Raw genomic sequence first — 72,089 nt, forward strand, 5'->3', positions numbered from 1 at the left:
TGCCAGCACTGTGATAAGTTCACAACTTCACCTCAGAGGCTAAAATGAAGTCTAGACTGATGTTTAGCTTTGTCCCAATCAATGTCTAGACACCTGTCTGGTAATTGCTACAATTGCTTCAAATGTTAACCCTAAAATTTGGAAAACGCACACGGACAGCACACGGACGGCACACGGACGTCATCCGTGTGCGGTACGTGTTTACACGCACCCATTGACTTTAATGGGTCCGTGTGAGGTCCGTGTGATCCGTGCGCTCCCACGAACACTGACATGTCTCCGTGTTTGGCACACGGACACACGGTCCGCAAAAAATCAATGACATCTGAACAGATGCATTGATTTTTATGGGTCTACGTGTGTCAGTGTCTCCGGTACGGGAGGAAACTGTCACCTCACGTACCGGAGCCACTGACGTGTGAAACCGGCCTAAGATGGTGGGGACCAGGACCTATGTCATCACGCTGCCCACACTCTGCGTTCACCTTCATTGGCTGAGAAATGGCGCTTTTCGCGTCATTGAAACGCGACTTTGGCGCGAAAGTCGCGTACCGCATGGCCGACAAGCACAGGGGTCGGATCGGGTTTCATGAGACGCCAACTTAGCCAAAAGTCGGCGACTTTTGAAAATGAACGACCCGTTTCGCTCAACCCTACTTTTGGGTTTTCATTAGCTGTAAGTCATAATCATCAACAGTAATGGAAATAAACACTTAAAATAGATCACTCTGTTTGTAATGACTCTATATAATATATGAGTTTCACTTTTTGAATTGAAGAACTGAAATAATTAACTTTTTGATGATATTCTAATTTTGTGAGATGCACCTGTATATATACAGTACAGACCAAAAGTTTGGACACACCTTCTCATTTAAAGATTTGTCTGTATTTTCATGACTATGGAAATTGTACATTCACACTGAAGGCATCAAAACTATGAATTAACACATGTGGAATTATATACTTAACAAAAAAGTGTGAAACAACTGAAATTATGTCTTATATTCTTATATTCTAGGTTCTTCAAAGTAGCCACCTTTTGCTTTGATAACTGCTTTGGAGGAGTCAGGATAAACTGTAACGAGCCAGGTAGGAGAGTTAGGGTACCGTCACACCGTGCAATTACGATCGCTACGACGGCACGATCCGTGACGTCGCAGCGTCGTATGACTATCGCTCCAGCGTCGTAGACTGCGGTCACACTTTGCAATCACGGCGCTGGAGCGATGCCGAGGTTTGCTGGTAACCAGGGTAAACATCGGGTTACTAAGCGCAGGGCCGCGCTTAGTAACCCGATGTTTACCGTGGTTACCAGCGTAAAAGTAAAAAAAAACAAACCGTACATACTCACCATCTGATGTCTGTCAGGTCCCTTGCCGTCCGCTTCCCGCTCTGACTGAGTGCAGCCGTACAGTGAGAGCAGAGCGCAGCGGTGACGTCAGCGCTGTGATCTGCTCTCACTTTCCGGCCGGCGCTCACAGTCAGAGAGGGAAGCAGACTGCAAGGGACCTGACAGACATCAGATGGTGAGTATGTACGGTTTGTTTTTTTTTACTTTTACGCTGGTAACCACGGTAAACATCGGGTTACTAAGCGCGGCCCTGCGCTTAGTTACCCGATGTTTACCCTGGTTACCAGCGAACTCATCGCTGGATCGCTGTCACACACAACGATCCAGCGATGACAGCGGGAGATCCAGCGACGAAAGAAAGTTCCATACGATCTGCTACGACGTACGATTCTCAGCAGGGTCCCTGATCGCTGCTGCGTGTCAGACACTGCGATATCGTAACGATATCGCTAGAACGTCACGAATCGTACCGTCGTAGCGTTCAAAATTGCACTGTGTGACGGTACCCTTAGAACAAACATGCACTCACAGGATCCAAGACAATCAAGTGGTATCCAATGATCGAGCAAGGAGTGGTGGGAGGAGCTGCCTACATTTCTGTAGGATCTGTCTGCGCCTTCCTATAGCCAGGTGGAGATTCTCTGGGAACAGAGCTGGCAGTGAGCACCAGACGGCTCAGGGAAATGATCTGATGCTGGGGAAGCAGAGGGGTGAATGCACTGAGTAGGACAGCGTAGGGAAAGTGTGCAAGACACCAGAGTTACTAATAGAAGAAATGGTCATTTTGTGTAAATCTGGTGGAAATAGAGTTGTGCAAGAATTCTGAGGTATAATGAATGATAAGAGAGCAACAGATGATGGTGGGGCGGAATCTGATCGGGTTTCCCGGATAGGGTTTGTAATATTACATGCTGCACTATACTCATGGGCAGAGCCATAAGTCGTATAAAGTTTGCAGTTACACCCATGCTTTGTTGTAGCAGCTGCACCACCAAATAAAAGGATATATGAAATAAAAATCACATGTAGATTTTTCTCCAAGTCAGTAAAGAAATACAAGGAAGGTTCAAGGAAGCACAGGAATGTCAGCAAGGGTAACTTTTCATGCTCTAGTGTCAATACTTTCAGGCTATATATTCAACTTATCCTAGTAACTTTGCATCCCATCCCAGGAAATGTTCAGCCCTCTTGTGATGAGTCTATTTCTCGTACCCGTCCCACCTTGACTTTCTACTTTTATTAATAAATTTAATCAAGGAAAGTTTAGAAAAAAGGACAAAAGGGATCAAAAGTTTGATCTACAACCAAATTGGACAAAATAAAAAGTAATCTGTTAATTGAAACATAAAGAAAAAAATCACAAACAAATTATAAATTATGCTTTCATAGTACAAAGCGGTAAAGCTTCTAAAAGATACCTATTTGGTATCACTGTAATTGTACTGGTCCTACACCCCCCCCCCCCCCCAAAAAAAAGTGATGTTACTCTTGCTGCTTTGCAAACTGTGCGAAATAAAACAATAAAATGGTGCAATTGCTGTATTTAGTAAGTTACACTGAAAAATGTAAGTCATCCTTTATAAAACAATCCATCATACAACCGACAGTGATGGAATTATTAAAAATTGCTACACTCCTTGAAATGCGACAATGAAAAAAATATTTGATTGTTTAGGCTCAAATCTGGTAGTTAAAGGATTAAAGACAAAAAGTAATGGACCGGTGAGGAAAGATATCCTTGAAGTATAAGAAATACACTATTTGTCATCTTTATTCTTCAGCATGACACACCTCAGAGACTTTTTCTGATGTTTGCAGAAAAAAGAACTTCTACTTCCAGGAGAGAGGACGAACTTCTAGAGTTTTTGAGATGTTAACCCCAGGAGATTAATTAAAACTGCGCAGAACATTGGGAATCATCGATCAGCTCTGTGGTGGTGTATAACCTTTACCTGTTGTCTCAGAACACAAGACCACACAAGGTTTTGTAGGTTTTTTGCTCTGTACTTCTAGATGTTCTCGTGTGTATATAGTAGAGGGGGGTAGATGAGACCTTGTAGCCCTGTCTACGACATAGATCTCCGCCGATTAATCTGAACTGTACGTTGTATACAGTGGTCATTTCTGTACCTACAAAAAACAGCTGGTTGTTCTAATTTCAAATGTCAATATCAATTATTCTAATACTAAAAACCTTCCTCGATGATTTAAAGTAGGTTAATGTTAGGTATGTATGGATCATTGCTAGAGATGAGCGAATATACTGTATTCGCAGGACACTGGTCCAGTGGCCACATCAGTACTCCATGGCCTCTGAGCCCAGTGAACCTGTTACTATCTGCCGGCATCCCCAACTCCTCGTTTGATCAGTAGGCGTGGCATGACGTCTTGTACGCACAATGATGTTGTTGCCCCAGGTCGGCTAGTCATAACTAAAACCGGGAATGTCGGCAGATGGGAAGCAGCGTGTTAAATCTATCCTTTACAAACCTATGGTCCCACATGGGATCTCTGTGTTTCTTGTGCTTTATATAGAAGCACATGGAATTCTGCAGTTATATGGGTTATACGGGTTCTGCAGGAGTTGGGTCTGAACTTCTGGATCAGGGCTCCCAACATGCAAACAACGCTGATGAAAAAAAAAAGAAACCTGGTGGCAAACCGTGTGAGGTGTGTACCTAAATTATAGGTATACACTTATACAGGCACCGATAACTGCTGTAGGAACATTTTATAAAGTGTCCTTTAAAGGGTGTCTGTTTCCCCAAGAACACAAATTAAAATAAGCACACGGTGATGTAGAAGACTTAAAGTTCCACAGATATTGCAAGATGATTGTGAACTATCGACTCCTTAGAAGGTTCTTTTCACGGAAATCCTGCACTCTAAACAGGATATCCTGTAAAGATAGTCAAACACCTTGGAAAGTTATCTGCCGAAACCTATTCTTCAAACGCAGCCCCTCCATATAAATGCATGTTTGTGCATGTGTTATCAATGGGGAAAGCAAAACTAGGCTGCTGTCCGAGATTTCTGGCGGATGCTTATCACCTGTGAGAATTAAAGATTAGGCATGTTGAAATCCTACATGCCTGTTCCTTCTTTCACCTGACATCTTCTATTGGCAGAAACACAGGACACATAAATGTGTATGCAAATTGCCTCTTCAGAGAAAAAGAGGACTTGAACTCTATAGCGCCACCTGTTGGAAGTAGCGATCCTACAAGTCACAATCAACCCTTTAACGAGTCGTGCAATATGACTTAGGATAAAAGCCAAATCAGTATCTCAATTCGCAGACACGGTGTTTCGGGCTGTTGGCCCTCGTCAGTGCGAAGCATGAGAACTGATTTGGCTAGATGAGAGGCTCTGGACTGGGGTCTAAGGGGTAACGTTTCTCCTTATGGAGAGTGACATACCAGCTCTGGCTTGTCAAGATAACGGTTTGCCATTTTTGCTGAAATTTTAGGATTTAGCCACCATTCATCTATTCTGTATGGGCACTTTTAGTCAAGGGATTACAATTTATTACTTTTGGTTGCTATGCTAATTGCATAGTATGGCCGCTCTCATAGGCATAAATGAGTGGCTGCCATATAGCGTAGATGTGCCACCATATCAGCGTAGTGCATCTTGCTCTTTCCCCTTAGGATTACTGCATCTGTAGCTTTCCTGGTTTTGTTGCAATGCATTGGCCAGAAAACTTTCGACTGCAGCAAGCAGCCTCCCTGGCAGCAGTCTATTGAAGGGGACTTTCCAAAATCACAATGCGGTCTTATAATAATGTACACATGTATTTATTCATTTGTGCCATTGTAAGTCAGGTTGATTTTTTTTCCCTGTTTTAGGTCTATCACCCACTCTTGGGATGTCTCTCCAGGCTCTCTTTATTCTCCAGATGCTATTAGAACTGCCGAGCTGTAGTTCCATTGCTTCTGGTTGACCATGCGCAGTACAGCCGCTGTCACCTGGCTTCCTGCATGCACAGCTTTGCTCTTGGTCGAGAATAGAACAAAGTTGCTCCTGCGAGGAATAATGTCATAGGAAGGGGCCTCCCTCAACACAGTGCAGAATTCATACCAGAAAGCAAGTGTGCCTGTGTGCTGGTGACTAATATGAGCCATGTTCTATAGGGAAGGGTTGTATGTAGAGGGACTGAAAAGAGTGATATTCTGCAGGATGGGGTTGTATATAAAGGGGCTAATAGAATTGATATACATCAGGATGCAGATTTGTATAAAGGGGCTAAGAGGATTGATATACCGCAGGATGGGGCAGTGTATAGATGGTGCTGAAAGAAGAGATATACTGCAGAATAAATCTTTCTATAGAGGGGTTTGGTGTAATAATATACTGCAGGATGGGGTTGTACATAGAAGGACTGAGAGGAGTCATAATACAGGATGGGGCCATATAAGGGCTGTGAGGAGTGCTATACTGCAGGATGGGGCTGTGTATAGAGGGGCTGAGAGGAGTGATGTACTGCAGGATGGGGCCATGTATAGGGACTGAGAGGAGTGCTATACTGCAGGATGGGGCTGTGTGTAGAGGGGCTGAGAGGAGTGATATACTACAGGATGGGGCCACGTATAGGGGCTGAGAGGAGTGCTATACTGCAGGATGGGGCAGAGTATAGAGGGGCTGAGAGGAGTGAAAAAATACAGGATGGGGCCACGTATAGGGGCTGAGCGGAGTGCTATACTGCAGGATGGGGCTGTGTATAGAGGGGCTGAGAGGAGGGATATACTACAGAATGGGGCCATATATAGGGGCTGAGAGGAGTGCTATACTGCAGGATGTGACTGTATATAGAGTCGCTACCCTTATAAATTGTGTATTACATGCAAACGGAGTCTTCTTCTTAGTTTTGTATTCCAAGAAGTAGAGATGCAGTTTTGGTATAACTCATGTATTTTGTTTATTTACAATTGATATCTCTCTCTAAGGAATAATTAATTTAACTTAATTGGTTCATCATCTTTTAAGCACAAATATAGCACAATAAATATAATAAATCTGACCTGGTAATATATTTACATTATGTGGCAAATCATTTACCTTTGCAATGTACTGTTCCCTGAGAGCTGCATGAGCCGATAATAAAAGCACTCCATAGCAATTAAATCGGAAATTTCGTGCAATGTGGGTAATAGCAGTCTGCTGAAAAGAAGCTAAAAAGCCATTTTCATAATGCTCACACTGCTTTTTCTTTCGGAATGTGTCATTTTCCATGTTTTTTTTACCTTCTGAAAATGACGGGGAGTTAAATATCAAAAATTACTTGCACATTTTATTTTTCTGAACTAAGTGCGGCTCTGAGAAAACTACTGGATGTGATCAATAGGTTACTAATGCATTTTACTACAGCTTATTTGTCCTTGCTATAATATGGCATGAAACAATATGAATATGTAAAATTATTTTATAGTTTTTGTTGAAATTTTTCATCAAAATAAATTTTTTTTTAATTTTTGTTAATTCTCTCCTGTGAATTATTTAATAATTCTACTTCTTTTCTTGTTTCTGACCTTTGACCACCTCCCTATTTACTCAGGAAAGCGTTCTTAGTATATGAAAGAAAGGGGACAACTAGGGTTGCATTTAGTACCACCCAGTACTTGGGTAACGGCTACATATCAGATAATTATTTCTATTCTATCTTTAATTGAAGTGGGTTATCTGATGGAGAGCAGACACAAAGTCTATACCAAAGGCTGGGGGGAGATACTTTAAGCTCCTGTGGAGATAATGCTTCCTATGTTCAAAAAAACTGCAAACAGACTTTTTATAGCCGGGCCGGATTCCAATTCTTAATTTTTTTTTCTGACAAGTATAGGTCCTTTAGGTATGGGAGACATATTTTCGGCGTTGTGATGAAGTGACGAACGTTTATTCACATCCCTTTGCAGCCTCCCGATCAGCCCAGAATTAATATCGGTCAGATGGACATCGTTGGATATGCCGTGTTCCTATCTTTTGAAAGCTAAAGTAATAATAGGAAATATGGCATTAATATCGCCCGCCTGGAACCTCCAGGTGGGCAGGTATTCTGGAGATCGGGGATCCCATAATTTTTGGGGACCTAGCCGTATTCTATTTACCAGCCCCATCTTGGTGAAGATATGTCGGTGTGACTTTTATCTAACAAAAGCAGAATCAGAAACATAATCATTGTTCAGTACTGGGAGATACAGTAAATCTTGCTAATTGGACTGCTTCCCTCCATAAAAGATTTGCTTCATTTCTGCAACCACAGGTTTAGAACTTCTTTTTTGTTATCCCTTTTTATTTTATATAATTGTATATACTGCATTGCTTTGTCCCCTTTTTTAATATATTTTGTATATTTTTATAAACACTGCCTACTTTTCAAATTAAATATATATAATTTAATAGCTTCTTTCTTCTTGCTCTATGAACCACATCTCTGAAGCCTTGTGAGGCCCTATGTTACCAAATTGACCTGTATAAATGATTGGTGGTTTCAGCTAGAGATGATCGAATATGTTCGAAAAACGATCGCCAAACATAAATTCAGCACGAATATGGCACATTTGGATTCGTGATCGGAAACATGAGAATTTTTCTTAAAATCGGAAAAAGGTCTGTAAAATTTGGTGAAAGTGTGGGAAAATAATTGCATTGCCACTAAAGTATTTTAAAGTAGAGGATAGATAGATAGATAGATAGATAGATAGATAGATAGATAGATAGGTAGATGCAGAGATAATAGATAGATAGATAAATAGATAGATAGATAGATAGATAGACAGATAGATAGGTAGATGCAGAGATAATAGATAGATAGATAGATAGATAGTACAGTATATACGCATAGAATAGATCGTTATAAAGATGTCAGTGACATATACAATTATTACAGTGTATGCAGCTTACTGTACATGTATTTAAATATTAACCCCTTCCCGACCCATGACGCCACGTAGGCGTCATGAAAACCCGTGCCAATCCGACCCATGACGCCTATGTGGCTTCATGGAATGATCGCGTCCCTGCAGATCGAGTGAAGGGGTTAACTCCGATTTCACCCGATCTGCAGAGACAGGGGGAGTGATGCTTCAGCCCAGGGGGGGTGGCTTCACCCCCCCGTGGCTACGATCGCTCTGATTGGCTGTTGAAAGTGAAACTGCCAATCAGAGCGATTTGTAATATTTCACCTGAAAAACTGGTGAAATATTACAATCCAGCCATGGCCGATGCTGCAATATCATCGGCCATGGCTGGAAACACTAATGTGACCCCCCCCCCACCCCACCGATCGCCCCCCCAAGTGACCGATCTGTGCTCCGCTCCCCTCGGTCCTGTGCTCCGCTGCCCCGTGCTCCTGCCCGCTCCCCCCGTGCTGCTATGCCACCCCCCTGTGCTCCGACGCCCCCCCGTGCCCCGATCTCCCCCCCCTTATACTCACCGAGGCTCCCGGTGTCCGTCCGCCTCCTCGCTGGGCGCCGCCATCTTCCAAAATGGCGGGCGCATGCTCAGTGCGCCCGCCGAATCTGCCAGTCGGCAGATTCGTTAAAAGTACATTTTGATCGCTGTGATAGGTTCTATCACAGCGATCAAAATAAAAAAATAATAAATTAACCCCCCCCTTTATCACCCCCATAGGTAGGGACAATAATAAAATAAAGAAAATATTTTTTTTTTCTTTTTCCACTAGGGTTAGGGTTAGAACTAGGGTTAGGGTTAGAACTAGGGTTAGGGTTAGGGGTAGGGTTAGGGTTACGGGTAGGGTTAGCGGTAGGGTTAGGGTTATGGCATGTGCACACAGTGCGGATTTGGCTGCGGATCCACAGCGGATTTGCAGCGGATTGGCCGCGGATCTGCAGCGGATTGGCCGCGGATCCGCAGCGGATTGGCCGCGGATCCGCAGCGGATTGGCCGCTGCGAATTCGTAGCAGTTTTCCATCAGGTTTACAGTACCATGTACACCTATGGAAAACCAAATCCGCTGTGCCCATGGTGCGGAAAATTCCGTGCAGAAACGTTGCGTTGTATTTTCCGCAGCATGTCAATTCTTTGTGCGGATTCCGCAGCGTTTTACACCTGTTCCTCAATAGGAATCCGCAGGTGAAATCCGCACAAAAAAACACTGGAAATCCGCTGTAAATCCGCAGGTAAAACGCAGTGCCTTTTACCTGCAGATTTTTCAAAAATCGTGCGGAAAAATCTCACACGAATCCGCAACGTGGGCACATAGCCTTAGGGTTAGGGTTGGAATAAGAGTTAGGGTTGGAATTAGGGCTAGGGTTGGAAATAGGGTTAAGATTAGGCTTGTGGTTAGGGTTACGGATAGGGTTAGGGGTGTGTTGGCGTTACAGTTGTGGTTAGGGTTGGGATTAGGGTTAGGGTTGGGATTAGGGTTAGGATTAGGGTTAGGGTTGGAATTAGGGTTACGGGTGTGTTGGGGTTAGGGTTGTGGTTAGGGGTGTGTTGGGGTTAGGGTTGTGATTAGGGTTATGGCTACAGTTGGGAATAGGATAAGGGGTGTGTTGGGGTTAGTGTTGAAGTTAGAATTGAGGGGTTTCCACTGTTTAGGCACATCAGGGGTCTCCAAACGCAACATGGCGCCACCATTGATTCCAGCCAATCTTGCGTTCAAAAAGTCAAATGGTGCTCCCTCCCTTCCAAGCCCCGACGTGCGCCCAAACAGTGGTTTACCCCCACATATGGGGTACCAGCGTACTCAGGACAAACTGGGCAACAACTGTTGGGGTCCAATTTCTCCTGTTACCCTTGCAAAAATAAAAAATTACTTGCTAAAACATAATTTTTGAGGAAAGAACAATTATTTTTTATTTTCACGGCTCTGCGTTATAAACTTCTGTGAAGCACTTGGGGGTTGAAAGTGCTCACCACACATCTAGATAAGTTCCTTGGGGGGTCTAGTTTCCAAAATGGGGTCACTTGTGGGGTGTTTCTACTGTTTAGGACCATCAGGGGCTCTGCAAATGCAATGTGACGCCCGCAGACCATTCCATCAAAGTCTGCATTTCAAATGTCACTACTTCCCTTCCGAGCCCTGACGTGTGCCCAAACAGTGGTTTACCCCCACATATGGGGTATCAGCGTACTCACAACAAACTGGGCAACAAATATTGGGGTCCAATTTCTCCTGTTACCCTTGTGAAAATAAAAAATTGCTTGCTAAAACATCTTTTTTGAGGAAAGAAAAATGATTTTTTATTTTCACGGCTCTGCGTTGTAAACTTCTGTGAAGCACTTGGGGGTTGAACGTGCTCACCACACATCTAGATAAGTTCCTTGGGGGGTCTAGTTTCCAAAATGGGGTCACTTATGGGGGGTTTCTACTGTTTAGGCATATCAGGGGCTCTGCAAACGTAATATGATGCCCGCAGACCATTCCATCAAATCTGCATTCCAAAACGTCACTACTTCCCTTCCGAGCCCCGGCATGTGCCCAAACAGTGGTTTACTCCCACATATGGGGTATCAGCGTACTCAGGAGAAACTGGACAACAACTTTTGGGGTCAAATTTCTCCTGTTACCCTTGAAAAAATAAAAAATTCTGGGCTAAAAAAATATTTTTGAGGAAAGGAAACACATTTATTATTTTCACGGCTCTGCGTTATAAACTTCTGTGAAGCACTTGGGGGTTGAAAGTGCTCACCACACATCTAGATAAGTTCCCTTGGGGGTCTAGTTTCCAAAATGGAGTCACTTGTGGGGAGTTCCTACTGTTTAGGCACATCAGGGGCTCTGCAAACGCAACCTGACACCCGCAGAGCATTCCATCAAAGTCTGCATTTCAAAACATCACTACTTCCCTTCCTAACCCCGACGTGTGCCAAAACAGTGGTTTACCCCCACATATGGGGTATCAGCGTACTCAGGAGAAACTGGACAACAACTTTTGGGGTCCAATTTCTCCTGTTACTCTTGGGAAAATAGAAAATTGTGGGCTAAAAAATCATTTTTGAGAAAAGAAAAATTATTTTTTATTTTCATGGCTCTGCGTTATAAACTTCTGTGAAGCACTTGGGGGTTCAAAGTGCTCACCACACATCTAGATAAGTTCCTTGGGAGGTCTAGTTTCCAAAATGGGGTCACTTGTGCGGGAGCTCCAATGTTTAGGCACACAGGGGCTCTCCAAACGCGACATGGTGTCCGCTAATGATTGGAGCTAATTTTCCATTCAAAAAGCCAAATGGCGTGCCTTCCCTTCCGAGCCCTGCCGTGCGCCCAAACAGTGGTTTATCCCCACATATGGGGTATCATCGTACTCAGGACAAACTGGACAACAACATTTGGGGTCCAATTTCTCCCATTACCCTTGGGAAAATAAAAAATTCTGGGCTAAAAATCATTTTTGAGGAAAGAAAAATTATTTTTTATTTTCACGGCTCTGCGTTATAAACTTCTGTGAAGCACCTGGGGGTTATAAGTGCTCACTATGCTTCTAGATAAGTTCCTTGGGGGGTCTAGTTTCCAAAATGGGCTCACTTGTAGGGGAGCTCCAATGTTTAGGCACACAGGGGCTCTCCAAACGCGACATGGTGTCCGCTAACGATTGGAGCTAACTTTCCATTCAAAAAGTCAAATGGCACGCCTCCCATTCTGAGCCTTGCCGTGCACCCAAACAGTGGTTTACCCCCACATATGAGGTATCGGCGTACTCAGGAGAAATTGTGCAACAAATTTTAGGATCCATTTTATCCTGTTGCCCATGTGAAAATGAAAAAATTGAGGCTAAAAGAAACTTTGTGTGAAAAAAAGTACTTTTTCATTTTTACGGATCAATTTGTGAAGCACCTGAGGGTTTAAAGTGCTCACTATGCTTCTAGATAAGTTCCTTGGTGGGTCTAGTTTCCAAAATGGGGTCACTTGTGGGGGAGCTCCAATGTTTAGGCACACGGGGGCTCTCCAAATGCGACATGGTGTCCACTAAAGATTGGAGCCAATTTTTCATTGAAAAAGTCAAATGGCGCTCCTTCCCTTCCGAGCCCTGCCGTGCGCCCAAACAGTGGTTTACCCCCACATATGAGGTATCAGCGTACTCAGGACAAATTGGACAACAACGTTCGTGGTCCACTTTCTCCTTTTACCCTTGGGAAAATAAAAAAAAATTTGCTAAAAGATCATTTTTGTGACTAAAAAGTTAAATGTTCATTTTTTCCTTCCATGTTGCTTCTGCTGCTGTGAAACACCTGAAGGGTTAATAAACTTCTTGAATGTGGTTTTGAGCACCTTGAGGGGTGCAGTTTTTAGAATGGTGTCACTTTGGGGTATTTTCAGCCATATAGAACCCTCAAACTGACTTCAAATGTGAGGTGGTCCCTAAAAAAAATGGTTTTGTAAATTTTGTTGTAAAAATGAGAAATCACTGGTCAAATTTTAACCCTTATAACTTCCTAGCAAAAAAAAAATTTGTTTCCAAAATTGTGCTGATGTAAAGTAGACATGTGGGAAATGTTATTTATTAACTATTTTGTGTCACATAACTCTCTGGTTTAACAGAATAAAAATTCAAAATGTGAAAATTGCGAAATTTTCGCCAAATTTCCGTTTTTTTCACAAATAAACTAAAAAATTATCGACCTAAATTTACCACTAACATGAAGCCCAATATGTCACGAAAAAACAATCTCAGAATCGCTAGGATCCGTTGAAGCGTTCCTGAGTTATTACCTCATAAAGGGACACTGGTCAGAATTTCAAAAAACGGCAAGGTCATTAAGGCCAAAATAGGCTGGGTCATGAAGGGGTTAAAAGATGACTTTTCTGAAAAAAATGGCGTGGGGTCCTGCGTAATTTTCTTAGCCAGCAGAGGGAGAGCAGACGGCTGGGGGCAGAAGTTTATAGCTTAGGAAGGGGTTAATACCCATGGAGCCTCCCAGGCTATTAATATCAGCTCACAGCTGTATTGTTACGGAACTGCAACACAGAACTAGGATAGAAGGGGGAAAACTGACCCTGCACCCTACGATGGAGTGGGCGACCAATTCCTTGTGAATAGACCCACCTTTAGATCCTAGGTTAATCTCAGCAAAGACCTATAGATAGGGGAAGGAGGTCCCTGAAAGATCTAAGGACTGGGTATAAAAATAGGTCACCTCCTAACAGAAACACAGAGATGGCTGCAGAAACCAACTGAAAACAGAAACTAAAGATAGCAGAACCAGAGATCCCGGAACTGCACAATATCAAACACAGAAAGCTATCAAAGCACCTAGCCAGAACTCAAGCGGATTAACACTGTTGTCCAGCAAGGAATGGGAGGCAGGTGCTGGGTAATAAAGGGTGACACAATCACCTGACCTAAGACAACCCAGCACCAGGGGAAAAAGACCAGCAGCCAGAAAACCACGGTAAGATGGCGGATGGTCAAAAAACAAAACATATTCTAACATGTATACCCAACCAAAAAAGACGTAGGGTCCCCCTATAATTAATAACCAGCAAAGGCTAGGCAGGCAGCTGCGAGCTGATATTAATAGCCTAGGAAGGGGCCATGAATATTGACCCCCCAGGGTAAAAACATCAGCTCGCAGTCACTCCAGGAATAGGAATGTGTATATGCTATATGTTCATTAGGAAGAGCACAATAACCTGCCTAGAAACTAAACCAGCCATGGCCTCATCTATCAATCGTCAGTTAATTGTGTAATTGTCCTGAAAGTTGGAGGCAGCATAGTGATAATTTGTGCAAATTGGTAGCATGGGTGGAATTCTGCGTGATTCCCTGGCTGTTCCCTGACATCATCCTTTCCACAAAATTTGTTATGGACTCCAATTTCTTACAATGTAAATGTAATACATTCTCACTAGAGATGAGCAAATATGTTCGGAAAGTGATCAACGAATTTGCCATATTCGTACCATATTTGTGACAAATTTATGCTTGACGATTGTTTCCGAACATATTTGCTCATCTGTACTCCCATTGACTCCAATGGCGTTCCGCTATGTTTGGTGAATATTGCAAGTACAGCGATCGTAATCTGAACTGAATACTGGAATATTTGCTCATCTATAATTCTCACTCAAACACATATTGTCACTTCTTTACCATGACAGGGAGGAGCCAGAAGACCACAGCGTCTGATTTATCCTACTCCTGCACTGATTAGAAGCACTTCACCTTCATTTTAAATGTTGTAAGTTTCTTTTAGCAGTGCAGGGGTTAATCTGCCCAGTTGAGAGCTCCTGGAAGCTTTCCTGCATTAAGGCTCTCAGCTGTGCACTGTTAGCACAGTGGAAACATACCCAACATCTGAAGCCATACAAATATGAAAATGCACATGAGTAAATAAATACACAATGGTAAAAATATGTATTTAGATGAATAACATTTAAAAAAAAATATATATATATATATATATATATATATATATATAAATATCTCATATTATTAAGCTACAACCTCTATGAATGCACATAAAAAATAGGAAAGAAATATATCTTGGTACCGTGTTAGCCAGTAGATAGAAAAATATTTAGAATTGAGAGTCCTCAGTGGTTGATACCTTTTAAAAGGTATCAACCACTGAGGACTCTCAATTCTAAATATTTTTCCATAAAAAATAGGTAATATAGGTGATATCTATGCATCATGATAAAAATAAAAGCGGGGGGGGACCCCAAGAAAAACTTCATTTATATAGCTTCCCATAACTGGATGTCCATACAGTCAGGCCCCGGTCCTACACTGCCCCCATTTACATTGAGGATGACTGACACTAGGTGAGGTTTTAATATTAGAGAATGGGACCAATCGGATTGCGATAAACCTTGAGGTTATAGGCTGGCTTTTATGCTTTTTTTTTTTTCAACAAAAACAGTGTTTACTAAGCACCCGGAATTCCTGCTTTTTCATTCTTCCCCAAAAAATTCAAGGGGCCTCAACTTTCAGGAAAGTGGACTCCAAAAGCTCTAAAATACCTAAAACAGCAGAAAAGGTACTCACCCTCGTCGGGTCCAATGTCGGCTCTCCGTCTCTGCTTGCGTCTCGGGTGTTTTTGCAGCAGATCACATCACATCAAATGAGTACATCACTGCTGTAGCTAATGAATACGTTCAGTGGATTGATGGAGGTAGATAGCACGAGCGCAAAAATACTAATCAAACAACCATGCTCATGCCGGTCATTCGCTGAGGGGGTGGTAGCCTAGTATAATAAATGCATGCACATAAAGGTTGTTTAGGGTCACACAGATACGAGTAGTGCAGTGTCTGGCTTACAACCTATTAGTGATGCCAATACTATTAGATGAGGCAGGCTGTCCAGCACTATATAAGTGCATTGTACAAGGACAGACACCCCAATTTACTCCCCCAAAACAAAAGGGCTGCATCCTACATAAAGATGGTGCAATAGAACTGTGATCTGTGTTGGTAAGTAATTCTTCTTTTTTCCAGAAAAGGCGATTACCTGCTGATGACGACACAGCATTTAATCTTAATTATCCAGAAACCAGCTTTCAGTTGGTTAAGAATCATATACTATTGTCATATGAGTCTTAAACGTTAATTTTTTATATGTTTGAATGGCAGTTCTTTGCCTCTCATATCAGCTTGTGCAGCTTATTGTCTGCTTTCTTTGCAAGACAGGGATGCAGGGTCATTGAACAATGGATGTTTGATAATTCGCTGATTGACCACTGTGTGGGACCCTGTGGCTTGTTGACTTGCAAAACAGAGGAGTAAACACAATGCAAATTGATTAAATACTCAAACAATGAGAATTAATCTCATCACAACTTCCCCTTGATCTCTGGATGATGGCTTGAAGAGCAACAATTGTGAACTATATAATGGGGATATGCCAGTGTAACAAGAGATCCAGAGAACGAGAGACTATTTACAAAACCACAGCCAGGAACACTCTAGAAGACAGCTGCCACAACATATGGTTCTATAACAAGGGACGCAGATTTGACATTCTACAGAATGCCAGCTTAGGGGACCACGGCCCTTTTGAACCCATCGATACATCGGGGGAAGTCAGGATTTAGACCCACCGGTCACCTGGGTCCCATGGATACATTTGGGGAAGCCAAGATTTGGACCCTCTGGTCACATGGCTCCATGGAGCTGTTTGTAGAAGCCAGATTGTGACCCTTGAGTCACCTGGCCTTGTACCTCAATAGACTGTCAGCTTCACAAGGCTGTTTATACCTCCTCTCTGTGCTTGCTACAGGTTGATACCTCCTCTCTGTGCTTGCTACAGGTGTGGGTAGTCAGCCCTGGAAGTCGAAGCTGGTTTTAATCCCAGCCAGTCAGCGGAAGGGTGAGACTCTGGAATTTTGCACCATCTTGGGTATTTTGATGGGACTGTTCTATGTGTTATTTACCTGTTTTGTGGTTCAGTACAGTACTGCTACAGTGTTTTACCCTCACCCTGTGTTGTCTGAGTGGTATTATGCCCAAGGTAAAAGGAGAGCGGGCGTTCAGTGGGATGATCCCTGGTCCATGCGGTCTTGAGCCAGTGAACTAGAGCAATCGCTAACTCCCGTGTCTCCACACTGCTCTTTTTGCTATTTTAGGTATTTAAGAGCATTTGGAGTCCACTTTCCGGACAGAGGAGAAACCCTTTAATGAGAATTAACTAATAAGTTTGTGTACACGGAAATAATGGCACTGTATATATGCAAGTCATCCCACAAAAAACAAGCCCCCAAATGGCTAAATTAATGGAAAGAAAATGATGGTTCTTGGAAGATAGTGGTGAAAATAATAAAGAAATTTCCATTTCATGATGGTCAAAACTGGTTGCGGTCATAAGTGGTTTAAGGCAGATAGACTTTTATCACTGGAGTCTATGGCTGTGTGCAAAAAATCAAGGGATTTGAAGATATATATAATTAACCCTTTTGCCAAAGAAAGGGGTAATTAAATTTTGTATTTGCATCTTGCAAATCGATATAAATGGTTGGTTGCCTCGGATAACTGCTCTATTTTTTATCAACTATTTGTCACTCATGCAGCGGAAAACTGACAATTATACATAACAAAATCCACATATATTAGAAAATGTGTTATTAAAAGGGTAATGACATTTGTTCAAGTGAAGAAAATGTCCTTTATTCCCACAGATTAGTCAATGACACAGCGCCGCATCCAATCAACGAATGGCATTCACCTCCAGGGAACAGCTTGATCCATTCACTTCTGCTAAAATTCCTCTAATTTTCTATTTTTTCTCTGGATGTGCTGAACATACTAAGCCACAATCACTTTTTTTTGTCTGTGTCTTGTATAATATTCATACGACATTGTTTGTCTGACAGATGCCAGAATTTTTTTCCTACACTTTAATGGAAGCAGATATTTAAATACCCACCGAGGCTGACAAGGGAATAGGCAGCTTTGTGTGTGATAGCTAGAACTGTCTGAAATAGTTTGGCGTTCCAGTCGGAAAAAAAAAGCACTCAAAATTTTTCAGAATTATGCGGCACAGTGGTGGCGACGTTTTCATTTTTAACTGCTTTTCACTCGTGGAAAAAAAAAACAGCAGCTGCTGAATTCTTGATGGAGGTTAGGGAATCAGAGAATAAATTTTAGATTTTACAGAACATTCCTTTTTTCAACATTTGGATTCGCCAGGGGAAAGTCTTACGAAAGCAGATTGATTACATTATATGAGAAGATCTGATATTAGACAGAATTAATAAAAATGTTAAAAATGTTATACACTGAAAAATTTAAGATTTTACTTAAAGGGGTGTAACAAAGCCAGGTAGGCTTGGGTTAAATCCTAGCTCTACAGGTTCTGATTAGATCACTTGGCTAGCCCTGCATATAGCTAGGCTAGATGTTCTTCTTAGTCAGCTCAGTGATGCTGACCAAACTGGATGTGAAAGAAACTGCCCCTAGAGTGAGGGACACAGGTCCATGCTCCATACCTTAGGGGAACTGCAGAAAGCATACTACAACTTTGCCCTGCATGATACCAAGGGAGTATGACAAGATGAAAGAGAAGATTATGGCACGTTTGGGCATCACCCTGGCAGTCCGAGCTTAACAGGTGAATCTCTGGCACTACCAAAGGGACAATCCTCCTCAGTCCCAGATGTTCGACCAGTTACAATTTGTGCAAAAATGGCTGCAGCCTGAGACCTGCTCTCCAACACAGATGGTGGAAAGAGTGATGGTGGACTGATTTATCCACTCGGCACTGAAATCCATGCAAAGCTGGATTGCCCAAGGAGATCCCTAGAATGCAGATGACCTTGTGAGGCTTGTGGAAAGATGCTTGACCATGTTGAACTCCCTGAGCAATCAAGGGAGTGTAAGGTCACATTTCTGTGAGACCAAAAAGAAGTGCCTAAGCCCACATCTGATGGGTGCACGTAGACCCCGAAGGGGTCAGAACCAGGTTCAAAGGTTATACGTTGTACCATTATCTGTTGGAGGTGTCGAGTAATATATCAGCTGTTTGTCCCGTGAAGCCATTGGACTGCAGCAAAGGTCGGCGCTACTCCTATTTTACATGCCATGCCTGCAGTCCTGTTCTTCATCCTTTCGAAGGGCCTAAGGAATGCCAGGTGACTGTGAACGGTGTCCAAGTGGTGGGACTTCTGGAGTTTTGTGACCCTTGCAAGGGCCACACTTCCACATGTGCTAGTCCTTGGGAAGGTAGTGGGGGTAAGGTATAGCCATGGAGATGCCAAGAACTAGTCCATGGCCCAGATCGACATACTCAGATACTGTGGTTCTGTGTCCAATCAAGTGGGAGTGGTCAGAGACGTGTTGCATGCTATTGTTATCGGTCAAGATTTTCCTTTGTTTTAGGACTGGTGGGCTAAAGCTGTAGCACCCAGTAGTCCAGTATGCTGCCAGGAGATGCCAATGGTAACAAAGTCACTTGATGTAAATGGTGAATTTCCATTCACTGAACTGACTAGAAAGTAGGATGAGGAAGCATTCCCTGAAGTCAATATCCCTGACCTGGAGGAGTCCCACAATTACTTTGGGACTGCCCAACTCAGAGACTTAACAGTAAAAGGTGCTTTGGAAAATATACATGCGGTTCCCAGGAGCCGTGAGCTGATACTCAGTTTACGCAATGGGCCAGGTATAATGATTTGTTGTATCATGGGGACAAAGTGAAGGAACAGGTAAAAGAATGCCTCCTCAATGCCCAAAAGGAAAAATCCAGGGGGATATAATTGGTCGGCAGAAGTGAGACAATTTAAACCTGGGAATCGGGTACTTTTATTCGTGCCCACAGGGGTAACAAGTTCCTTACCTAGTAGAGTGCCCTATAGGGTGGTGGAAATGTTGAGAGAGGTAAACTATAAAGTACATCAACCAGGGAAAAGGAAGGCCTTTCCCAAATACTATAGTAATGTATGAAAACCCTGGATATGTAGGGACCTGCTCGAAACCGCTTGCTGGATGGCCTAGTCAGAAGCCAACCTTGTGGGTGTAAAAGTGGCAGGAACTTTGCCACTTTCCAAAAATCACCAAGGCTGAAAATTGGTACCCAAAAATAAAGAAAGGTTCTTAGCGTTACTAGGTCACTCTTGTGTCATCAATCATGAGCCACACATTCAGGTCAATTTAAATCCCTATAGACTCTGTGTGTTGGTAGATGGTGTCCAGTCCCTGGCTTTTGGCAGATGGGGGTATGTAGTAAAGTCAGGAAGCCTAGGGTTAAATCTTTGTTCTACTGGTTCTGATTTGATCACCTGGTTATCCCTGCATATAACTAGACTAGCTGTTCTTCTCAGTCAGTCAGCTCAGGGAAGCTAACCAGACAGGAGGTGTGTTATAGATGAAGAGAGAGACAGGCCAGAATAGCTAGTTTCCTGAGATCTCGGCTCGCAAGATCTCAATCTCGCATGCACTGCCTCTGGCAGCCATTTTTCCTGAGTCCACTGCATTTAAAAAGCATGGAAACTGTGGGGGCTTCAGGCTTTTACAAAATGTCAACGGAGCCTTTACACTGCCGAACACCATCTCCTACCAGCCTGGCGCCCTCGGCACCTCCTGTCGCCAGCTTCCTGCAGCAGCGACGTTGCCACCTGGGACCTACTTTCCTGCCTCTACTTTATTTCTGCTTCAAAACACTAAGGTGGTGACCACTACAGCCAGTGATTGGCTGAGTTGGCAATTTTGGGAATTTCCAGTTTTTCAAGAGAAGCCAGGAATTAAAAATCAGCTAAGTCCGGGTAAGCATTGAAATGGGAGCTCCAGAGGTGATGATGAGTATTGCAACTTTTCTTTCTTTTAACCAGAAATTTTATCAAGAAAAGGATTAAAAATGATAGGTGGAAGTTGACTGGGCTGGAAGACCCCTGTTACAGAAAATCCACCGGTGGCTTTCTATTTCTGCTTGTGGTTGAGTACTGAAGTTGAACTAGCATGAAGGTAACACTTTCTTCAATAGAGGCAGAGTATGTTTCAACTGTATAGGAAAGTTATAGTTATTTGGCTGAAACGAATTTTGGTAAACAACAAATTGGCCCTACAGAGATCTTTGAAGACAAATGAGGACGTGTGGCAATTGTGTGGATAGAACGAGTGTAAGCCAAGAACCAAAAATATTGATGTGAAGTTCTATTTTCAGAGGGATTTTCAAGAACAAGGACTTCTGGACCTACAGTTGTCACTCATATGTCCTGGCTCCAGCAACAGGCTTTGCTTTCACCTCTCCACTAGCTGCAAGTGCACATCGGGTTACTATGATAACCCAGCATGCACCTCTGATGTAAGGTAGACTCAGGTGACTGCACGATGCCTGAGTATTTAGGTTAAAAGTTCACGTTGCTACGTTGTACTTTCTATGTGTCTATCCACTACTCCTGTGTGGTAATTGCACGCCCAGGTTTGCTACAACGCAGTGCCTGATTGTCTACTCAACTATTGTACTGAGTGCTATCTATCTGCAAATTCAGCTCTGTAACTGCAAAGTGCCTGATTGCCTTCCCAGCTCTGCTGTTCTTGAGTGCTACCTGCATGTCCAGCTGTGCTACAACGCAATGCCTGATTGTCTAATTGTCCTTGCTGATTTAAGATGTCTGCACTCACCCCTCCTGACTTACTGTCTCAGTTCAAGGTGCTGTCCACACTCTCAACTGCTTACCTACTAGTCTTTCCTGGTGTTATGTGCTTTCTGCCTTCATAGATCTGTACCATCTAGCACTTACAGCTCAGCTGGTTCATGTGCCTATCCAACTCTTCTACTCCTCTTGGTTTCAGATGCATTTCAGGTGATCCAGCTCTGTTGCAATAGTGCCTCCAGTCCATGCTGCTCACCATGACCTAAGGCTTAATGAATCCACCTCACCAACAATAGTGCTGTCCAACTGATGACATGGTTGCAGATATTTTTACAAAGCCACCAACTGAATAGAGAGGCATTCTGTGGTGATGAAGAAGCTGTTCCTAATGAACCAAGTCTTTGAGCTTTGGTCATTAAGATGGGAGTGTCGGAATGTACATCAGCTGCAGGCTTATGCTGTGGCACAGTGGTAATTATTATAGTTTGCTAATACCATACTTTGTGACTTCTTTGGTTTATAACATGTTGTAATGATGAACCCCTTGGCTTGACATCCAGTTTTGATGTTCATACCAGACCATTTTTTAAAAGTTTCTACTGTGACGTTCCAGGAACCATAACTTTTTTATGTCTTTTATATTAATGACGACATAGTCATATGAGGCCTTGTTTTTTCAGGGGCTAGTTGGATTTATCATAGGCATCATTTTGGGGTTATTATCATTTATCATAGGTATAATTTTTTTACTTATTTATTGTCATTAGGGTATAGGCACACATTGCTTTTTCAATGTTTTGCTTGTTTCTGTGGCCAGTGTGAACGAGCCTTTGCATCATGCATGTTTTCAAGCCATACTCCGGTTCAGTTTTTCATAATAGTACTGCTAATAGGCTTTCAAGCTGCTATGCCTCCTTCCATCCTTAATAGGTACAGTCCTTCTCATCGTTATTGGCACTCATGAAATATAAGTACAAAATACGGAATATCTCCTGAAAAAAAAAATGAATCAAGTGAAAAAGTTTTTTTGTATCGAGCACTGGTGTTAAATACATAAGAGAAAATGCTAAACAATAATTTAAAACAAAAAACAATGGGAGGGAATAATGGAAAAACCTAAAGCTTGCTGTGACACTGGTATTGGCACCCTTTACATTAAATTAATATGGAAGCACGTTTTGACTTGCCTGTGGTAAGTCACAAGTGAGAATCAACTGTGATTAATCGTCGGTGCCCATGTGATATGAATTAGCCAATGAATGATGACTTCGGTGTTTTTTTTAAAAACTACATGGTAGGTCCTGTTCCTTTGTTACAACGGTGAAGACAAAGGAGCTGTCTGAGGACATCAGAACTGCTATAATTAGCCAACACAAGACTTCCAAAGGGTATAAAACCATCTCCGAAGACCTTGGTATCCCAGTTTCAACAGTGTGCAATGTTATTAAGAACTTTGCCAAGCATGGAACAATCAAGAACCTTCCTGGATGTGGGGGAAAGAGGAAAATTGACAAGAGATGTCTTCAAAGGTTACTGCGAACTTGAAGGCCAATCTGGAACAGTTTGGGACCATGGTTTCAGTAAGTACCATAGGCCGCACACTAAACCAAGCAGAGCTTTATGGGTGGAGGCCAAGGAAGAAACCATTGCTGAGAAAAGACATAGAATGGACTGACTGATCTTTGCCAAAGAGTACCTTGACAAACCACAATACTTCTGGGACAATGTTCTGTCAATAGTCAACAGATGAATCAAAAATAAGGGTTTTTGGCAATGCAAAGCAACAGGTTGTTAACAGACAGCACAATGATGCTTATAAGGAAAAGAACATCCTACCAACAGTTAAGCATGGTGGAGAATCCATAATGCTGTGGAGTTGCTTTACTGCGTCTGGTACTGGAGGCCTTGACCATATCACAGGAATCATGACATCCAAGAATTATCAAGAGATTTTTGAACGAAATGACCTGAACCATTTAAGAAAATATAGTTTGAGTCGAAGATCATGGGTCCTCCAGCAAGACAATGACCCAAAGCACAACAGTACACAGGAATGGTTGAAAAGGAAAAAGTGGACTGTTTGAAAACCGCCAGCAATGAGTCCTGACTTCAATCCCATTGAAAATCTTTGGGGTCAGCTGAAGTTTGACAAATCACAGCTGTCATCAGCCTAACTACCATTACCCCAATTGCCACTGCACCAGGGCAAGCTGGAAGAGCTGAGCAAAGGCAAAGGAGCGGAATTAGAGCATCTTATGTGATGCACCAATTCTTGGGTGGCTGCAGGCTTTTTTTTAGACTGGGAAGGGCCCAATAACCAGCCTGATAATGAAAGCCAGCAGAGGACTGCTTTACCTTGACTGGTTATAAAAATAAAGGGGAGGGCAAGTAATCTTTTAAAATATTATTTATTTACAAAAACTAGGCTAAAAAACCCCAGTGTAAATGCACTTACAACTCTTTGTTTATAAATGCAGAGTTACCTAAGACCTGATGATGCGATGTGGCCGGCAAATCACAGTAATGCTAGCAGCCAACATGACTACGGCATTACCGGGTATGGCAGGCAATCCACACATGTTTATTGGCTGTCTAACAGTCAGGTTTACACAGTCTTAAGAAAAGGTCCATTTTATAAAATCGCCTTTATAAAATGAAGATGGACATTGCCATTTTTGCAGGAAACCCAATTTTGTCAAAATAAACCTTTTAAGATGTCCAACTACAGGTTTCCTGTGGCTTACCATAGTCCTTCACTGGATTGAAAATCTAAAGGTTCCTTGCGTGTTCTATGTGTCTCACATTGATAGGGAGGCCCTGCATGGGTGAAACGTTGTGATTTTTCTGCACTAATAAAGTTATTGAAAGGAGGATGTCTGGTGCCCTGGTTCCTGAATTTCTCTGTATTGCTACAACCTTATCGAGGGTTGCACCAAGTGTGCATGGACAACAGAATGGAGCATGGGCTCATCTATTGCAAGTACTAATACAGTATAATAATTTATTTGCAGTAAAATAAACTAAAGTAACTCAAATCCAAGCAAAATGCTACTTTTCATTTAGAGAATTTTAAAGATAAGTAAGTTGTTGGGCACAATTTTAATTAGCTAAGTCCCTTTTGTTGGGAAGGCGAGAGTTTTTCAATTTGCATTCACCTGACAAACGTCTTAGTGTAGAACATGTACAGTCTCATCACAATAACAATAGTGCGATGTGTACGGATAGCAGCGTCCTCGTATATAATTAGCGTCAAGACTTATTATCACATGTTCCAGACAGCACATAGAAGGCTCTAAGTATAACCATTGTCTATGAACTAGGTGACAAGACAAAGGAGGCTGCGTGGACAATTTCATTGTGTCTCTACGAAGTGATAGGATACTGGAAATGTTAACACATTTTAATGGATATCTAATATTCGCTAAGAAGTCATTTCAGGTTGAAATCTCAGAATTTTTGTTGCACAATCATGCCTTGTCTTGAAAATTTTTCTCAGGACCGCCTATGCAAATAAGGCCTTAAATCCTGCGTTTCAGGTTACTTTTTTGGGGGTGACTTGGTAGACTTCAATGTTATCGTTGGGAGGTTTGGCACAATATATGACCCTCACTCGAATGTATTCCGTAGAGTGACAACAGAATCAAGACTGCATGGCCAAAAATACCATGAGAGGCCCAGCCACAAGGCTAAAAAGAGACGTTCTCGATGCCACCAAATGCCTGACGAATCACCACAATTTTACTTTGGTGAAAGGGGCAGGTCGCTCTAGGTTACGGGATGTTTTTACCAAAGTAAACTATATGGGCCCTGCCAACATACCCCTCTACTGCTCCACATAGCGAAAACTAACTTTTGTCTATCCCTTTTAGTCCCCCAAGAATATATTTAAACCTGCTCTTTCATACATGGCTGTATTGGGTTGGGAAAAAAAGTATTAATACGGATGCAAAATTAAAACCATCTGTTTTTCTTCTGTTTGTAATAGATCTATTTTTTTTTTTTAATTCTGGATTTGTGACAAATGGGTGACAACTAGATTTGTGAACAGAGCCTAAAACAGTGCATTATCCACCAATGTCTGAATGCAGAAGATTCTGCTGAAAGCCAGAATCTGCAACATAATTCCGATGCCGGGATATCCACGTGCACACTACTGGTAACGTCTGCCCTATTATTGTTGCATTATGTACACCTGAACTGTCAGTAAATACTATTCCATCCACTTCACAGCAGCCCCTATGACTATACAGGATATGTATTGTATACAGCCCATGTTAGCACAGGCTTAATGTCTCAGTGACAGCCACTTTATTAGGGTACTTTGTTTTCTCTAATTGCTGCTTTAATTGGTCACATTCTCTAACACTACCAGTCCTGTGTTTACATTTGTTGCACATTTTTTGCACTTTATGTCCTTTTTTTCTGGACACTCATTTATATACATTGTTTATAACTTTGGCAATGCTATTTTTGCCCAATGCTATGTGGTACTCCATGTGTCCCTTTTTTAATGATCTAGCATCTTTCTCATCATAATTGTTTTATATGATTGTATCAATAAAAATTATTTTTTATTAAGAAGTACCTTTTTGGTCACCATAGCGTTTTACTTTGTGGGTTACCAATTCTGCGTTTAATTTAGTGCTTAAAGGGTACACCAATCCAAAATATTTTTATAGATTTAACACTTTAGGACATCATGTTATGATAAAAATTGTGAAATGTATGGGTATTATTTATGTGCTCTGTTTGCATTGCTTGACTATGTAGAGTTCCCCTTTAATTGTCTTGTAATGTATGTGCTGTGATTTCTCTTGTATTTGCACTGTTATGAACCTGTATTGTGTAATGTTAGGTTAGGGACAGCAAAGGGTTACTTTGTGGGCTGAGCCAGCAGCCTCTAGAGAGCAGGAAGCTCCTGCTTCCTGGTGAGTAGCTCAGGCACCTGTGCCCTGAGCAGAAGCTTAGCAACAGCTGAGGCATTGCCAGACCACAGGAGGGAATCAAATCTGTTGCCTCGGACTAAAGGACAGTGGCATGGGCATTGCCCAGGATTCATGGACCGCAACACAGGCCCCAGGACTTGGTAAGGGCCCCGCCAAAGGGACTTTAAGCATCCAGATCCCAGAGTATGACTACTGCTTCTACTGGCTGTTGTAGGTACAGCCTTGGACATTGCTAGGGAGAGACCAGGAAGCCAGTGTTGTACTGCATTTTATCTCTGTTACTAAATTTCGTTCCCTGTTGGACTGCAAGTTGTGTCTGAGGATTGTTTCCGTCCGGTCTATCTCTGTGCAAGGTGCCGGGCTTAGTTGACTGTGGCTTAGTTGACTCGGCTGGGACTACCACCCTGGACCACCTTGTTACACATTACACTATAGAGGCTGCATTACACTATAGAGTCTTTATGTGTGAAGAAAAATAATGCGGCACTCGCCAAATGGATTGATTATTCCAAAGTCCTTTTTTATTTCATCCAAGTGAACAAGAGACTTCGTGTGGGATTTGCGGCTCAGGGAGGCATGCAGGGAGTGTGCAGATGGACGACGGCCGTTTCGCGCAGTGAGTGCTTCAACAGGTCCATGAACTAAAAAAGAACTATCAAATAGAATCAATCTATTTGGAGAGTGGCACATTATTTTTCTTCACACATAAAGAACAGACTTGTATTTTCTATGCTGAGCACCCTGTATTGGATATTAATGCTGTTTATTCATTGTAAAAGGACCATTCATCAGAGTAATGGTGAATAAACAAATCCTCTAGTGCAGCCACTTTGGTCTTGCTTTTGAATATTACACTATAGAGTCTGCTTATGGGCCTGCATTACACTATAGAGGCAGCCTATGGGGGTGCATTATACTAAGGGCTGCATTACACTATAGAGCAGTGTTTCCCAAACTCCAGTCCTCACGGATCCCACGGGTCGTGTTTTCAGGATTTCCTTAGTATTGCTCAAGTAGTGGAAGTATCATCAAGGCATCAGGAATTGTCTCACCTGTGCAACACTATGGAAATCCTGAAAACATGACCCATGGGTTCTGTGAGGACTGGAGTTTGGGAAACACTGCTATAGAGGCTGCCTATGGGAGTGCATTACACTATAGAGGCTGCCTATGGGGGTGCATTATACTATAGAGGCTGCCTATGGGAGTGCATTACACTGTAGAGGCTGCCTATGGGGTGCATTACACTATAGAGGCTGCCTATGGGGCTTCATTACACCATACAGTCTGCCAATGGGGAGTGCATTATACTATGTGGAGACCTATGGGGAGTGCATTATACCATATAGAGTCTGCCTGTGGGGAATGCATTATACAATATAGAGTCTGCCTGTTGGGAGTGCATTATACTATATAGAGTCTGCCTATGGGGAGTGCATTATACTATATAGGGTCTGCCTATGGGGAATGCAGTATACAATATAGAGTCTTCCTATGGGGAGTGCATTATACAATATAAAGTCTGCCTATGGGGAGTGCATTATACTATATAGAGTCCGCCTATGGGGAGTGCATTATACTATATAGAGTCTGCCTATGGGGAATGCATTATATAATATAAGGTCTGCCTATGGTGAGTGCATTATACAATATAAAGTCTGCCTATGGGGAGTGCATTATACTATATAGAGTCTGCCTATGGGGAGTGCATTATACTATATAGAGTCTGCCTATGGGGAATGCATTATACAATATAGAGTCTTCCTATGGGGAGTGCATTATACAATATAAAGTCTGCCTATGGGGAGTGCATTATACAATATAGAGTCTGCCTATGGGGAGTGCATTATACTATATAGAGTCCGCCTATGGGGAGTGCATTATACTATATAGAGTCTGCCTATGGGGAATGCATTATATAATATAAGGTCTGCCTATGGTGAGTGCATTATACAATATAAAGTCTGCCTATGGGGAGTGCATTATACTATATAGAGTCTGCCTATGGGGAGTGCATTATACTATATAGAGTCTGCCTATGGGGAATGCATTATACAATATAGAGTCTTCCTATGGGGAGTGCATTATACAATATAAAGTCTGCCTATTGGGAGTGCATTATACTATACTGAGGACTATCTGGTGTATTATGCAATATGGAGGCTATCTAGGGGGCCGTCATACAGTGTGGAGATTACAGTGCGGGGGCCATCATACAGTGTTGGAGCTATTAAACAGTGTGGGAGATATTAAGATGTCATTATATATACAGTGAGGGGCATTATACTGTGTGTAAGAGTGCATCATACTGTGTATAGGGGAGCTTACAGGGGGAGACTCGGGACATTATTAAATGTAAAGTGGGCACTTATTGTTATAGGGGAACTCAGGTTACTGTGACTGTCAAAGGGGCACACACAGGGCAATATTACTTTTTAGGGGACAAAATGTGGGCACTGTTTTCTACGGCACTTGGATTATCAGCAGGATGAGGAGTTTGTGCAGGTTGGGATTAGATGGTGATGTGAGAAGTGATATGTGTCTTTCTTGTAATTTCTGCAGCCGAGTCCTGGCTGGAAGAAGTTGTCATGTCGGTCTGGGCCAGATGGAAAAGACGTGAAAAGTGAACGATTCCATCAGAAAGAACGACAGCGGTAAGTCATTATCTGTAACTGTGCTGTGATCTCTTGTATGTTCTGTAGGACTGGTATTTACCACTGACTATATGGCGGTATTATCAATATTGGTCTTTATATAGAGATTATTTTCAGCAACATCGCTGTGATCGGCTGAGGTCCTCCTCCACTAATAGGGTGCATCACCCAGTTGTTATCAAGGTTACCTGGTTTGGGGTCCACTGAGAAGTTTCACCCCCCCCCCGAACCAAAACCCTAGCTACGCCTCTGCTACTGACAAATTACCTTTAAGATGATGCCTTAAGGTTGTTGGTGTGTAATAAAGTGTACAAGCTGAGGGTACTATAAACTAAACAAATTACCATGTTTTAGCACTTCAGCTACCTTCTTCAGGTAGGTTTTAAAAGCCCTTACGGAAAAATGTGGGAATAATGCTTATTATTATATACACTATATTACAACAACTACCATTTACTACAGTGTAATAGTGAATGGTTTTCCAGCAATAGTGTTATATTGCCAATAAAGCATTGTAAAATATATATATATATATATATATATATATATATATATATATATATATATATATATATATATATATAGAATTTCTTGTTCACTGTGTGTGTAAGTGAAGCACAATTTTACTTTCACTGTGCAAGCTGATAGACAAGGTGCTAAGATCCTAAGCTATACAAAATACCAGTTGCAAGCTGTGTTATTTTTGTTCCTGAATAAATATATATAATTGTCTAAGGGTTTTTCTGTCTGTCTGTCTGTCCTGGAAATCCCGCGTCTCTGATTGGTCGAGGCCGCCAGGCCTCGACCAATCAGCGACGGGCACAGTCTCTGATTGGTCGAGGCACAGCCGGCCTCGACCAATCAGCGACAGGCATTGTCCTCCGCTGCTGTCAAGTGCCGCCATTGTGTTGTCTAAGGGTCTAATTGTCTGTCTGTCTCGGAAATCCCGCCTTGCTGATTGGTCGAGGCCAGCCGGCCTCGACCAATCAGCGACGGGCACAGTCTGCCGTGAATTCTGGAATCATCATTGTCCTCCACTGCTGTCAAGTGCCGCCATTGTGTAGGGTGTGTGCCTGCGTCTCCCTGTATGGGCGGCATCTCCCTGTGTTTCTATCTTAGAATGGGTCGTAAACGAAAATACGCCAATGAGGATGACAGAAAAGCAGCAGCAAGAAAACGACAACATCGGGAACAGGAGACACCACAACAAACTGCCGCCAGACAAGCCCAGGATGTGGAATCTCACAGACAATGTCGCCAACAGGAGACACCACAACAAACTGCTGCTAGACAAGCCCAGGATGCGGAATCTCACAGACACCGTCGCCAACCGGAGACACCACAACAAACTGTTGTACGACAGGAACAACATGATTGCCAAATTCATAAAAAACGAATGCTCTACCAACTAAGGGACGACCAGGACAATATTCAACAACTTGCACATTACGTAACAGACAATGAAAGTACAATTCATGAACACTACTGTGGGAATGTGAATGCAGTTTGCTCTAAATGCGACTCTCTGAATTTCATTGATGACAAACCATCTGACAATCAGTTTACTCAATGAAAAGTTATGCTACCGAGACCTCACTACTCAGATCTGTTTGAGCAGTTAATGAAAGGAATGCATCATCACAAGTCCTGCGCGCCTGCGCGGAAAGGACCTGCCGTGACGTCACGGTCATGTGACCGCAACACGGTCATGTGACCGCGACGTCATCACAGGTCCTGCGCGACAAGGACCTGCCGTGACGTCACAGTCATGTGACTGCGACGTCATCACGTGACCGCGACGTCATCACACCCTGGGACCGGAAGCTGCCGCCTGCACCCCACACAGGCGACAGAGCTACAACGCACCTGCGGAAGGTGAGTATATGTTTATTTTTAATTTTTTTAACCTGTGTCATACATGGCTGGGCAATATACTGCGTAGCTGGGCAATATACTACGTGGCTCTGTGCTGTATACTACGTCACTGGGCAATATACATCACTGGGCAATATACTACATGGCTGGGCAATATACTACATCACTGGGCAATATACTACGTAATTGGCCAATATACTACGTCACTGGGCAATATACTACGTAACAGGCCAATATACTACGTCACTGGGCAATATACTACGTGGCTGGGCAATATACTATGTCACTGGGCAATATACTATGTAACTGGGCAATATACTATGTGGCTCTGTGCTGTATACTACGTCATTGGGCAATATACTACGTGGCTGGGCAATATACTACGTAACTGGGCAATATACTATGTGGCTCTGTGCTGTATACTACGTCATTGGGCAATATACTACGTGGCTGGGCAATATACTACGTGGGCTGTGCAATATACTACGTGGACATACATATTCTAGAATACCCGATGCGTTAGAATCAGGCCACCATCTAGTAAATATATATTCACTGTTGAACAGCTGGACAGTACAGAGATGAATTCGCTGCCAACAAAAAAAAAATCACCTAAAATCCTTTCTGCACCCCAAAATGCAGTGTACAAAGTAAATCTTATGGTTCTGTCATCATTTATGGAAATACATTAACTAAATTCTTACCTCTAGACACACATCTTAACAATGTGTCTGAAAGTGCTCTGTCCCCAATACAGTTGTCTTGCAAACCTCTGCTGACACTTCCTCCTTCCTCACTACAAGACTCATAAAAGTTCTGTAAGGGTGAAAAATCAGGTCACTGTCTAATCTAGTCAATGTCAGCTTTTGCTTCAGCAACTGGGCCACCCAGGCTGAGCAACCATTCCCCAGAGTGTCCTGCGACAACATCCAAAAATTGTAGCAATACTAAGTATACAGTCATATGGTCTGCAGCCGAGGCACACTTATCACTGAATGACATAGCCCACAACTGATCACACACATATTGTATGCTGCATACACAGAAAATGTCATGCACCCTAAAATAATTCCTGTAAATGCGTTGGATAACTTCTCCAACCAGTTTTAGACTGTAAGGCTATGTGCCAACGTTCAGGATTTTTCGCGTTTTTTCGGCAAAAACACTTAAAAATGCTTACATCCCATCATTTTAATGCATTCCGCAATTTTTGTGCCCATGCTGCATTTTGTTCCGCGAAAAAAGCGCATCGCGGAAAAAAATGCAGCATGTTCATTAATTTTGCGGAAATAATCTGCAGATTTGCCGCTATATTATTGCATTGGGAAGCTCTGGAAAAAACACAAAAAATCTGCGAAAAAAACGCGATAAAACCGCAAAAAAAAGTGTGTGGATTACCAGCAGAAGGAGTCTGGTTTTGCTGAGGAAAATTCTGCGAACAATCCTGAATGTGGGCACATAGCCTTTGCCCATAAGTACGATCCTCTCCTCCTTTTATTCCAATGATGATTGGTAAAATGCTTACATGGAATGACCTATTGTTGAAATCAGGTTTTTATTTTAAATATATTTATATAAAAAATTGTCAGTCTTTTTTCATATCACTTATTAAAAAAATGGTAACCTTAGAATTTTCACACTGGCCACTAGACATATATTTCCTGTCATTTCAGGAAGAGTTTTCAGATGTCTCCTATTCATCAGAGAAAGAACTATAATGGCACAAGAATATTCAGCTGATCACACAGGTACCACCCATCACAATAGGTGATATTGCAGCTGACATTTGCACAAGCTCATTGGATGCTTCAATACATATGCACATGCTCATTAGATGCTTCAAAACAAAATATAGGGTTGGATTCAGACTATTGCTGCTAAAGTATACAAAGGATGGCCCGATTCCGGTCCGGAAGCTTCGGACGGACTGTCGCTTGCTCTGCTGGGGCTTGTCACTGGTCCGTCATGGGATGGCATGCGGTCTTAAGCGGACGCTGTGGTCCTCCGGGTACAGGTAGGGACTCCGCTCCCCATGCGACGTTGTTCTGCTGCACCGACCGGGCCCGCTCATTCTGCCGCCATTGCCACTCAAAGCGGCTCACTCCTCCACCGCCACAGGACTGATGCATGTCTGTCGGTGCCAAATCGCATAATGACACTGCGCAGCCGCACCCATGATATTCTTCTGGGCCCCGCCCATTCCAGGGTGGGGTCGCTTCCAGTCGCTCCTCCCATTCCTTTTTAAATTGCCTCAGTAGGCATGGGGGTAAATTTCTTCGGCGCATCCTCTGGAGGTGTCGCTCGAAGGATCTTCGCGCCATCTCAGCGCAGGCACACCCACGGAGGGTATAAGCATAGCAATAGTCTTTTTTGGTGCCACTCACCTCCATCTTGCTCGCCATCTTGGCTGGGTCAGTCCTTAATAAATTCTCAGGCACATCCTGGTTTTCCTCCATCTCCAGGGCATCCGTTCCTCCTGAAGTTGCGGCGTTAGTCACATCAATCACAGTCTTTCTCTCTTTCTTCTCCGCGTCGACTTCACGGCCATATGGGGCAGTGAGATCCTGCCGACTACGCCAAGTGTAGGAGAGGGGAGCCAGAGTGGTAGCCATGGCCGACAGCAATCCCTGTATCAGTCCCTGGACCCCCTCCTGCATAAGATCACATCTCTCTGTTGCAGTACCTTGTAGCTGGCTCTCTGTGCCATCTGGACTTGCCTGGTATGGCGATGTATTCCTCACAGATGATCCCGCAATAAAGGAGGCACACTCCGGCTCAACTTCAATGTTAGCTCTTTTACTCAGCACATTTTGTTCAAATACAGGCACTTCAAGTATCACAGTTGATTTGTTCCTTTCTGTCCTTTCTCTGTCCTTTTCTTCGTCCTTTTCTTCACTATGCTCAGCCCCAGGTCAGACCAAATCTTCCGGTCCCACACGATCTATTCCTCATATAGGGAAGTCCTACACTGCTTTGCCCCAGTTCTAATCCAGTACTCCCGGACTGGGAAAAGAAGAATAACAATACATGTCAGCAAAAGACATACAAAATTTTGAAATGCTGTAAACAGTAAATTTTTAACAGTGCTTCCCTTTATGGGAGGTGAGGACACTTGAACGTTACAAACAGGAACATATTTACATTGTGTTGAAGATTTTAAATAACACTTATTAAATAACTTGCTATAAATAACTATCATTACCCAGCCGGGCATACTATCCACTATCTACTATCTACTAAGTGCAAACTTTTCTGAAACAATAATTTAACTTCTCCTTTAAGGGCGTAAAGGCAGGTACCCACTAAAGGCATATTGTAAAACTTTACAGTATTAATTATCTTTTCTTTATTTCTCTTTTTTCCAAGTGCAAAATCTATGAAACATCTCTCTATGGCTCTCCGGAGGACTCGCCAACCCCTACAGGTTCACTTTATTGAAACTCAGCTTTCAACTTCCTTCGTCCTCAATTCCTAAGATTTGTCATTAAACAATTCTCATCACTATCTAGCTAACTACATATTATTTCTATGCAACACGTTATCACTGTTCAACTTTCTTAAGGCAACATTATAGTTTAAACTAAGTGCAACAATTAGACATTCCCTTTAAGAGGGTACCAAGTCTCTTCTGAGGTAGTGCAAATTCTCCATTTGCAAGTCCGTTTAAAAGCAAGAACTTCTGCGCTGTACTCAGGAACAGTCTCTTCAAAAAGCTCTTCTTTTTGTAAAACCAGTAGGGGGCACCCTTAAGAAGGTGCAAACTATATACAGCAACAGTTTGTGAATCATTCACCATCCATGATTCGGCAGTCCTTTAGAACAATGATGAACTTATGCAAAAACATAAAACAATAGGGATCCCGGGTAAACGAAGGGATCCCTTTAAGAACTAACCCTGGTCGGATTTAGCAGTAAAACAGCAGGAAAACAAACAGTTAACTATTTACATACTCGTGGTTCCGAGGTTCATTCTCATAGTAGGTTGCAAGGCATCATTCGGTAGCGGACACTTCCTGACCGGGAAAGCTTCGATTCCGCGTCCTCATCCGATGCGGTGTCAGTACCAGTGGTTCGTCTCTCCGGTGCGGCCAGGTCACCAGGGGTCTGAATTCGAATGTCAGCTTTGGTAGCAAGTTCAGTAGCAGCAATAATGCACACAGTGGTGATAGTAGTAGAGTTTGTCAAGTCAGAGTTAGCCATAGTCAGGACAGCAGGTGGCGCCACTGCAGGCTCGCATCGTTGGACGTTCCGAGCGCACCACCCTTGCGCACTCCGATGGCGAGTGTAGGTCACCTGGTCCCCTTTACATAGAAGTTGGTTGTCACATCTGTTGCGGGACGGGGTCTTCACGTTGTAACTGGTAAAGAAGACTTCAGTCGGCAGTCCCGGTTCCTGTATAGAGCCCCAACCCCGTTTCGGGTGAAAGGCTAGTACAGTCCCCTCTTTTACCAAGTTCTTCTTACCGCGTTCAGTCTTTAGTTCTGGTACTTTCGGTGGGTCACTTTGTTCTGTCTCTTTTCGGTTTTTCCAGTGTAGAATTAAGCATTGTTTATATTGTTCCCAGGTGAGCACAGCAATGCTGAGGCCTTCCTGCCTGGCCCCGTCTGGTCCAATCCTTGGGGTATCCCATTGGAAGATCACCCCCTCTGAGCTCACATCTAGTGGTTCCCCCATAGTTGTCGGTAACGGATGCACCAGCTTCTCCATAGTGTCGGGGGTAGGGTTGAGCGACTTTTCATTTTTGGAGATCGAGTCGGATTTCACGAAACCCGACTTTCTCAAAAGTCAGGTCGAGTGAAATCGGCCGATCTTATTGAAAAGTCGGGGTCGGGGATCGGCCAAAACACGAAACCCAATGCAATTCAATGGGGAAGCATACTTTTTTAATATTTGCTTCAGCGCGATAATGTTGAAAAGCCGGTAATTCAATTGCCGGCTTTTCATTTCTCCTGCCTAAACCCGACATGATATGAGACATGGTTTACATACAGTAAACCATGTCATATCCCCCTTTTTTTTGCATATTCCACACTACTAATGTTAGTAGTGTGTATGTGCAAAATTTCGGCGCTGTAGCTATTAAATTTAAGGGTTAAATCGCGGAAAAAATTGGCGTGGACTCCCGCGCAATTTTCTCCGCCAGAGTGGTAAAGCCAGTGACTGAGGGCAGATATTAATAGCCTAGAGAGGGTCCATGGTTATTGGCCCCCCCTGGCTACAAGCATCTGCCCCCAGCCACCCCAGAAAAGGCACATCTGGAAGATGCGCCAATTCTGGCACTTGGCCTCTCTCTTCCCACTCCTGTGTAGCGGTGGGATATGGGGTAATGAAGGGTTAATGCCACCTTGCTATTGTAAGGTGACATTAAGCCAGATTAATAATGGAGAGGCGTCAATTCTGACACCTATCCATTATTAATCCAATTGTATGAAAGGGTTAAAAAACACACACACACATGATTAAAAAGTATTTTAATGAAATAAACACACAGGTTGTTTTAATATTTTATTGCTATTGGGGTTAAAATAGTTTACAGGCAGGAGCTCTGCTATAATGCAGCTGTGCTCGTGCCTGTAAACCCCGGCGAATGAAGGAAATGTAGGTCAATGACCTATAGTTACCTTCAGTCGCGGTGATGTGCCCCCTGGTGGATGTCCTCATGTGACCTGGAGCGTGGGAAAAAATTCCCAGGCTGCAGTTCATGAGGACATTCAGCAGAGGGCGCATCACCGCGACTGAAGGTAACTACAGGTCATTGACCTACATTACCTTCATTCATTCGCCGGGGTTTACAGGCAGCAGCGAGTGCATTAGCACAGCTCCTGCCTGTAAAATATTTTAACTCCTTCAGTAGGATTTACATCGTGGGACCTGACAGATCCTCGGATGGTATGTATATTGTTGGTTTATTATTTTGCCAAGCGAGGGTCTTCAGGTGGATTGAGAGAGCAATAAAATATTACAACAACCTGTGTGTTTATTTCATTAAAATACTTTTTAATAATGTGTGTGTGGTTTTTTTAACCCTTTCATACAATTGGATTAATAATGGATAGGTGTCATAATTGATGCCTCTCCATTATTAATCTGGCTTAATGTCACCTTACAATAGCAAGGTGGCATTAACCCTTCATTACCCCATATCCCACCGCTACACGGGAGTGGGAAGAGAGTGGCCAAGTGCCAGAATAGGCGCATCTTCCAGATGTGCCTTTTCTGGGGTGGCTGGGGGCAGATGTTTTTAGCCACGGGGGGCCAATAACCATGGACCCTCTCCTGGCTATTAATATCTGCCCTCAGTCACTGGCTTTACCACTCTGGCGGAGAAAATTGCGCGGAAGCCCACGCCAATTTTTTCCGCGATTTAACCCTTAAATTTAATAGCTACAGCGCCGAAATTTTGCACATACACACTACTAACATTAGTAGTGTGGAATATGCAAAAAAAAGGGGGATATGACATGGTTTACTGTCATAAACCATGGGGTTTTCACTACCAGCTCAGCGGCGAGGAATCGGTCATTGCCGGGACAGGGAGCGGTCGCGGGAGCAGGATCGGTCGGTGGGGCAGGGGCGCTTTCCATACCTGCATCTGATGTGGTTCCATCGATGCTGGTCCGTTCCATTGACGAGGACACTGGAGTCGGCAGCGGCTCGGACCGCGGTTCTTCCGATGCGACCCTCTGGGACAGCCCCGACTTCCATTGCTCCACATCGGCTGGCTCCATGTTCGGGATAGGTCGACTCGGCTCCTCTGCCTGCGGCTCCAAGAGGTCCGGATCCTCCAGCTGCAGTGAGTTCGGATCTGCCTCCGGGCGGTGGGGAGAACCCGGGGTCACTTCGTCGTCGTTCAGGTACTCTCTGGTCACCCTCGCTGTTTCGCGATCGGCAGCTGCACACACACATGGTTCCGCCATCTTCTGCGGGTGGAGCTCCTTCCCCTCTTGGTTTCCGCCGTTGCAAATCAGGGGGCGGTTCTCCTGTACTTCGGGGCATGTCGTCTTCTCGCAACAGTAGTCGGAGGGGGCGGTCGTCACCTTCGGCGCCACTTGGGTGGTTCCCTCCCATGGCACGCCCTTCTTCTTCTCCTGCCCCCCCTCGTGGCGCTGTAATGGCGGCGGTTTTGGTGGGAATTTTTGGCGGCAAATAGCAATACACTGTCTTTGCAATAAATCACGATTCAAGCACAATTCAGTCACAGTTCCAAGGCACACATGACCTGATTCTCAGGCTTAAGTAGATCCTGTTCGTGACGCCAAGTTTGGAGTGCCCCCAAATGCAGGGCAATGGGGTACTCGGTACCGGGTCCCTCTGTCGCGGTTCTGGGGATGTCACGGTGGCCCGACCCGGTCCGTGGCCCTGCTAAGGGGCGTCCAATTAAAGGTGTAGGTGGCGGTGGTTTAGGTCGCGGTAAATAACGAGGACACAGGGTTGCAGTCTCTTTACTTTTTACTGTAGACTTCGGCATCCACAATCCAGAGCACTGCTAACAGGGCTTGCTGAGACCGGCCGGTCCGAAGGCACATCCAGAGTTCCCTTTGCAGGTGGAAATCAGTAGCCTTCCTACTTGCGCCTGTGTGTTGTAGTACCTCCCTGCTGAGCACCACGGGATAGTTCTCACAACTCTTGTATCTGTTTCTGATGTTCTCTCTCTCCGTCCCCCAGTTTGGATAGGACACACCCGTATGATGGGGGTAGGCCTCAAGCTACTTTATAGGGACCCTAGAGACGCCCCTCTCCCACAATTTGCCTCCGTTGTCTGCTTAGGTGAAAAGGTGAGACAGCCAACCTAAAGTCAACTGCCCTGCCATGATTGAAGTAAAGCGTAGAGCCAGTACTCCCTCGGTGTTCCGGCCACCGGCTACGCGCCTCAGAAGGATGTTGCCACGATCTTAGGGCACGACTCCTCCCGGTATTATCTCCTTTGTTGCTGTGATCTCGTTTCTCACTTCTCCACAATATACTTCGCTTCTTGTCCTTTCTTAGGATACCGCCGCAATGACGTGCAGGCGCGTCTCCGTAACGATCTGTCTCTTGCTAGGCCTCTGTCAGGATCCCACCCCTGACAGGGACCCCCCTGAATCTTTCCCCGCAACACCCTCTCTCACTGGATGTTGCCTGGGCAAAACCCAGTCAGCTTTCTTCCTAACTTTCTATCCAACCCCCAGTTTTACCAGAGTGTGAGGTGTGGCCTAATACATAGAACCTTTTGCTCCCCCTGGTGGCCAGAGTGTGAAGTGTAATGTGTGACTGTGATACCTGGTCAGGTGAACTCCTTTACTGCCATCAGACGTACCATCACTCCCTTTAGCGGCAGAGCGACAATACTGCACGACTAGGACTCTGGGGCACTAAGAACTGCCGCCCAGGCAAAGACCTGCCACATCTTGCTTGTGCTGCCCGGCTGAACAAACTTCTCTCTCTATGGGAACAGATTTCTTCAGCTGCATCCACAGCATTCCCATACTCCTTTCATCCTAGAGGAATACGTTGGTGTCCTGTTCTATGCTGGGCCCCTTCCTTAACGTTGTGGGGCACAGCGACTCCTGGCTAGGCAGCCCAGTGAGCTGCACGGGTGCCAAGGCCATGACTGACTAATTAGGAAGCTCTAACTTCTCTTATTCCCATTGTGCCCCTCCTACTCTAACTATATATTATAATGCCCCCCTCTAGTGGCCAACTATGGACACTATGCTCCTAACACTATACTGGGCCTGGGGACAAACTTTCCCTTAAAAACATAAAAGGGGTTGGGGAGAGAAGGGAACAACAATACTTTCACATCCCCTACACTGCCATCTATTGTGCTCCACGTCAGGTTTTGCAAGTTGCCTGGCATAGCTTTATGATCTCATCTTCATAGGCCTATTTAAGGCCCACTAAGACACACACCTGTATCTTGAGATTGTGACTATAGACCTCTATATTTGGTGTGCTCCACCTTCTGTTCATACTTTGTTTCAACTTGATTTAATCTCTGCCGGGTTCCACTTCATCCATCCTGCTGCTCTTGAGATTTCTGAGTGTGCCAAGTCCTCACTGCCCATAACAACCTGTCCTTGTTGTGCCAACGCCTGGGGTCTGTGTGCCCACCAAGACCTGAGGCTTAGTGGATCCACCTCATTTTTGGAGTATATTGTACACCAAAAAGGATAGGTGATGGGACAATAGAAGATATAACACTGGTCAGTATCTAGCCTAAGGCTGACTCTGCATTGGATGATGAGGAGCTAGAATCAAAAGTATACATACCATAGAGAAAGACAATGGGAGGGCACCATAATGGGGGTCCGTCTTGATCTTAGCAGTGGAGTCACCAATGCTCTCTGGACTAAAGGTGTATTACTCTACACAGAAAACTAGTAATAGAGGTCATAGGCTATAGTCATATATTAAAATACCGGCCTGCCTTATGTTAAAGACATTTTAATGCATACACGAGTTCCGAATAGCGAGATATTTTTAGAGCCGGCCATATTCAAGCTGTTATCACAGTTGTTGTTTTGGAATGCATAAGTAATATTACCTCCATGGTAATCCAAGTAGCCCACAGAGATGAAAGGTTGCCTAATAATTCCCCGTGATCTTTTAGCGAATAATGCGCATAACACCCCCAGACCGAAACAAGAGACTGAAGGCTCAGAAGGAACAAGGACATGGTTACTCTACATGACAGCAATGTATATTATGGCATACATGACAAAGAACTGGAATGTAAATGGCCCCAATAACACATTCCCCACAGCCTATTGTACCGTACTCCCCGGGATGTGTTACTAAAACGCTGCATTTTCATTAGGTATTTATTTCATTTTGAATTTTCTTGTTCAAAAATTGCACAATACAATTGTATAATAATGTGAGAGTACAATCATTTTTAACTTACGGTATGTGGAGATATTATGTTATGGGGTATATTCATATGCAGGTTTAGCAGCATTTTAGGCAAAACACAAGTTACTTTTCTTATTTTGTCTTGTGATATATGTTGATAGTTCTTCAAAATGGCACATGTGGCTCATGTATTTTGCACAAAATCAAAAATGCTTATTTTTAAAGAGTGGCAATGATTTTAATTTCATAAATTAGTAGAACACTTGAAAATAAGAAATTTTGTAATATATCTTATCCGAAAAATTTGCTTCTTTCTCTACTGGACTGATCATTCATTCCCAAAATTCTCAATTCTGTCTTCTGATTTTACCCTTGAATTGAGAATTTTGAAAATGAATGATCATTACATTTGTGCAAAAATGGTGTGACTTTTTAAAAAGCTGCAGTTAATGAATTCACTGGAAACATATGGAAACCATAATGTCGCAAATGAAAACTACCAAAAACTAGGCAAAAAAGGCGCAAATAATAATATAATAATAATCTTTATATAGCGCCAACATATTCCCCAGCGCTTTACAGTTAAACAGTCTCAAACACAACAGTCTTAAGTAGCAGCATTAATAATAATACAATAATTAAAGCAAAGGAAGACGACCCTGCTCGTGAGAGCTTACAATCTACACTGCTCAAAAAAATAAAGGGGACACTCAAATAACACATCCTAGATCTGAATGAATGAAATACTGATTACTTTGTTCTGTTCAAAGTTGAATGTGCTGACAACAAAATCACACAAAAATCATCAATGGAAATCAAAGGTATTAACCAATGGAGGCCTGGATTTGGAACGATACTCAAAATCAAAGTGGAAAATCAAATTACAGGCAGATCCAACTTCAGTGGAAATGTCTCAAAACAAGGAAATGATGCTCAGTAGTGTGTGTGTGTGGCCTCCATGTGCCTGTATGACTCCCATACAATGCCTGGGCATGCTCCTGAGGAGGCTGCTGATGGTCTCCTGAGGGATCTCCTCTCAGACGTGTACTAAAGCATCCGCCAACTCCTGAACTGTCTGTAGTGCAATGTGACTTTATTGGATGGTGCGAGACATGATGTCCCAGATGTGTTCAATTGGATTCAGGTCTGGGGAATGGGCAGGCCAGTCCATAGCTTCAATGCCTTCATCTTGCAGGAACTGCTGCCACACTCCAGCCACATGAGGTCTGGCATTGTCCTGCATTAGGAGAAACCCAGGGCCAACCGCACCAGCATATGGTCTCACAAGGGGTCTGAGGATCTCATCTCAGTACCTAATGGCAGTCAGGCTACTTCTGACAAACACATGGAGGGCTGTGGGGCCCTCCAAAGAAATGCCACCCCACACCATTACTGACCCATTGCTAAACCGGTCATGCTGAAGGATGTTGCAGGCAGCAGATAGCTCTCCACAGCGTTTCCAGACTCTGTCATGTCTGTCACATGTGCTCAGTGTGAACCTGCCTTCATCTGTGAAGAGCACAGGGCACCAGTGGCGAATTTGCCAATCCTGGTGTTCTGTGGAAAATTCCAAGCATCCTGCACAGTGTTGGGCTGTGAGCACAACCCCCATCTGTGGACGTCGGGCACTCAGACCATCCTCATGGAGTCGGTTTCTAACTATTTGTGCAGACACATGCACATTTGTGGCCTGCTGGAGGTCATTTTGCAGGGCTCTGGCAGTGCTCCTCCTGTTCCTCCTTGCACAAAGGCTGAGATAGCGGTCCTGCTGCTGGGTTGTTGCCCTCCTACAGCCCCCTCCACGTCTCCTGGTGTACTGGCCTGTCTCCTGGTAGCGCCTCCAGCCTCTGGACACTATGCTGACAGACACAGCAGACCTTCTTGCCACAGCTCGAATTGATGTGCCATCCTGGAGGAGCTGCACTACCTGAGCCACTTGTGTGGGTTGTAAAATCCATCTCATGCTAACACGAGTGTGAAAGCACAACCAACATTCAAAAGTGACCAAAACATTAGCCAGAAAGCATTGGTACTGAGATGTGGTCTGTGGTCCCCACCTGCAGAAACATTCCTTTTTAGGGGGTGTCTTGATAATGGTCAATAATTTCCATCCGTTGTCTATTCCATTTGCACAACAGCATGTGAAATTGATTGTCAATCAGTGTTGCTTCCTAAGTGGACAGTTTGATTTCACAGAAGTTTGATTTACTTGGAGTTATATTCTGTTGTTAACTGTTCCCTTTATTTTTTGAGCAGTGTACAATGAGGTGGGGGAGATACAAAGTACAGATGTGCATTTACAATGATGGTCCAGTCATCTTGAGGGAGTGGGGGATAGAGAATGGGCCACATACTTACACATAAAATGACTTTGATTAGGGAACTTGATAGGCCGCTCTGAACAAATGTGTTTTGATGGAGCGCCTAAAACTGTGCAAGTTGTGGCTGGTCCTAATTTCTTCGGGTAGAGCATTCCAGAGGATTGGCGCAGCGCTGGAGAAGTCTTGGAGTCGCAAGTGGAAGGTATGGATTAGTGCGGAGGTTAGTCAAAAGTCGTTTGCAGAGCGCAGCGATTGGCTGGGCCGATAAACAGAAATGAGGGAGGAGATGTAAGGGGGTGCCGCACTATGGAGAGCTTTGTGGGTGAGAACAAGTACTTTGAATTGGATCCTTGTTATGATCCTGGTGGTAGGATCTCAAACTGACCTGACACATATACCCTGAATATTTATGACAAGTTCTGGGGATGCGGAAGCTATACTGACCGCAATCCTGATCCTATCCAAACACACTAAAGGCAGCTGTGGAGCGTTACCTGAAAACCTAGACGCCTCGTCACAGCCTGAGAAACTGACTACCCCTAGAGAGAAAGCAAAGACCTCACTTGCCTCAGAGAAATAACCCCAAAGTTTTAGATAGCCCCCCACAAATAATAACGGTGAGTTAAGGGGAAAACACAAACGTAGAGATGAAACAGGTTTAGCAAATGAGGCCCGCTAATACTAGATAGGCAGATAAAGATAGGTGTCTGTGCGGTCAGTACAAAAACTATAAAAAGTAAACCACGCAGAGAATACAAGAACCCCCACACCGACTCACGATGTGAGGAGCGCACTCTGCACCCCAGAACTAACCAGCAAGCAAAGAATCACATAAAAGCAAGCTGGGCTGAACTCATAATATAATGAGAAACGTTTTCAAGGAAATAATGAGAAACTGAACAAGCAAACTTAGCTTCTCATAGCAGGAGACTGGTCACAAGGAATATTCAGGAGAGCACAGGATCAGGACTGAATACACCGACAGCAGGCGACAAGCAGGGCAGGACTGGCCATCGGGCACTTCTGGCAAATGCCAGAAGGGCCGGTGCCAGTAGTGGGCCGCTGCACTGTTTCTCCCCCTCCCCCCCACCAGTGCCGCCGCCGCCGCCGCATTTAACTATACCGGCGTCTATGACGCCGGTATAGTTCAATGCAATGATGGAGGAGAGAGCGTCACCTGACGCCCCCTCTCCCATCATTCCCCGCTCTGCCTCTGACAGTACACTGCGGGTGCGCGATGACGTCATATCATCGTGCACCTGCTGTGTCCCGGGCAGACTGCAGCCGCCGAGACAGGAGACAGGAGCCAGGAGCAGCGCGCAGCGCGGGCAAAAGGAAAGGTGAGGAGAGTGTTTTTTTTTTTTTTAACTGGACTGTGGGGCCATTATCGGGGGGGGGGGGTGACGAGATGTGGACTCTGCTGTATATACCCCTGTGTGGGCTCTGCTATATACACCCCTGTGTGGGCTCTGCTGTATACACCCCTGTGTGGGCTCTGCTATATACACCCCTGTGTGGGCTCTGCTGTATACACCCCTGTGTGGGCTCTGCTGTATACTGTGTGGGCTCTGCTGTATACTGTGTGGGCTCTGCTGTATATACCCCTGTGTGGGCTCTGCTGTATACTGTGTGGGCTCTGCTGTATATACCCCTGAGTGGGCTCTGCTGTATACAGTGTGGGCTCTGCTGTATATACCCCTGTGTGGGCTCTGCTGTATATACCCCTGTGTGGGCTCTGCTGTATACTGTGTGGGCTCTGCTGTATATACCCCTGTGTGGGCTCTGCTGTATACTGTGTGGGCTCTGCTTTATATACCCCTGAGTGGGCTCTGCTGTATACAGTGTGGGCTCTGCTGTATATACCCCTGTGTGGGCTCTGCTGTATATACCCCTGTGTGGGCTCTGCTGTATACTGTGTGGGCTCTGCTGTATATACCCCTGTGTGGGCTCTGCTGTATACTGTGTGGGCTCTGCTGTATATACCCCTGTGTGGGCTCTGCTGTATACTGTGTGGGCTCTGCTGTATATAACCCTGTGTGGGCTCTGCTGTATACTGTGTGGGCTCTGCTGTATATACCCCTGTGTGGGCTCTGCTGTATACTGTGTGGGCTCTGCTGTATATACCCCTGTGTGGGCTCTGCTGTATATACCCGTGTGGGCTCTGCTGTATATACCCCTGTGTGGGCTCTGCTGTATATACACCTGTGTGGACTGGGCTGTATATACCCCTGTGCTGTGCTGTATATACCCCTGTGTGGGCTTGGCTGTATATACCCCTGTGTGGGCTTGGCTGTATATACCCCTGTGTGGGCTGGGCTGTATATACCCCTGTGTGGGCTGTGCTCTATATACCCCTGTGCGGGCTGTGCTCTATATACCCCTGTGCGGGCTGTGCTCTATATACCCCTGTGCGGGCTGTGCTCTATATACCCCTGTGCGGGCTGTGCTCTATATACCCCTGTGCGGGCTGTGCTCTATATACCCCTGTGCGGGCTGTGCTCTATATACCCCTGTGCGGGCTGTGCTCTATATACCCCTGTGCGGGCTGTGCTCTATATACCCCTGTGCGGGCTGTGCTCTATATACCCCTGTGCGGGCTGTGCTCTATATACCCCTGTGCGGGCTGTGCTCTATATACCCCTGTGTGGGCTGTGCTGTATACTACGCGGGCTGTGCTATATTATGCAGGCTGTGCTATATACTATGCAAGTTGTGCTATATACTATGCGGGCTTTGCTATATACTATAGGGGGTATATTATATTCTATGGGGGAGGCCATGTTATATACTATGTGGCTGTGTTATATACTATTGCGGGGGTATATTATATTCTGTAGGGGAGGCTGTGTTATACTATGGGGGTATATTATATTCTATGGGGGAGGCTGTCTTATACTATGGGGGGCTGCATTATATATTATGGGGAGGTGGGCTGTATTATATTCTATGGGGGGCTGTATTAGATTTTATGAGGGATGATTGCATCATACTCTGATGGGGCTGCATTATATTATATGGGGAGGTGGGCTGTATTCTATTCTATTTGGGGCTACATTAAATTCTATGGGGGGGGCTGTATTATATATATATTCTATGAGGGGTGATTTCATCATACTCTATTGGGGGGCTGCATTATATTCTATGGGGGGTTACATTATACTCTGTAGGGTGGTGGCTGCATTATACTGTATGTGGGCTGCATTATACTGTATCGAGGACTATGGGGAATACGTTATACTATATGAAGAACTATGGGGTGCATTATACTATGGGAAGTGAATTGTACTACATGGATGACTATGGCGGTGCATTATACTATATGGAGCACTATGAGGAGTGTATTATGCTCTGTGGAGGACTGAGCAGTGTATTTTAATATATGGAGGACTATGGTGCACATTATAATATATGGAGGACTATGGGGTTTATTTTACTAAACAAGTAAAATGCTGCATATTCAGATTGTTTTTGCCGGAACAAAAATCATTGTTCTCAGCAGCACATCGCCAGCGTAAACTGTAGATGTGCTGCTGATAACATGATACTGTATGGTGATCTGTTAGTGATGGTTCTGTCCCATCATTCTGTCTCAGACGGTGGAAAGAGGCCGGGAAACAAGCGTTGAACAACTTCAGTATGGTCGATCAAACTCATTTAGCGGCCTGAGATCAGCGCATGTAAATACAACCGAAATGCTTTTGTGTGATGTGCAATATGTTAGCATTTGGGGCCCCATTTTAAACTTTGCCTAGGGCCCCACTTTGCCTAAAACCGGCCCTGCCTACAAGTGTACAAAGGTATTATACAGTCACCGTGTGACAAGTGGGCCTGTGTAACTTCAAATGCCAGGGCTGAATTTTAGTCCCAGTCCGGCCCTGGCGACAAGTAAAGGTCCAGGTGAGTTAAATAGGCCCAGCCTAGCAGGAGATGAAACAGCTGAGCCCAGCCATATCGCTAAAGGCCACCAGAGGGAGCCCAAGAACAAACTCACACAGTACCACTCATGACCACAGGAGGGAGCCCGAGAACGGAATTCACAACAGATCCTATAATGAATGGGCAGCCAGTGTAATGACTGGCGAAGAACGGACTCATCTGAGTACTGATTATCTAGATGGACGAACCTGGCTGCTGCATTAAGGATGGACTGGAGAGGAGAAAGTCGAGTAAAGGAGAGGCCAATCAATAGAGCGTTACAGCAGCTGAGGCAGGAGTGGATCAAGACGACAGTGAGGGTTTTTGTTGTTTCCATGGTGAGAAAAGGGCGGATTCTAGAGATGTTTTTTAGGTGTAAGCGGCAAGAGCGGGCAAGAGATTGTATATGGGAGGTGAAGGAGAGATTGGTGTCAAACATAACACCCAGACAGCGCGCCTGGTGCCGGGGTGTTATAATGGTGCCACCCACTGAATGAACGGGGCCTCGGGTTTTATTTTTTGTTACAAGACAGTTTTTTCGTCTTGGTTTTGAAAAGATGCAGCATTTTTTTATATCATCAATTGATAAACAGCAATTTCAGCCAAAGTCAAAAGTGAATTCAAGACTAGAGGGAAAGGTAAAGGAAGGACTTAGGCTTCATTCACATATCAGTGTGAAACATCTGAGTGTGGTCAGATTTTTATTCTCAGCCAGCACTCGGACCCATTGAGTACATTGGATGTATTTGCACAGATGTTAAATTCACAAATCCATGAGACTCAGAGCAGGTATTATTCTGATCCGATTTGTGGATCCGATTTATTTCTTTAGCATTCAAAACTCAGTCAGACGGCCGTCCAAAAGAATTGGGTTCCGGAGTGGAAAATACCAGAAGGCTATGTTCACAAAGTGTTTTCCAGAGGCAGCTTGAATGTCGACTTTGCCATTGTTTTTGCGGTAGCTCCCCCATCAGCAGCTTTATTCTATGCTGTGTGGTATAGAGAGAATGTCCATGCTACTTCTTTTAATCACCTCAGGATTCCCGAATCCCTGAAACAGTTAAAAGAAGTGACATAAAACAGAACTTATGCACGGCAGTCTCGTTTTGGCAATGCTGAGCACTATGCTCATTAACGGGCAGCTTTTGCTGCTCTTGTTCAGGCTGATTTCAGATGAAGAATGTCACTTATTTTAGCCACTTGGCGATATTAGATTCCTAAAGTGGATAAAAGATTTTCAAAAGTCTGAATGTATGAACGGCAAGTTGCTTTTACATAGAACTGCTTATGTTCATTCCATGGAACACTTTTTGATAGCTTTCCAGGCAGTTTCCGCAGTGGAATCCTCCTGAAAAAGACATCATGTACACATTCCCTAAGGTTGGGTTTTCACTTTGACTTTTCATTCCACAACAGTCATAAAGCAAATGATGGAAATTACATTTCATTTTTCCCCCATTTTCCTCCCAAATTACATGATCTGCCGTTGTACAATGATTAAAACTTGACGTGAAGTTCTAGGTTTTACCTCAGACATTAAGTTTGGTTAAAATAGGTGATATAATCGTGACCAGATACAAGGAGCTCTCAGGTGGATTAGAAGATCAGAGATTTCAAACAATTGATGTCTCAGCAAATTCAGTTTGAAGGCAGAATAAATGATGCTGAAAGAAATCTCTAAGAAATCCAGAAATCATCATGGGACTCACTCTCAGCACTACAGATATCAATGGGTCTACCATTAGAAAGAGGCTGCACGCACTACTTCTACATGGGAGGCGCCATGAGGAAACCTCAACTTTCCAGAAAGAACACAAATCCAAGGTTAAAAGTTACCTATGAACACCACGTTATTGTCTGGAGAGATACAGAAAAACAAGAGCTGGTTTGTTTTTTTTACTTTTCCAACGTTTTAATAGATACCCCATGTTGGGCCTCACTCATATGCGTAGTACCCAGGGTTTGTACAGCGGTGCATGGAGGGTGTGTAGTTTCTTTGTACAGTCATACAGTCTTTGCGCACTGAAAAATAAAATCTTTATTGGGCACTATATGGAATATCTTCATACATGCAGAAACCTAAAAAAAATGCCACAAATGTTTTTGGTTTTTCGGAAAAAATATCAGAAATCGAAGCCATAATAGGGTACAGCAAAAGACTCAACATTCTCAATGGCAGCCAATTCAGAATGGAAACATTATACGACAAAGTGGATGGTCAAACAGTCTAGGAGACAAGTCAATGGAGGATGGGTTCAAAGGCCAATCAGCTGACCCAGCACCACGTTTAAGTTTTCTTTTTCCTGTGCCTAGTGATAACTATTGTATTTAACTCCCTGGTGCGCTGTGTGGATTTGTAATCTTCTGTTGTTCTTCTACTATTTCGGCGTAAACCTTGGATGTCCATTTTGGTTTGCCTTCAGAATTTTTGCTCTATTGTCTGACTTTATTCTCTTCTTACTTCTCCTGTAAACTTACTTGGCTATTCCTGACCTGTCCTTTGTCTCCGATTTTGTCTCTTGTGTTTCTCTGGTTCTGATACCAGATAGTGATGTCCCCGATAGCTTACTCCACTAGTCAACGACTATTTTGCACACACAAGCTGGGAGCCCTGGCCATGAAGTCCAAATTCCAGTAAATGGGGTTAAACCCTTACAATGTGTGACATACATGTTATAGATGTGAGTGCATGGAGCAGGATCAGGGGTTGAGCCCGCACCACACATAGTGGGTGCCAACTGGACCAGAGATAACTACAATCACTACTGTCAATCTCTGACAGCAGCATTTAATTGGTACAATCCCAGTGGTGCTCCATTTTGGGTGCCGATCTCATTGGAGACTATCGTTTTCCTTATATAAAAGCCTGTTTGCCACACAAAAAATATGACATCATGCAGAAAAAAATTAAAAAGTTACTATTCTCAGAAAAAGAGCATAAACAAAAGATTTTTTAACAATCTATCTTTTTTTATATAAAGAAAACCTAGAAAGTTTGACATCGCTTTAATCATACTGACCTTCAGAGTTATATCGCCAGGTCATGTTTACTGCACAACAAACACCATAATAATGAAACAAGAAAAACACAAAAAATGGTATTATATATATATTATTGCGGCTTTTTTTCTCTTTCATTCCATCATAATTATTTAGGTGTTTCAGGACATTACATAGAAAAATGAATGGTGTTTTTAAAAAATGACAACTTGTCCTGCAAAATATGAGCCTACATACCGGCTATGTTGATGGGTAAATAAAAAAAGTGGTGACTCTTGGAGGAAGAGGAGAAACAAAAATTGGCCATGGCAGGAAGGGGTTGACTTTGCAAAGTATAGTTTCCAGCACAAAATCTATATACAAAATGTCGCTACAATTTGCATATTTAATTTCCAAGAGGAGCATGCATGGCTTATACAGTGGGGCAAAAAAGTATTTAGTCAGTCAGCAATAGTGCAAGTTCCACCACTTAAAAAGATGAGAGGCGTCTGTAATTTACATCATAGGTAGACCTCAACTATGGGAGACAAACTGAGAAGAAAAAATCCAGAAAATCACATTGTCTGTTTTTTGATCATTTTATTTGCATTTTATGGTGGAAAATAAGTATTTGGTCAGAAACAAAATTTCATCTCAATACTTTGTAAAATATCCTTTGTTGGCAATGACAGAGGTCAAACGTTTTCTGTAAGTCTTCACAAAGTTGCCACACACTGTTGTTGGTATTTTGGCCCATTCCTCCATGCAGATCTCCTCTAGAGCAGTGATGTTTTTGGCTTTTCGCTTGGCAACACGGACTTTCAACTCCCTCCAAAGGTTTTCTATAGGGTTGATATCTGGAAACTGGCTAGGCCACTCCAGGACCTTGAAATGCTTCTTACGAAGCCACTCCTTCGTTGCCCTGGTGGTGTGCTTTGGATCATTGTCATGTTGAAAGACCCAGCCACGTTTTAACTTCAATGCCCTTGCTGATGGAAGGAGGTTTGCACTCAAAATCTCACGATACATGGCCCCATTCATTCTTTCATGTACCCGGATCAGTCGTCCTGGCCCCTTTGCAGAGAAACAGCCCCAAAGCATGATGTTTCCACCACCATGTTTTACAGTAGGTATGGTGTTTGATGGATGCAACTCAGTATTCTTTTTCCTCCAAACACGACAAGTTGTGTTTCTACCAAACAGTTCCAGTTTGGTTTCATCAGACCATAGGACATTCTCCCAAAACTCCTCTGGATCATCCAAATGCTCTCTAGCAAACTTCAGACGGGCCCGGACATGTACTGGCTTAAGCAGTGGGACACGTCTGGCACTGCAGGATCTGAGTCCATGGTGGCGTAGTGTGTTACTTATGGTAGGCCTTGTTACATTGGTCCCAGCTCTCTGCAGTTCATTCACTAGGTCCCCCCGCGTGGTTCTGGGATTTTTGCTCACCGTTCTTGTGATCATTCTGACCCCACGGGGTGGGATTTTGCGTGGAGCCCCAGATCGAGGGAGATTATCAGTGGTCTTGTATGTCTTCCATTTTCTAATTATTGCTCCCACTGTTGATTTCTTCACTCCAAGCTGGTTGGCTATTGCAGATTCAGTCTTCTAAGCCTGGTGCAGGGCTACAATTTTGTTTCTGGTGTCCTTTGACAGCTCTTTGGTCTTCACCATAGTGGAGTTTGGAGTCAGACTGTTTGAGGGTGTGCACAGGTGTCTTTTTATACTGATAACAAGTTTAAACAGGAGCCATTACTACAGGTAATGAGTGGAGGAAAGAGGAGACTCTTAAAGAAGAAGTTACAGGTCTGTGAGAGCCAGAAATCTTGATTGTTTGTTTCTGACCAAATACTTATTTTCCACCATAAAATGCAAATAAAATGATCAAAAAACAGACAATGTGATTTTCTGGATTTTTTTTCTCAGTTTGTCTCCCATAGTTGAGGTCTACCTATGATGTAAATTACAGACGCCTCTCATCTTTTTAAGTGGTGGAACTTGCACCATTGCTGACTGACTAAATACTTTTTTGCCCCACTGTAAGTCTCCTCACCCTGACATGCCAGGCCTCACCCTCCACAAGGAGAAACGTTACCCCTTAAACCCCAGCGCAAAGTCTGAAATCTCTTTATATGTTGCCGACTGTCTTTCCTGTTTACGGTAGGAGAATGCTGGTTTTGCACAGCGCATGTGACTTTCTATGTACATTGCCACCCACGTTTAACCCCTTAACGACCGCCGATACGCCTTTTAACGGCGGCCGCTAAGGGTACTTAAACCACAGCGCCGTTAATTAACGGCACTGTGGAAAAAGTGAATAGCGCCCCCCAGAGTCGGATTTTCTCTGGGGTCTCGGTTGCCGAGGGTAGCCGAGACCCCAGAGAACATGATTCGGGGGTTTTTTACCGACCCCCGAGTTGCGATCGCCGGTAATAAACCGTTTACCGGCGGTCGCAACAAAAAAAAAAAAAACGCGATGTGCCGTTTAATTTCTCTGTCCTCCGATGTGATCGCACATCGGAGGACAGAGAAATAGGGTCCCCGATGGCCCCCAATAGCCCCCCGATACTTACCTACCTCCCCCGGTGCTCCTCGTGGGTCCCCATGGGCGCCGCCATCTTTTTTCCGGGGAAAAATGGCGGGCGCACGCGCAGTACGCCCGCCGCCCGGCACCCGGAAGATCTTTGGGGTCTCGGCTGCCGGGGGTAGCCGAGACCCCAAAGAACATGATCGGGGTCGGTTTGCACCGACCCGTTTTGCGATCGCCGGTAATTAACAGTTTACCGGCGACCGCAAAAAAAAAAAAAAAAAAAGCGATCTGTATTTCTCTGTCCTCTGATGTGATCACACATCAGAGGACAGAGAAATAGGGGGATTCGGGGACCCTAACATACTCACCCGATGTCCCTGGGTCCTCTTCTGTCTTCTCCTGCCAGACGGCTTTTTCCTTATGGCGGGCGCATGCGCAGTGCGCCCACCATCTGCTGCCATCTGCCGGCCGGCAGGAGAAGACGAGTTGGGGCTAAAATTAGGGTTAGGGTTAGGGTTAGAGTTAGGGTTAGGGTTAGAGTTAGGGTTAGGGTTAGAGTTAGGGTTAGAGTTAGGGTTAGGGTTAGGGCTAGGGTTAGGGCTAGAGTTAGGGTTAGGGTTAGGGTTAGGGCTAGGGTTAGGGTTGGGGCTAAATTTAGGGTTAGGGTTAGGGCTAGGATTAGGGTTAGGCTACTTTCACACTAGCGTTTTTTGGCTTCCGTCGCAATGCGTCGGAGAAAAAACGCATCCTGCAAAAGTGCTTGCAGGATGCGTTTTTTCTCCATTGGCTTGCATTAGCGACGCATTGCGACGGATTGCCACATGTCGCATCCGTCGTGCGACGGATGCGTCGTGCTTTGGCGGACCGTCGGCACAAAAAAAGCTACATGTAACTTTTTTGTGCGACGTGTCCGCCATTTCCGACCGCGCATGCGCGGCCGGAACTCCGCCCCCGCCTCCCCTCACAATGGGGCAGCGGATGCGTTGAAAAAACAGCATCCGCTGCACCCGTTGTGCGGCGCTTACAACGCTAGCGTCGGTACGTCGGCCCGGCACACTGCGATGGGCCGAGTACGACGCTAGTGTGAAAGTAGCCTTAGGCTTCTATCACACTTGCGTCGGTACGGGGCGGTCGCAATGCGTCGGCCCGACGTACCGACGCACGTTGTGAAAATTGTGCACAACGTGGGCAGCGGATGCAGTTTTTCAACGCATCCGCTGCCCAGTCTATGTCCTGGGGAGGAGGGGGCAGAGTTACGGCCACGCATGCGCGGAAATGGCGGACGTGACGTACAAAAAAAAGGTTACATTGAACTTTTTTTGTGACGACGGGGCTAAAGTTATGGTTAGGGTTGGGGCTATAGTTAGGGTTAGGGTTGGGGCTAAAGTTAGGGTTAGAGTTGGGATTAGGGTTTGGATTAGGGTTGGGATTAGGGTTACGTTTGGGATTAGGGTTAGGGGTGTGTTGGATTTAGGGTTTTGATTAGGGTTATGGTTAGGGTTGAGATTAGGGCTGTTTTGGGGTTAGGGTTGTGATTATCGTTAGGGTTGTGATTAGGATTATGGATCGGGTTAAGATTAAGGTTAGGGGTGTGTTGGAGTTAGGGTTGGAGTTATAAATTTGGGGGTTTCCACTGTTTAGGTACATCAGGGGGGTCTCCAAACACGACAGCCAATTTTGCGCTAAAAAAGTCAAATGGTGCTCCCTCCCTTCTGAGCTCTGCTGTGCGCCCAAACAGTGGTTTACCCCCACATATGGGGCATCAGCGTACTCGGGATAAATTGGACAACAACTTTTGGGGTCCAATTTCTCCTGTTACCCTTGTGAAAATAAAAACTTGGGGGCTAAAAATCTTTTTTGTGGGAAAAAAAAATATTTTTTTATTTTCACTACTATGCATTATAAACTTCTGTGAAGAACTTGAGCATTCAAAGTTCTCACCACATATCTAGATAAGTTCCTTAGGGGGTCTAGTTTCCAAAATTTGGTCACTTGTGGGGGGTTTCTACTGTTTAGGTACATCAGGGGCTCTGCAAACGCAACATAACACCCACAGACAATTCTATCAAAGTCTGAATTCCAAAATGGCGCTTTTCTTCCGAGCTCTGCCGTGCGCCCAAACAGTGGTTTACCCCCACATATTGGGTACCAGCATACTCAGGACAAATTGGACAACAACTTTTGGGGTCCAATTTCTCCTGTTACCCTTGTGAAAATAAAAACTTGGGGGCTAAAATTCTTTTTTGTGGGAAAAAAAATATTTTTTTATTTTCACTACTATGCATTATAAACTTCTGTGAAGCACTTGAGCATTCAAAGTTCTCACCACATATCTAGATACGTTCCTTAGGGGGTCTAGTTTCCAAAATGTGGTCACTTGTGGGGGGTTTCTACTGTTTAGGTACATCAGGGGCTCTGCAAACGCAACATAACACCCACAGACAATTCTATCAAAGTCTGAATTCCAAAATGGCGCTCCTTCTCTTCCGAGCTCTGCCATGCGCCCAAACAGTGGTTTACCCCCACATATTGGATACCAGCATACTCAGGACAAATTGGACAACAACTTTTGGGGTCCAATTTCTCTTGTTACCCTTGTGAAAATAAAAATTTGGGGGCTAAAAAAATCTTTTTTGTGGGAAAAAAAAATATTTTTTATTTTCACTACTATGCATTATAAACTTCTGTGAAGCACTTGGGCATTCAAAGTTCTCACCACATATCTAGATAAGTTCCTTGGCGGGTCTATTTTCCAAAATGGGGTCACTTGTTGGGAGTTTCTACTGTTTAGGTACATTAGGGGTCTGCAAACGCAACATAACGCCCGCAGACAATTCTATCAAAGTCTGCATTCCAAAATGGCGCTCCTTCCCTTCCGAGCTCTGCCGTGTGCCCAAGCAGTGGTTTACCCCCACATATGGGGTACCAGCATACTCAGGACAAATTGGACAACAACTTTTGGGGTCCAATTTCTCTTGTTACCCTTGTGAAAATAAAAACTTGGGGGCTAAAAAATCTTTATTGTTAAAAAAAAATATTTTTTATTTTCACGACTCTGCATTATAAACTTCTGTGATGCACTTGGGCATTCAAAGTTCTCACTACACATCTAGATAAGTTCCATGGGGGGTCTAGTTACCAAAATGGGGTCACTTTTGGGGGGTTTCTACTGTTTAGGCATATCAGGGGCTCTCCAAACGTGACATGGCGTCCGATCTCAATTCCAGTCAATTTTGCATTGAAAAGTCAAATGGCGCTCCTTTGCTTCCGAGCTCAGCCATGCACCCAAACAGTGGTTTACCCCCACATACGGGGTGTCGGCGTACTCAAGACAAATTGTACAACAACTTCTGGTGTCCATTTTCTCCTGTTACCCTTGGTAAAATAAAAATTTTGAGGCAAAAAGATCATTTTTGTAGAAAAAATGCGATTTTTTTATTTTCACGGCTCTACGTTATAAACTTCTGTGAAGCACCTGGGGGTTTAAAGTGCTCACCACACATCTAGATAAGTTCCTTAAGGGGTCTAGTTTCCAAAATAGTGTCATTTGTGGGGGGCCTCCACTGTTTAGGCACATCAGCGGCTCTCCAAACGTGACATGGCGTCCGATCTCAATTCCAGCCAATTCTACATTGAAAAAGTAAAACGACACTCCTTCTCTTCCAAGCTCTGCAGTGCGCCCAAACAGTGGTTTACCCACACATATGGGGTATTGACGTACTCAGGAGAAATTGCACAACAACTTTTGTGGTCTAATTTCTCCTGTTACCCTTGTGAAAATAAAAATTTGGGGGCAAAAAGATCATTTTTGTAGAAAAAATGCGATTTTTTATTTTCACGGCTTTACGTTATAAACTTCTGTGAAGCACTTGGGGGTTCAAAGTGCTCACCGAATATCTAGATAAGTTCCTTAAGGGGTCTAGTTTCCAAAATGGTATCACTTGTGGGGGGTTTCCACTGTTTAGGCACATCAGGGTCTCTCCAAACGCGACATGGCATCCGATCTCAATTCCAGCCAATTCTGCATTGAAAAAGTCAAACGGTGCTCCTTCACTTCCAAGCTCTGCGGTGCGCCCAAACAGTGGTTTACCCCCACATATGGGGTATTGACGTACTCAGGAGAAATTGCACAACAACTTTTGTGGTCTAATTTCTATTGTTACCCTTGTGAAAATAAGAATTTGTGGGCGAAAAAATCATTTTTGTGAAAACAAATGTGATTTTTTATTTTCACGGCTCTACGTTATAAACTTCTGTGAAGCACTTGGGGATCAAAGTGCTCACCACACATCTAGATAAGTTCCTTAAGGGGTCTAGTTTCCAAAATGGTATCACTTGTGGGGGGTTTCCACTGTTTAGGCACATTAGGGGCTCCCGAAACGCGACATGGCGTCTGATCTCAATTCCAGCCAATTCTGCATTGAAACAGTCAAACGGTGCTCCTTCACTTCCAAGCTCTGCGGTGCGCCCAAACAGTGGTTTACCTCCACATATGGGGTATCGGCGTACTCAGGAAAAATTGCACAACAAAATTTGTGGTTAAATTTCTGTTTTTACACTTGTGAAAATTTAAAAAAATGGTTCTGAAGTAAAATGTTTGCAAAAAAAAGTTAAATGTTCATTTTTTTCTTCCACATTGTTTCAGTTCCTGTGAAGTACGTAAAGGGTTAATAAACTTCTTGAATGTGGTTTTGAGCAGCTTGAGGGGTGCAGTTTTTAGAATGGTGTCACACTTGGTTATTTTCTATCATATAGATCCCTCAAAATGACTTCAAATGAGATGTGGTCCCTAAAAAAAAATGGTGTTGTAAAAATGAGAAATTGCTGGTCAACTTTTAACCCTTATAACTCCCTAACAAAAAAAAAATTGTTTCCAAAATTGTGCTAATGTAAAGTAGACATGTGGGAAATGTTATTTATTAACTATTTTTTGTGACATATCTCTCTGATTTAAGGGCATAAAAATACAAAGTTTGAAAATTGCAAAATTTTAAAAATTTTCGCCATATTTCCATTTTTTTCATAAATAATCGCAAGTAATATCGAAGAAATGTTACCACTAACTTGAAGTACAATATGTCACGAAAAAACAATCTCAGAATCAGTGGGATCCGATAAAGCGTTCCAGAGTTATAACCTCTTAAAGTGACACTGGTCAGAATTGTAAAAATTGGCTCGGTCATTAAGTACCAAATTGGCTCTGTCACTAAGGGGTTAATATTCATCCTTCGCAGCATATAAAGTAATTAATGAAACATATTTTCTCAGTTAAAAATGGGTGGCCTAATTATTTAATCAAAGCCGCAGCCATCGTGCCCTTGATGTTTCACAAAGTTTTTCCGCTATAGGGATGCGCTATGATGCCGACAAACGTAGTGTTTTTTATTTTTTAGAGTTTTAAGTAACGATCCATTATTCATATGTTCCAACTTTGAAAGCATTTGCTTGAAATAATTTAAATTAACTTTTAATGAGAACGAGTTTGAACTGAAATCTCATAAGACAACCGAAATTGGCCTTTCAGTCTACAGTATTTCCACAGGATGTTAAATATGCAGCGAACACAGCGAAGATGTGTTTAGTAATAATATATCTGTTTTGAGAATGCTGGAATAAGCCAGTAATTGCCCCATTTACATGCAGACCGCAATGTTCATTTATCGGTTAATGAAATCATTTCATATATTTCCCAGAGTAGAAAGTGTTAACGATTGATATAAGGAGAGTCGTTTCGAAAGCCGACATTGCAGATTTACAGCCATTTTTATCAAATAGCTTGTCCTGAGATTTATTGTTAAAGTTTTAGATTTACGTTTTACAAATTGTAATTTTTAAAACATATCAGGTCCGTTTTGTTAAAAATAAAACTTTAGATTTAGGGATTAAATACCCTTGGACTGTGTTCAGTGTGTTCATCCTCCGCCCACCCAGCGGTGCGAGGATGATGGAGGAAGGCGGCAGAAAAGCTCTGATATTATCGTGGTGACAGTAAACGATTTGGGTGGAGCTGCTATGCACCGAGGTAACATCAGAGATTTCTTGACACCATCTCTCCAGCCTTCTTCCATCATGCACAAACTGCTCTCAGAAACAGGACCACACAATTTACTTTCCGTTCTCCAACAAGCCAATGGCGCCGGCCTTCTCGCCACTCGGCGTCCAACGAAATTGCTCTACTTTTCACTGGGTGGGGTCTTCTTAGGCATACCGTCCTGTTTCACTAAGACTTCCTCTCGTTTTTCTTCAATATGCTTCATTGGGCTGGCCGCCACATGAGTTGGGTGCCCCCCAGGTCCTGGCCAGCCAAAGTCACCGGCGCCATGAGGCCTGCAAGGGTGTAGTGCCCGTTTAGAAGTCTACACACTCAGCCACGACACCCACTTTCATGTAACATGCTGGGGCATAAGAGACAAGTAACTCGCCCACGGCTACTCCCCACGCCACATTACATTTAATGTAGTCAGCAGGATGATTTTCTTGGGAAGAAGACCCATGGCACAGACAAGAGGGCATTGGAAGTTAAACGGCCCAAAATGGTGGCCAGAAGCAAAAAATCCTCCCTTCTCTAGAGGGCACTCAGACGTCTCCCCTGCTCTCTTCTTCCAGTTGTCCTCCTCTAACAGCTTCTTCACCAAAGCTTTTCAGTGCTCCAAACTCTCAGATTAAACTTCCATAGCCCTATACAACCTGCTATAACTGTTTATCTCACAAATATGGCGGACTGAACTGGGGTTTCTTTGTAAGGGTACCGTCTCACTATACGATTTACCAACGATCACGACCTGCGATACGACCTGGCCGTGATCGTTGGTAAGTCGTTGTGTGGTCGCTGGGGAGCTGTCACACAGACCGCTCTCCAGCGACCAACGATGCCGAGGTTCGCTGGTAACCAGGGCCGCGCTTAGTAACCCGATGTTTACCCTGGTTACCAGCGAACGCATCGCTGGATCGCTGTCACACACAACGATCCAGCGATGACAGCGGGAGATCCAGCGACGAAAGAAAGTTTCAAACGATCTGCTACGACGTACGATTCTCAGCAGGGTGTCTGATCGCAGTAGCGTGTCAGACACAGCGATATCGTAACGATATCGCTAGAACGTCACGAATCGTGCCGTCGTAGCGATAAAAATGCCACTGTGTGACGGTACCCTAACCCAAACCAGTCTCCTTCTTCTGGAAATTTCTATATACTCATTTAATGCAATTAACTCCTTTCTCTTTGGAGTGTAATTAAATCCATGAGTGTCTACAATGATCAGCCAAAACGTCTCTAAAGTGCCTAGCTAAAGGGTTATGCACTACAATTACAGTATATGCATTATGCAGCACAATTTACATCTTTCAGGCATAAAGTACAATGCATAAACTACAGTTTCATTTAAGAAACACAATCCATATTCTAATGCTTGGGGTGACCTTTCACCCTCTTACATGGGCAGCCTTAATATTATTATTCTGTATTATGCAAGTCCCTGAACACCACTTATGTAACACTGAAGAGCAACCATTTGGGTACTTAACTCCCTAGTTGAATGCACAATGTGCTAAAAGTCTTAAAAAAACCCAGTGCATATGCCATTCCTCTGGGAATCATTTAACATGGATCCCTCCAGCTGAATATGTAATAAGAGAGATCAAAAGACTTAGATGAAAATCCCTTTGAAACTTCAATAATTTGTTCTAATGATGTATACACCATAAAACATTTGGTTTCTAATGATTTTAGTGATTAATTCCTAAGTAAGTTATTAAATGTAACAACCCTTTATGTAGATATGTACAGTATGTCCCTCGCGATACGCTTAGCCCTTTTTAACACGTCCGATATTTAATGTCTGAATACAGACCACGATGCACGGACCATCCATTGGATCTTCTGTCCTGAACTCAACAGCCCGATATCCTTATGAGTTTGGGTCAGGAGACCCATGACTGGTCCTAACATTTTGAAAAGCTCTTCAAGAATTGTTGTTTCTGCTCCTATAGCCTCACAAGAAAACAATAAAAAGTGATAAAACAAATTGAATGTATTGGTGGGGCGTAAGAAAATCTACAGCTCGTTCCTCAAAAAACAAGATCTCATCCAGCTCTGTAAAAAAAGAAAAAAGTTTTGAGTATCAGAACATGGTGACCAAAAAATAAAAATATTTTAAAAGTCTATTTTTTGGCACAAAACAGGCAAAATATAAACTGACATACACACATTTACTATCGGCGTGATCATACCAACCCATAGAATAAAGATTACATGACAATTATACTGAATGGTGTTTAAAACAAAATAAAGCAAATTGAGAAATGTAATTTTTTTTGTTAATTTTGCCACCCAAAGAGTGTAATAAGAAGTGATCAAAAAGTTGCATGTACCACAAGATGGTACCAATAAAAACTACAGTCTGCCATGCAAAAAATAAGCCTTCATACAAGGCCACTGTACAACTAACTTATGGCTCTCAGAATTTGTTGACACAGAAACAATTTTTTTCCAAGTGTGCATTTATTCTACAAAATATTAAAACATAAATTAAACTTTAGAAATGTTATATTGCCATATTCGTACTGACCCACAGAAAAAAAAAGTTAACACCTTTTTTTTTTGGGAACACAACAAAGAACTTACAAAAAATTGTAAAATGTACAAAAACAGCGGCAGAATTGTTGTTTTATTTATACTCCTTCTTAATAAAAGTTTGATAATCATTTTTATGTACACCACAATGATGCCACTGACAAATACAACTCATCACAAAAAAAGCAATCACTAGTATAACTATATTGCCAAAAACTTAAAGTTATGGAACTAGAGAATAGAAAAGTGAAGAAATAAAAAGGTCTAGAATAAAGGCCCAAATTGGTTTTAATGCCAAGGGGTTCAGTCCACTTTTGACTTTGCATTAAAAAGCTTCTTAATAAAATGCATGAGTGAATCCAGCCTTGTGATCTATAACATGGGGCACAGTGTGTGTCAGTAAAAAATTTGGGGGACCCGTAATTTTTACTTCGAGAAAAAATTCGAGAAGATGTTGGCAACCCAGGAGGGCCGGTCCTTGTGTTTTCCCCTTTCAAGATTTCTACAAGTTTATGAGAGCTTGGTAAGAGTATTACAGGTTGACAAACAAGTGTTTAGTATTTCTCATGTAAAAAGAACTGTAGAAGGAACTTATTTTTGCCTTATTTTCAATGGTTTGTTGCATCTGCTCCTCTAATAGTATTGTGTCCTAACAGGCAGTGAAATGTGTGACTCTGATTCAGTGTTACAGGCTGAAAGTCTATGAATAATGAGAGAGCCTCAGGACTCCATATACACACAGGTGGCAGCCGCTATAAATGTCTCCATTTGTGCCGCCCGTGGTGAAGCTGCAAACGTCACATCTGTCAGGAGGAATCCTGCCATCTGCCTAGTGTTATCTTCAGTACTTACTAATGGACTGGGGGTATTTGCTCCACGATATTTATTGTGAAATTACAGGAGAGTTCCTTAACTTAATGAATATATATTGTTCCACTTGTTCGTCACGATCAACAAACTGCCTCATCAAAGGGAAAGTCTACAAAAAAGGTCATTTTTAAAATCTGTGATTCTCAGCTGAGGACCTCTTCTGCTAGATAAAGTTGAGCTCATTCATCCTTGTCCACTAGAACACACAAACTGAGCAGTAGATATAAAGGTCAAAGTGGTCCAGGGTCCGGGAGGAGGCACACAAGCTCCTGATGCTTGCCACTGGTGTCTGAGTAATGGGGTCTACTCTGGGGTCTGTACTAATTTAGACATCTGGTTTGGGATTTATATTTATTTAGAGGTCTGGTATTGGGTCCAAATTAATTTATTGGTCTCTTCTGGCGTCTATATTAAATTAGGGGTCTGGTCTGGTGTCTACTTTAATTTAGGGTTCCTGTCTGGAGTGTATATTAATTTAGAGGTCTGGTTCGGGATTTACATTAATTTAATGGTCTGGTCTGGGGGTCTATATTAAATTAGGGGTCTAGCCTGGAATTTATTTTATGTTATTGGTTTGATTTGGGTTCTACATTAATGTAAGAATCTGGTTTTGGGTCTATATTAAGTTAGGGGAATGTTATGGAGTTCAAAGCAATGTGACGGTCCGGTTTGGAGTCTAAATTAATTCAGAAGTTTGGTCTGGAGTTTGATCTCTTCCGTACTATTTTGCTTATAATTTGTTCAGTACCATCCTTCGAGAATGTTCTGGTCTTTTGTCAGGTCATGCTAAGTGCTATACTGCCACAAACATGTTTTTTACTGTTTTTGGAAGGCTAGTGTTGTAGCCCTAACTTTCACCTCGAGCTCATGAATGGTCAGTAGGAGGGCCGATTCAAAAGTTGGCTACAGTGTCCAGATGGGATGTTAATCTAAACATATGATAGCATAAACTTCAATTGTTAGGAGATCTTGGGTCCCAGTCATGTTTGTTTGTAGCTCCAGATTTTGTACACTTGCAGAACCAGAGATAAAATAGTAGAGAACCTGACAGCTGAGACATGTTGCCGATCCACGGGCAGCATGAATCAGACGGTGGCTGCAGGATTCTAGCCATCTATATATATAATTGTCTAAGGGGTTTCCGTCTGTCTGTCTGTCTGTCTGTCTTTCTGTCTGTCTGTCTGTCCTGGAAATCCCGCATCTCTGATTGGTCGAGGCCACCAGGCCTCGACCAACCAGAGACGGGCACAGCATGGCGACGATGATGTCATAATGGAAATCCCACGTCTCTGATTGGTCGGATTGGTTGGGTGGATAGTGGAAGTAGAGCTCTCCACATTAATTTCCACCGCCAGGACACGTGCTGTGTCGGCATTCATCACTGGACTAACCAAACGGTCTCCCCGGCCCCGGACAACGCTCACACTGCGCCACCAATCTATGCATAATCCATTTTGCACTGAGGTATCAAAATTAATGTGGAGAGCTCTACTTCCACTATCCACCCCTGGGCCCCTCAGGATTACGAGACACGGGCCTACAACCAATTAGACAATTTAACACCCGACAGAGATCTCAAAACCACTGTTACTCTGTCCTGGACAGTTACAATTGAAACCAAAAGCCCCTTCCTTCACTATCTGGGGAAAGCTGGGCCACCTTTAATTTTGAATTTTCTACTCTATTATCATAAGACGCTATACGAATAACCTATTGAGGCATCATTTGTGATCAAGGCCACCGTGTGGCCGAAACGTTAATTTTTTTTGTTGCCTTATCACTTCGTCTTCATCTTCAATAAAAATATTCACTTCAGCAAAATTGACTTATGATGAGTGCAGTGATTTAATTCTCCTGGTAGATGTACGTAGAGGCAGAGGACTGTCAATTCAGGGCAGCGGTGGGGAGAAGCCGGACCACTTTCATTAGTGTGTTGGATCCGATTTTCATCCATTTTTAGTTATCATTAGTGTGACATTAATTTTTGTTGCCTGCAAAAAAATGTAAACAGTAAAAAATGCACAATACTTGGATGATACATGGATAGCAACTTTGTGCTGTTCATTTTTTTTCACCTGAAAGGGCATGTTTGATCCACAAATCAGATAAAAAAATTGATGTTTATGTTTGGCCCAATCAAAAAACTGACGTGAAGATGCTCATGGACTATAAAGGGTACGTGCTAAGAGTCGGTACGAATTAATTTGCTTGTACCATTCCATCCACCATGAAAGATCTGTGGTCACTGCATGGGACCAGAAGTACCGCTTCTTACCTGATGGCATCCAAGCTCTTATATTGATTAGCTGACTCGGCACAACATCACATGTGTGTGACACCACAATGCTGACATCTCGCCAAGCTGGCTTATCAAAAGATAGCCCATGGAAACCAAAAGGTAAGAAGCGGGACACCTGCTCCCAGACAGTGGACACAGACTTCTGTAGTGGTCAGTTGAATGGGGTGTGCAAATAAATTTGTGCCAACTCTAGGACATGTATTATCCACGAAAACCATGGAGAGAACACATGTGAGAAATGGATGTCTGAATGAAGCTTAAGAGTCAGAAGACCATTTGTCAGTTTATTTAGTAATGGTGAATATGTGTAAACCTACAGGAGATTATAGGTAGATATACACAGTGACACACATCCAGATGAAGTATTTGCTGGCGTCGGCGGGCCCCTCACCTGCACGGGCCTGGTCAACCCCTGCAACCACGATTGTTACGCTCCTGGATAGATGAGTAAAATGTAATGACTACTAATCTGTGCAGGTACTGTGGTGTACAGTCCAGGCTCTGTTTGAAGCTTAATTTTTCTTTTTTTCTTTTGTGAAAAAAGTGATCCAGTGTGCTAGATCAGAGAATTATACAAAAATGGGGTAAGAAGATGCATGTTTTGTGTAGGAAAAAGTTTAACTTTATGTCACGGTGGCCGCGTTGGTGGCGGGGCTCCTTGGAGATGGTAAAAAATTGGTGTTGGAGGGAGAATTAGTTGACGATTCCATTCTGGTTGGAATTAGGAATGGCTGATCTGGCATTTAGTGGGGCTCTGGATGGGGGTGGACCCTGTTAGACTGTGGTTTGGGTTAGTAACCATGTACAGTGGTGTGGTGCCCTTGAGCTGGTGGTTACGGCTGGGGGTAAAATATTTGTGTTTTAACCACTTGGTTGAGATGGGTGCCAGATCTTGTAGCTTCAACAACCTCCCCCTTCATTCTGATGTTATATTTTCTCATTTGCTAATATTTGTTAATAAATGGCCGCTGTGGCCAAATTAATCCAAGCAAAAGTCTCTTTTGTGTTATTTCATGAAAAAGGTTTGTAGGGTACAATTATATATGGGGGGTGAAGCTTGGAATGAAAGGAGTTGGCCATGCCCTTTCATGGGTTCTGTCTATGAAGAACATGTATAGAACAGATACGTGAAAAACAGACATCTGGGCGAGGCCGGAGTCAGACTTTGAACCACTGTTAAAGAGTTAAGTATTTTTGCAAAAGAAATCATACTGTACACTACTGACAGTTGTTTTTTTAATCTTTGGCGTATTTTATAAGAATATTTGATTCTGAGATAGTACATCACATGACTCTCATACATACTGCTTAATGTATGGCATAACACAGATCATTAACAATGAGAGTGGTTGGATGAGATTTTAGTGGCGAAAGATAGATTCTTGCCTGAGGATATGAATGAAAACTACAAAGAAAAAAAAGGGGTCACATCCATCAGATAAACAGAGCAGAAATTCTTAATTAGCTCCTCTGCTTCTATTTTAATGTCCAAGAAGGTATACTGTATACATCCCAGACATTAAGATTTTATTCTTTTTTATACTCTTTTATGTTTTCATTCTATTTATTGGGGAAGAATGGCATTTTATATAACTATTGTTATTCACATATGGCAGATAATCAAAAATAATAATAAACATTAGCTAGTTGTTATGACTATTAGTTATAATGTAACTGGGAGTATAATAAATTAAATTCCATTGATTTTGAATATTTTTATATCTTTAAAGTTTTAACAAGGTGGCACGGGGTGGCAGCCATGGGCGAGTCTACTAAGCAACAGTCAGTGAGCAATCGGGATAATTACCCATGAAGGTGACTAGTCCTGCCTTTGCCTCGGCCAAGTACCCCGACGCGCGTTTCGCATTCAAAATACCGCTTTTTCAGGGGGCCTCGCTAATTATCCCGGCTTTACTTAATATGATCTTACATTGATTTTGGATACAGCAGTAGGGTTTGCTGCATTACATGTTATGGCAATTAATTGAAGCACATTCAGCTGGATATGCGAGTCATGTTGCAAGCCATAGTGATAGACTATTTGCCCTGCACTGAGCTGCACTCTCTTTATATATATGTCCTGACCTTACTTTGGCTTCTTTTCTATACCTTGGATTTAATCACTCAGCGATATTAAAAAAAAACACGTATTGTACCATGATACTTTCTTTTTTTGTTTAGTATTCATAAATGTAATTTTTTGTCTGTGTTAATATTGTTTATACAAATACATTTTGGCATTATTTTATTGGCTTTTGTACTCGATTTTCTCCATGATTCAACATAGTTTAGCGAGTTGCCTTGTACATGGGTGTATAGCATTACATTACTGGTAATTATTTTGTGGATCTTATTTAATGTATGTCCTGATCTTTGTCTACCTGGCTATAATTAGAGGAATTATATTTTTCTAATAGTGAATGCAGCGTTAGTTTTGTTATTTTAGATGGCTCCAATGCTTCAATTTTGACTGAAGCAACTTTGCAGATAGCCTTGATTTCCATCTCCTATGCAGACTAATGTACAGTGGGGCAAAAAAGTATTTAGTCAGTCAGCAATAGTGCAAGTTCCACCACTTAAAAAGATGAGAGGCGTCTGTAATTTACATCATAGGTAGACCTCAACTATGGGAGACAAACTGACAAAAAAAAATCCAGAAAATCACATTGTCTGATTTTTTTTATCATTTTATTTGCATTTTATGGTGGAAAATAAGTATTTGGTCAGAAACAAACAATCAAGATTTCTGGCTCTCACAGACCTGTAACTTCTTCTTTAAGAGTCTCCTCTTTCCTCCACTCATTACCTGTAGTAATGGCACCTGTTTAAACTTGTTATCAGTATAAAAAGACACCTGTGCACACCCTCAAACAGTCTGACTCCAAACTCCACTATGGTGAAGACCAAAGAGCTGTCAAAGGACACCAGAAACAAAATTGTAGCCCTGCACCTGGCTGGGAAGACTGAATCTGCAATAGCCAACCAGCTTGGAGTGAAGAAATCAACAGTGGGAGCAATAATTAGAAAATGGAAGACATACAAGACCACTGATAATCTCCCTCGATCTGGGGCTCCACGCAAAATCCCACCCCGTGGGGTCAGAATGATCACAAGAACGGTGAGCAAAAATCCCAGAACCACGTGGGGGGACCTAGTGAATGAACTGCAGAGAGCTGGGACCAATGTAACAAGGCCTACCATAAGTAACACACTACGCCACCATGGACTCAGATCCTGCAGTGCCAGACGTGTCCAACTGCTTAAGCCAGTACATGTCCGGGCCCGTCTGAAGTTTGCTAGAGAGCATTTGGATGATCCAGAGGAGTTTTGGGAGAATGTCCTATGGTCTGATGAAACCAAACTGGAACTGTTTGGTAGAAACACAACTTGTCGTGTTTGGAGGAAAAAGAATACTGAGTTGCATCCATCAAACACCATACCTACTGTAAAGCATGGTGGTGGAAACATCATGCTTTGGGGCTGTTTCTCTGCAAAGGGGCCAGGACGACTGATCCGGGTACATGAAAGAATGAATGGGGCCATGTATCGTGAGATTTTGAGTGCAAACCTCCTTCCATCAGCAAGGGCATTGAAGATAAAACGTGGCTGGGTCTTTCAACATGACAATGATCCAAAGCACACCACCAGGGCAACGAAGGAGTGGCTTCGTAAGAAGCATTTCAAGGTCCTGGAGTGGCCTAGCCAGTCTCCAGATCTCAACCCTATATAAAACCTTTGGAGGGAGCTGAAAGTCCGTGTTGCCAAGCGAAAAGCCAAAAACATCACTGCTCTAGAGGAGATCTGCATGGAGGAATGGGAAAACATACCAACAACAGTGTGTGGCAACCTTGTGAAGACTTACAGAAAACGTTTGACCTCTGTCATTGCCAACAAAGGATGTATTACAAAGTATTGAGATGAAATTTTGTTTCTGACCAAATACTTATTTTCCACCATAAAATGCAAATAAAATGATAAAAAAACAGACAATGTGATTTTCTGGACTTTTTTTCTCAGTTTGTCTCCCATAGTTGAGGTCTACCTATGATGTAAATTACAGATGCCTCTCATCTTTTTAAGTGGTGGAACTTGCACTATTGCTGACTGACTAAATACTTTTTTGCCCCACTGTATATCCATGGTGGCAGCATACAACAAACTTCAGAAGGACGCCGCGGACTTTGCTTTAGTGCTGCTTACAAATTCTTGGTAAAAATAATGCACTGTTTTATCTGTGAATGTGTTCTTGATGTTATTCAATCAATAAACTATTTTCTTGTATTACTCTTGATCTCTTCCCCTTATCCACCAGATGTAGAGAGGGTGCCCTTATCTAAGTGTTCAAGTGGAAGGAAAAATCTATTTTTAAAATGTTATATGAAGGTCATCATATAATATTACTAACTAATATTGAGAAATCACTATCCTACATAACTACCAAGGGAACGTATGCCATACAGACAGTTTATGGTGCCCTTGGAGAGTGGGGTCCAGACTTGATTAGTCTCTTCATTTTTCTTGAGTTGCGAGAACATGGGCAGGATGGCTTCTCTCCAGAGGAACTACACCGTTGTCAAGCAAAGCGGTTAATAAGTGAATTACTTTAAGGGTTTTGGAAATCAGAATAGGAAACAAACACCAGACCCTTTTGTCCTTGGTGGCAAAACAGTAATGGGTCTGAGGACATTTTGACCATTGCTATGTGGTTCCTTCTCTGCTATGTAACTATTACTGAACTTGGTCTACAGCCTTCCACCCAAGGAGCACTGGAAGCAAAGGGAAACAATGAGCGAGTAAAGCTGTAAAAGGTAAATCATCTGCCCTTTCAGATCAGTTGTGAATATTTTGGCAGGAGTACGGTCCCAAACTGTATTAAGCAATATGAGGACTCTGCAAACAGGAGTTTTACTTTAACCCCTTAACAACCGCCGATACGCCTTTTCATGGCGGCAATTAAGGGTTCTTAAACCACAGGGCCATTAATTAATGGTGCTGTGGAAAAAGTGTACAGCGCCCCCAGAATTGGATCTTCTACAGGGTCTCGGCTGCCGGGGGCAGCCAAGACCCCAGAGAACATGATTCAGGTCAGTTTTTACCAACCCCGGGGTTGCGATCGCCGTTATTAACCGTATAACGGTGAAAGCAAAAAAAAAGTCTAATTTTTTCATTTAATTTCTCTCTCCTCTGATGTGATCGCACATCAGAGGAGGGAGAAATAGGGTCCCCGATCCCCCCCCCCGATATTTACCGATGTCACTGGGTCCTCCTGCTTCCCCCCACGGCCACTGGCATCTTCTTCCAGGATGAAAATGGTGGGCGCAAGTGCACTGTGCCCGCCGAGATCTGCCAGCCGACACCCGGCAACAATAGATTTTTTCCTATTGGTTAATTTTGATCACTGTGATAAACCCTATCACAATGATCAAAATATAAAAAATAGTAAATGAACCCCCCTTTATCACCCCCTTAGATAGGGAAAAATTATGAAATAAAAAAAATATATTTATTTATATTTTTCCATTAGGGTTAGAGTTGGGCTAAAGTTAGGGTTGGGGCTAAAGTTAGGGTTAATGCTAGGGTTGGGGCTAAAGTTATGGTTAGGGTTGGGGCTAAAGTTATGGTTAGGGTTGGGGCTAAAGTTAGGGTTAGGCTTGGGGCTAGAGTTGGGGTTAGGGTTAGGGTTTGGATTAGTGTTGGGATTAGGGTTAGGTTTCTACTGTTTAGGCACATAGGGGCTCTGCAAACGCAACATGACTAGTGATGAGCGAATATACTCTTTACTCGAGATTTCCCGAGCATGCTCAGGTGTCCTCCGAGTATGTGTTAGTGCTCGGAGATTTCATTTTCATCGCCGCAACTGTATGATTTACAGCTACTAGTCAGCATAAGTACATGTGGGGGTTGCCTGGTTGCTAGGGAATCCCCACATGTAATCAAGCTGGCTAACAGATGTAAATCATTCAGCTGCTGCAAGGAAAACTAATTCTCCGAGCACTTACAAATACTTGGGGGACACCCGAGCATGCTCGGGAAATCTCAAGTAACGAGTATATTCGCTCATCACTAAACATGACGCCCGCAGACCATTCCATCAAAGTCTGCAATCCAAAACATCACTACTTCCCTTCTGAGCCCCAACGTGTGCCCAAGCAGTAGTTTTCTCCCACATATTGGGTATCAGCGTACTCAGGGGAAATTGGACAACAACTTTTGGGGTCCAATTTCTCACGTTACCCTTGTGAAAATACAAAATTGGGTGCTAAAAAAGTCATTTTTGTGGAAAAAAAAGGATTTTTTATTTTCACGGCTCTGCGTTATAAACTTTAGTGAAACAATTGGGTGTTCAAAGTTCTCACAACACATCTAGATAAGTTCCTTGGGGGGTCTAGTTTCAAAAATGGGGTCACTTGTGGGGGTTTCTACTGTTTAGGCACATCAGGGGCTCTGGAAACACAACATGATGCCCGCAGACCATTCCATCAAAGTATGTATTCCAATACGGTGCTCCTTCCCTTCCGAGCTCTGCCATGCGCCCAAACAGTGGTTCCCCCCCACATATGAGGTATCAGCGTACTCAGGACAAATTTCACAACAATGTTTGGGGTCCAATTTCTCCTGTTATCCTTGGGAAAATAAAAAATTGTGGGCTAAAACATCATTTTTGTGGGAAAAAAATATTTTTTATTTTCACGGCTCCACATTATAAACTTTAGTGAAACAATTGGGGGTTCAAAGTGCTCACCACACATCTAGATAAGTTCTTTGGGTGGTCTAGTTTCCAAAATGGGGTCACTTGTGGGGGGGGTTTCAGTGTTTAGGCACATCAGGGGCTCTCCAAGCATGACATGGCATCCGATCTCATTTCCAGCCAATTCTGCATTGAAAAGTCAAATGTCGCGCCTTCCCTTCTGAGCTCTGCCGTGCGCCCAAGCAGTGGTTTACCCCCACATATGGGGTATCAGCGTACTTAGGACAAATTGCACAACAACTTTGGGGGTTTAATTTCTCCTGTTACCCTTGGGAAAATAAAAATTTGGGGGCGAAAATATCATTTTTGTGGAAAACATTATTTTCTTATTTTCACGGCTCTGCGTTATAAACTTCTGTGAACCACTTGGGGGTTCAAAGTGCTCACCACACATCTAGATAAGTTCCTTGAGGGTCTAGCTTTCAAAATGATGAATGTGGGTTTGAGCACCTTGAGGGGTGCAGTTTTTAGAATGGTGTCACACTTGGTTATTTTCTATCATATAGACCCCTCAAAGTGACTTCAAATGTGATGTGGTCCCTAAAACAAAATGGTGTTGTAAAAATGAGAAATCACTGGTCAACTTTTAACCCTTATAAATTCTTAAGAAAAAAAAATGTCGTCTCCGAAATTGTGCTGATGTAAAGTAAACGTGGGAAATGTTATTTATTAAGAATTTTTTGTGACATATGTCTGTGATTTAAGAGCATGAAAATTCAAACTTTGAAAATTGCAAAATTTTTGCCATATTTCCGTTTTTTCATAAATAAACGCAAGTCATATTGAAGACATTTTACCCCTACCATGAAGTACAATATGTCACAAAAAAACATTCTCAGAATCAGCGGGATCCGTTAAAGCGTTCCAGAGTTATAACCTCACAAAGTGACAGTGATCAGAATTGCAAAAATTGGCCTGCTCATTAAGCTGCAAATTGGCTCTGTCACTAAGGGGTTAAGGCAATCCACTGAGTGATGTTTCGGGCCACATTGGACCTTTTTCAAATACTGACTGCCATGTAGAGAATAGTGAGCTTCAGATATCTCATGGCGAGTAAATGAAACTGTGCCTCAGTCACACCTGGCAGCACTCGAGATACGACGGAAGGTCATGGTGTCATTTATTGCCATGACATACCAGCAGTTCACTATTCTATATTCTGCAACTAGTTTTTGAAAAAGGTCCACAGCATCATGCAGTGTG

The 72,089-nt window shown here is 43.2% G+C and overlaps 1 long non-coding RNA gene across 1 annotated transcript; it reads left to right on the plus strand.

Annotated features, from left to right (window-relative positions):
- Nucleotides 1–1,179: 1,179 nt before the first annotated feature.
- On the plus strand, nucleotides 1,180–59,331 carry LOC143810173 (uncharacterized). The gene is made up of 2 exons (XR_013222686.1): nucleotides 1,180–1,237; nucleotides 59,275–59,331. It is a non-coding gene; the product is annotated as an uncharacterized LOC143810173 (long non-coding RNA).
- Nucleotides 59,332–72,089: the final 12,758 nt, after the last annotated feature.

This window comes from Ranitomeya variabilis, chromosome 2 (assembly GCF_051348905.1).
Source record: "Ranitomeya variabilis isolate aRanVar5 chromosome 2, aRanVar5.hap1, whole genome shotgun sequence".
Taxonomy (NCBI): domain Eukaryota; kingdom Metazoa; phylum Chordata; class Amphibia; order Anura; family Dendrobatidae; genus Ranitomeya; species Ranitomeya variabilis.